Source organism: Pistacia vera, unplaced genomic scaffold, assembly GCF_008641045.1.
Source record: "Pistacia vera cultivar Batoury unplaced genomic scaffold, PisVer_v2 Contig406, whole genome shotgun sequence".
Lineage (NCBI taxonomy): Eukaryota > Viridiplantae > Streptophyta > Magnoliopsida > Sapindales > Anacardiaceae > Pistacia > Pistacia vera.
The window spans coordinates 124,323-188,157 of NW_022196231.1; the positions used below are offsets into that span (position 1 = coordinate 124,323).

General features: G+C 36.1%; 3 protein-coding genes and 1 pseudogene across 3 annotated transcripts; all 4 read right to left on the reverse strand.

Annotated features, from left to right (window-relative positions):
- Window positions 1–15,037: 15,037 nt before the first annotated feature.
- Window positions 15,038–17,126, reverse strand: LOC116142248 (L-type lectin-domain containing receptor kinase IX.1-like). Its single transcript, XM_031427690.1, has one exon. It carries the CDS (start codon window positions 17,083–17,085, stop codon window positions 15,043–15,045), a length of 2,043 nt encoding a protein of 680 aa, XP_031283550.1. The 5' UTR covers window positions 17,086–17,126; the 3' UTR covers window positions 15,038–15,042.
- A 4,201-nt stretch (window positions 17,127–21,327) lies between these two features.
- Window positions 21,328–22,155, reverse strand: LOC116142260 (mannose/glucose-specific lectin-like). Its single transcript, XM_031427702.1, has one exon. It carries the CDS (start codon window positions 22,153–22,155, stop codon window positions 21,328–21,330), a length of 828 nt encoding a protein of 275 aa, XP_031283562.1.
- A 1,266-nt stretch (window positions 22,156–23,421) lies between these two features.
- Window positions 23,422–24,529, reverse strand: LOC116142219 (annotated as a pseudogene).
- Window positions 24,530–24,650: 121 nt separating this feature from the next.
- LOC116142261 (seed lectin-like) lies at window positions 24,651–25,437 on the reverse strand. The gene is made up of 2 exons (XM_031427703.1): window positions 24,796–25,437; window positions 24,651–24,713 (listed from the first exon to the last, which is right to left on the reverse strand). The coding sequence occupies exons 1-2, from the start codon at window positions 25,435–25,437 to the stop codon at window positions 24,651–24,653; spliced, it is 705 nt and encodes a 234-aa protein (XP_031283563.1).
- Between the last annotated feature and the right edge of the window lie 38,398 nt (window positions 25,438–63,835).

Sequence of the window (63,835 nt, forward strand, 5' to 3'; positions counted from 1 at the left end):
ATTTTCGGCCAGAGATCTGGTCGGAAATGGCCAGACCTGATAGATCTAGACGTCACGGCCAAATCGATGATAAATCTGGCTGTCCATGGCTAGATCGATGAATCTGGCCTTTGATGGCCAGGACGGCTAGATTTGACACGATCTGGCCATTTTTTGCCAGATATCTCGTCAGAAATGGCCATATCGGTGCACTATGACCATTTTTTGCCTTTCGTGCACCATTTCGATGGCAGTGACAGCTGGCTGTGGCGGGGCTTATCAGTGGCAGGTGGGTGAGGGTGGTGGCTTGGGTGGGTTACAATTTATTTTGAATTTAAAGGTAATTTTGTCTAAAAAGTTAATAGTACAAGAGATGGATTTAATTTGTTTAATTATTTATTGTGTTTGCCAGTTAAGTTAAAATACCGAGACTAAAGACGGATGAATCAATGTTCAAATTGTCGTGACTTGAACCGAACCGACTTTATTCTGTTGTAGCTCATTTGTCTTTGTTCAATTTGTCTCACGCTCTATTGCATTCTAGAAGAGGAATAAAATAAGAGAATAGTGTTAAGATTTATATACTTATAATATAACATGATAAATTACTAACCTCTGTTATATAATAATTTCTTATGGTTCCAANTTCATCATTTAATTATTCCAAACCAACGTTTATCATTCAGCAAGTTCTATGAAAACATTAAATCATAATGGATAGCAATATTCATCACAAGTTATGCTCAAATCATATTAAAGTATCGAAATCAAACATGAAACGAAAACAAATATAATTCGAACCACAATAGGACCAAATGTCCTATTATCGGGCTCATCCAAATAGTCGAGAGCTGATGAGGAGAGTCGTGGAATCAATCCCGATCTCGCCTATGTCGTAACAGACAACCGGGAACTTAGCAGCTCATGGTGGTGATGACGGAGGCTGAAACAGTGGAAACGGAGCTAATCATGGCGGAGAGGAGGTAACCGACAGCGATATGATGCAAAGAAGGGGCGAAAACGACCAATGGATAGCCCGGAATACCAACAGTCGCACTTCGCCGGAAAACGTTAATTTTTCGACGGGTCTTCTGGAAAACGGTGGTGGAAATGGGATCCAAAGGTACCGATGGAAAGCTCTAATGATGGGGAGTTCAGATCAGGTCTTGGGGAGGTGAGAAGTCGCCGGAAATGAGCAAGATCTGGGCTGGAAGATGAAGAGGCGCGGTAGCAAAATCGCGGATTCCGACAGTTTTCTCGACGGCTGAAGCTTTGAAATGCTAGATCCGGCCGTGGGGAAGGGAGATCAAATCCTAGGGAGTCCAACCGTCACCGAAAAACGGCCAAAACTGGCCGAGAATGCGAAGCGTCGTGGTGGGAAGATGAAGCGTCGCGGTGGAAGGCGTGTTTCACGGTGGTGATGACGGGATGATGGTGACCGGAGCAAGGGGAAGCTGAAACGTCGCCGAAAATGAAGATGAAGGGTCGCCGGAGCTTGATCGGAGAAGGTGAAGAGTTTTGGTGGGCGGCAGCCACCTTTCTGCGAACTTGCACCGGAGTTTTATACAAAATTTGGAAAATTTTATTTGGTCCCTGTACGATTGAAACATGATAGAATCAACCCCTTAAAACATGACATTTTACCCCCATTTTACCCCCTAAACAGCATAAATGAGACAAAATCACCCTTAATCCATAAACCACAACCTAATATCAACTCATATACTTTCCAAAATCATTCCAAACACGTTAAATTCATAAGAAAAATATCAGGAAGCTATTTTCGTGAATAAATTCATAAATTCTTTAATTCTCTCAATATACTTCAATTTAATCACACATAGGGTATTTTTATCACCAAAATAGAGTCACTTTCATGACTCTAACATCTTCATCTTGTCGAGATAACGTATGATAAAAGGATCGAATTGTACGATCACCATATCGTTGACGTAGCTACTTTGCTGAATCCGAATCTATCGGGTGGCCATGATGCCTTGCTAGGGGCCAATCTTGGTCTGTGTATTAGTGAGATGATTAATTGGTGTTAATCGCGTACTATACACTACCGGTATGATAAGGAGCCTATGGGTCACACACATAAAGATAATTTAAGAGCTAAGAAAAAGAAGGCTTTTTCTCTTTTGGGTGAAAGGGTATTTTGGTAATTTTACATGGCAATTAATTTGCTGAGTCGTAGCCTTTTATCTAATTTGTTAGAAAAATTAAATAGTAAATTACGGTTAAATGTGTGTTCGCACATATTTATTAAATCATCATTATGTTAAATGTTAATTAAATATTATTGATTTTAATTGAAATAATGATGAATTAAATTAAATATCTAATTGGGAGTGTTTGGCAACTTTGGGGTGTTGGGTTGGAGCCCAAGCCCATTCCATATGGGAATAGGGCACTTAAATTGGACTATGAAAGAAAAGTGTTAATTGAAAATAGGTGTAATTCATATTATTCATTTTGATTATTTTCATTGAAAAGAGAAAAACTCTCCAACCCTTAAACACTCTCACTCTTACGCCACTTTTGCTTGCAAAACCAAAGTTCTTCTTTGGTTTGTTCTTCTTGATTTCTTAAGCCAAGGAGGATCTAGCAATTCTTCTTGGTTCTTATTGATTGTCTTCGTGTGGACCTCTACGATTCGATCTACACTTGATCGGTAGCAAACACGTTAGAGACATATTGGTGGAGCCTCCAAATGTGGTATGGTTTCTTAAACCTTAACTGATTTTTGCAGATTTGATTATTTTAATGTAAACTGTGATTTTTGTACCCGGATCTTGGTTCTAAGGAACGGCCCTAGAGTTTATGTTTTTATTTCCGCTGCGAACTGGGTCTTTCCTAACATTTCATACTGAGCAAACTGCAGTGCCCTAAAACAGAGAGTGAAGTGATCAAAATGGAAAACATACCTCTCTCGTGCAATAGGCTCCATATGTATGCTATGATCAGTACTAGACCTGATCTGTCTTTTGCAATCTCTTTACTTAATAGATACATGTCACTCTGGTATTGAACATTGGGTTGCATTAAAATGGTTCTAAGGTACATAAATAGCACTGTGCATGTTGGTTTAGATTATTGTAAAAGATATGATACACTTGATCTTAGGTATTGGATTCAGAGTTTGCAGGTGATAAAGACATAGAATCCACTACTACCTACTGTTTTACGCTTGGAGGAAATTGTGTGAGCTGGAAATCCTAGTTGCAACCTTTGGTTGCACTATCCACAACTGATCGAATATGTGGCAGTCACGGATGCTTCAAGAGGTCATATGGTTGCAAGGAATCCTACAAGAAGCCAACCTGTTGGATGGACTTGTGACTGTCCAGTCAAAATGCTATCCACTTGAGCAAAATCCTGTGTATCATAGAGAACCAAGCACATGACGTGAAGTTTCATTTGTGAGATCTCTTTCAAGTGACAACTACTCCTGGAAAAGATACAAACTGAAGAAAATCCAGCAGATATGGGGACCAAGGTTGTGACTGCATCAAAGTTCAAGCATTGCTTGGACCACTGCATATAAGGTAACACATTAGAGCTGAGAAGAACATTGAAAGCTTGTTGCACTAATGGAGGGACAACCTAGAGGAGTTTGTTAGCTTCAAGGTGGAGAATGTTAAAATTGAAGCTAAAATGCAGTGTATCAGGTTAAATGCTGCAGTTTTAATGTTACATTTGAATCCAAAAATGCAGCTATCAGCTGTAGTGAACTGCTGCAGATTCAAGTCTCTTGCAATCTTGACCGCTGATTAGAGACACATCTAAGGGCTTATTTCACTTAAAAGTCAAGGTATAAAGAGCAGCTCTTCATTTTAACACTACAGTACATAACAACACAACAAGCTCTCTTCTTCTTCGACTCTGTATTTTACTTTGCTAGGGCTATTTCAGTTTTTTCCAATTCTTGTAATCTTGTGGCAATCATTTAGATTGATTAGTGAAGGTGGTGCTTCCTTCATGGTAGAGAAGTAGGAAGTCTTTCTCTTGAGTTTGAAGGTTATGGTAAAATAGTTTGGTTAGATTAGCAAAGTGAGTTGGGTTGTGTTTGAGATTCGAAAGTGTACTCTGTAAACACATTAATCTTCTTAGTGCAGCGAGCCTCGGTGTTTCGAGCTCAACGTGGACGTAGCTTGCTCAGATCTAGAGCAAGTGAACCACTGTAAAATCTTGAGTGTGTGTTTGGTTGTTTCTTGATTCTTGTGTGATTGATTGGTATTGGTGTTTAGTTTAGTCTCAAATCGTTACATATACGTACATGGATAGAGTTAGCAATAAACTTATAAACTGAGTTTCAAATGAGATTTATTTCTTTGACTTCAACATCAATAAATTTGTTTATGAGCTTGGAGCATTGATTATTGAATATTCCACAGTTTAAAAGCAAATGAGTGCAATAATTGTACGGTATATAGATATACATGGAATTTTCACTTGAAATAATTGTATTTTTCAACACAATTATTTTTCTTCTAAGTCTAAACTGTATTTTTGAAATAATTGTACTGTATGTCAATTATGGGGATATTCTAATTGTATTGTATTAATTTGTGATGAAATTAGAGCCGGGTCAAAGTTGCATTCAATTGACATTAGGGCTTTTTGGAATGCCGAAAACGTTTAAATAATTTTGAAAAAACAAATTAATACAGATATACTGGAAATTTTCACTTGAAAATTGAAGACTCAAATGTTTTTTATGTTTTTCTTTATCATTTATTAACTTCTTCTCCCTTTTGGCTGGTTTTCTTCCCTGGCTTCGTTTTATTATTGGGCTTCTTCCAGGATCCACTAACCTTCTTAGTAGTTAATTCCTGCGATTCTCTTTTGAGCCTGAGCTCATATTATGGTCCAATTTACTTAGCCATGTCCAACTCCTGTATGCTCGTTGCCACTTTTATTTGCCCGGTGGTGCCCAATTCAAAACAAAATTTCTACTTTGATGCTAATTAATTTTTTTATTTAAGTGTTACCTAGGGGTTGAATACCATTAATTACATTGGTAAATGAGTTCCACATTTTATAAATAGATTTTTTTCATTATACTGTTTATGTTTTAAGACCTTAGACCTTTTTATTCTAGTATTTTATTACATTTTTATAAATAATATGCGTCTTACCTAAGATTTTTAATTATTTGACTGATTTTAAAATTAGAAAATCCCTATAAAATAGATAGATATTTTAATATGCAAAAAAAAAAAAAAAAAAAAACTTTAAAGCCCATATATTATTATTACCAATCTTCAATATTATGCTCTAACTTTCAGAAATCCTTATATAAAATTCAAACGGAATTTAAATTAATAAATTAACTAAATTATGATAATCTAAAGTAACTTGTTTGAAGATTTAACCATTCAACAAAAGTATCCCGAGTTTCTACTACAATTAATAGTACAAGATGGATTTAATTTTTTTAATTATGGTAGTTAAGTGGAATAGAGCAGTTAAAGACGGTGAATCAATGTTCAAATTGTCGTGACTTGGAACGAATCATCTTATTTTGTTGCGCTCATATGTCTGAATGTCTCATGCTCTATGCATTCTAGAAGAGGAATAAAAATACGAGAACAGTGGTAAACGACTTTTCCCATTCAAATAATGGTTAATGATATTTTCACTTATAAACTTTTAATGCTATATTATATTACTATTACTATTTTATTTCTGATTTCTACATTTACGCCACCACCATCTCGTTTTTTGTTTTTCTATATCATTTCATCCATCTTTGTCTTGTCAACCCTGTTAATTTCTTCTCCCTTTTGGGCTGGTTTTCTTCACTTGGCTTTTCCAGGATCCACTAACCTTCTTCGTAGTTAACTCTATGTGACTCTTTTGAGCCTGAGCTCATTTTCGGTCCAATTTACTTAACCAGTTCCAACTCTTATGGACGTTGGTTCAGAGATTTTGTTACTGAGAATGTTAGATTACTGGAAGGTTAGATTCCCTTGAAGATTACTAGAAATCTTTAGGAAATATGTTTGGTTAATTAGTAGGTAGTTATAAATAGGTTTGGTTAGAGGAATAAATTGGTGGGTATGTTATTTAAGTTACTGAATTGTCTCTAATTAAATATTATTATTATATTATTTTTTATATTGATTATTATTTGGAAATTATAACTCCCCTATATTTAAAATTTGCAAAACAACCCATAATAAAGTTTAAAAAATCAACAAAGAACCCCCACCAACCACCACTTGGCTGTCAGCAATCACCGCAGGCACGGCAACCTAACGGTGTACGGAAGGCAAATGGCCTCCGTGCGCCTTATGGCCATTTCGGCAAGATCTGGTCGGAAAGGCCAGACCTGATAGATCTAGACGTCACGGCCAAATCGAATAAATCTGGTCCATGGCTAATCGTGAATCTGGCCTTTGATGGCCAGACGGCTAGATTTGACACATCTGGCCATTTTTGCCAGATATCTCGTCAGAATGGCCATATCGGTGCACTATGACCATTTTTTGCTTTCGTGCACCATTTCGATGGCAGTGACAGCTGGCTGTGGCGGCTTATCAGTGGCAGTGGGTAGGGTGGTGGCTTGGGTGGGTTACAATTATTTTGAATTTAAAGGTAATTTTGTCTAAAAGTTAATAGTACAAGAATGGATTTAATTTGTTTAATTATTTATTGTGTTTGCCAGTTAAGTTAAAATACCGAGACTAAAGACGGATGAATCAATGTTCAAATTGTCGTGACTTGAACCGAACCGACTTTATCTGTTGTAGCTCATTTGTCTTGTTCAATTTGTCTCACCGCCTATTGCATTCTAGAAGAGGAATAAAATAAGAGATAGTGTTAAGATTTATATACTTATAATATCATGATAAATTACTAACCTCTGTTTATATTATTTCTTATGGTTCCAACGGAGATAGTAGGTTAAATTGATAATTTTGATTAATAAAATAATACTTATTAAAAAACTTTACGTATTAGTGATCCCATTTATACCATAATAATAATTTGTTAATTGACTATGATGTTTTATTAAAATATGATAATATCGCTACTTTTTTTTTTTTAAAATTTAAATCTTGTTGAATCTCATCTCTAATTTTTCTCATTGCATTTAGAAGTTTTCAGGTGTGAATCCGCGATTGCAATAAAAAAAATATAAAGTGTTGTTGATGCTTTGAATCTTATTGGATCTCATCTCTAATTTAAATATATGTTCGTTGAATCGTAAATACATTCTACAAATGAATAAATTATTAATTTATCGATTAATTAATATCTCTTTTAATTAATAAGATTTATATGTTCTTAAGATTATTAATTTATAGATGTTATACTGTAGATGAGTAAAAAAAAATTGATTAAATCTAAGAGGAAAATGTTAGATTAGTCATCCTAAATACAGGACACATCAATTTGTGCATCATATTGATTATTAATTTCAATAACGTATGTTATATTGAAAGTTTTAAGTTACTAACCAACATTAATAAATTAAAACAAAAAAATTCCTAATGATCGGGATTCATTCTCTTTATCCAATCAATTTACATAAACTTTATGATATATATGATAAATAATAAGGGCCATATTACGAATCTTGCTGCCATCATTATTGTTATGCTTAAAAAATCAAGATTGATGCTATCCTACGTTAGCAAGTACTAATCAGAGTTTAGGAAGGTTTTGCGCCGCCTAAGAGCTGCCACGTCGCTCCATGACAGAAGAAGTATGACTGTCATTAATTTGGCAGATTCAAGTTTTGTCTATGAGTGATTGAAGGCCGCACACATGTCCAAGCCCCAGGTAATTTGAGGATATTTCCTAAGTTATCAGCCAATGAGAGGCAAGGAAGGACTTGCACGACATCTACCTACTTATAGATTTGTAATCATTACCTTGAATTCCTCTGCTATAAATAGAGGATTTCCCCTCTCATTTTCGGGATTTTGAGACTGAACCCGCTTTCTGATTGTAATCTTTATTTTCATATCAAAGATAACCTACGAGAAAGAGACTAACTTGATATTCTCTCTGAATACTCAGTTATTGTACCTTTGCTCGTTGTTCGCTATACGCGACCTCTTGTAATCTCTCATATAATAAAATAACAGTGGATGTAGGATTCGCTTTAGGCATCCGAACTATGTTTGTCAAATCGCGTATTGTATTGTGTATCAAAAACCTAATTTTTCAAATCATGTATCGTATCGTAGGATACGCCTTTTTAAAAAAAAAATTAATAAAATAACAATTTTTTTCCAAAAATTAATATCATCCCCATGATTAATTAACGAATTTTGTGGTATTATTGACTTTAAATTATGGTATTGCATAATCAAAATTAATCACAAAATTAAGAATCTATATTTTTTCCTCTCAACCATTCATATTATTTCAAAGATCAATGTCAATATCTATATCTCCACTTGTATTATTATTATCATGCAAAATTGGCAACACATCTTCCTTTTCATTTTCTCCATGCAAAATGGGTAAATTTGGGCAGGTTTTAGTGAACCGAGTTGGGTGACCTGGATCCGATCTGAAATTTTTTTTGGGCCTTTAGCCGAAATTAAAAAATTCGTATCGATTTGTATCAATATTTTTAAAGATATAAACGGATACGTATCGTATCGTAGGATACATATTAATATATCGAAAGGTTTAGGATACACTCTTTGATACGTATTGGTGACCCATATCGAATCGTATTGTAGGATACATATCTCATATCGTGGGATACTAATAACCATGATCCAAACCACTTTAAAAATCATATCTCTCATTTACTATTTAATCTTTGTATCTGATCGTAAATCTTCATGTGTAATTTCTAAGAACAGCTTAGCACTTTGCATGTGCGAGGTCGTTGGTGTCAAAAGCACGCATCAATAGTTTGACACTAGAAGGAGGTCACATATTTCATATTTGCTTTTCATTCAGAATCTTCGATCAAGCAGTTTTACTTGTGAACAAATGGCCCGTGGTCCTGAAACCGAGCGAACTAGCACCAACAATGAGGAGATCCCCCAGGTATAGAATGTTACTTCTTCTGAAGTGCCTCTAACTCCCCAAGGTACCGCGGTGAATATTCCCTCGACCTTTCAACTCGATCCCGTTAAGATGAGTTACTTAGAGAGGTTCAATAATACTCTCTAAACGGTTAGTCGAAGGCTAGATAGTTTGGATCAGGTCGTGCCGCCCAATTCTGGTAAGGTGGTACTACCTCCAAAAAGGCCTGTAGGTCACGCTAAAGCGTGGAAAGGGGTAAAAACTCATACCACGCACACTACAATGCGTAAAAATAAGGGATAACAAGTGGTTGACGATGGGCCAAAAGGCTCAAAAGGGCTAGTGAATACCGATCTTGAAATAGGTATAATACTTGTAGCTTTGTGACTTGGTAGTATGTCACATCATGAGCCGTCTCACACCACATCACATGGGCACCCCCACAAGAGAACGCAGCACAGAGATTTTCATTATCGCCGGAATGATGGTTCTAACCATCATCGTGAGAGAAATACCTATCGAACACGGGTCGGTTCTAACCATTGTGGAGGTCGGGATAACTTCCCTAATCACTTAGTGCCTTCACATGGCTCCAGCCAGCATATGTCAAGGCATGCCAGAGGTTCTGGCCGAGGCGAGGAATAGCCTGATCTGCGGTCCTTCCTTAATTGCAATCGTGGGGAGTGAACCCACATTGTGGAAAGTGATCCTCAGGTGGCCCACTTCCTCAGATTGAGGAGTTACAGTGAGCTCTAGATCAGCTTAGAGCTCATCAGAATGAGCGAGGGTAGGTCGCTGAGGCGTCTCCTTTTTCTCTGGCAATCTTGACTACTTCTCTCCTGTTAAGGTTTAGAATGCCCGATATGCGAGCATTCGATTGGAATTCTGATCCGCAGGATCATCTCTATGAGTTTAACGACCTCATGGAGCTTTGCCAAGTTTCCAACTTGGTGAAATGTTGTTGCTTAGTAGTAACTCTAACTGCCCATGCTAAGCGTTGGTTTAGATCACTTCCGCCAAGATCTATCAACTCATGGTAGTAGATGAGTTCGTTATTCTTGAGACAATTCTAGGCTAATAGGAAGTTCTCAATGTCGTTGAGCTATTTGAGCAACATATGGCAGGAGAGGAATGGGTCCTTATAGTCTTATATCGACATGTTCCATAGGGAGCTTCATAAGGTGGCTAATACACTTGAAGATTCGGTTCGAACTCTTATTATTGCGGGAGTTTGTCCACAAACCAACCTATGGAAGAAACTGCAATTTGAGGATGACATTTCCCTCACCCGCTTCTACAACCTCATTGAGAAATATCTCAGAATCAAAAATTCAGTATTAGCCTTGAACTGCCATGATCCTGATCCTTTGACCAGTGCTCGTAGTCGGAGGAAGGAAAATGAGGTAAGAATAGTAGAATGTCTGATTGTAAATAGGCTAACGATGATCAGAGAAAGAGGAAAAAACAGCGGTTTGAGCCCAAGAAATCTTATGCCCAAGTTCCTCGTCGCGATCGCGACAAGAATCAGTACATTCCATTGAACGCATCGGTATCAGCTATTTTGGATAAATTCGAAGAAGCTAATCTACTCGGAGAGCCAATGCCCATGAAAAATCCTCCTTTAATAAGAAAAAAAATATTGCTGTTATCATCGGGACAATGGGCACCATAGTCGAATGCCAAGCTCTTAAGCAGGCTGTTGAAGACCTCATTAAAAAATGGAACTTCAAGGAGTATGTTGACGGTCCAACTCTCGTTCGGGAGAAGGATCAAGAGGAAGATGGGAAGAAGCGTCATGGTCGAAGGGCCTCCATTTAGTCGAAATTATATTTAGTGGGTCACACCTCGCGGGGAATTCTCGAGATGCTTAAAAGAAAATGGAGGGTTTAGGAACCTCTCCATTTCAAGGTTCTGTTGCTTCATTTGCTCAATCAGCGAAGTGATTTGCCCATAAGCCAGCTTAAGGTCTGTCTGTAGTGCCTTCTTCTTTTTCTCTAAGTTTTCCCATAACTCAGCTCGAGTCTTTTCTGTTGCTTTTTCGCGATCTGAAGTCACTTATAGCTCATTTTCTCTTTGGCCTAACTCTTTAGTAAGCCTCGCTAGCTCTTTGTTATCGCTACTTTCTTCTCAAGCTTGATCTTTTGGAAATCTGCTGCTCGCATAACAGAATTCCTTTCAGTTAGATATATGTTCGCCTGAATGTGGGCGGCATTTGCTTCTTCATCTGAAGTCGCAAGATCTTGCATCAATTTGGCAATTTCCTCTTTCATGTCATGGAATTTGCCTGCAAAATTGATCTTCATCTTATTGTGGGCCATATTTAGGGCTAGTAAAGACTACATAGAAAGGAATAAAGAGTTACTTTTTTCTCAAAAAGCTAAAAGATTGACTTATATGAAGGAATTTTAGAAGAGAGCAAGTTATTTTACCTAACTTTGCATTTGAAATGCAATGGCAACCAAGTTAGTAGGTCGAGAAGCCACGAACCTATCAAAGGTTATAAGAAGTTGGCATTCTAAAAAGGTGTAAACCACCAGTCGTAAATGGTATGTTAGTTACACTAAAAGATCCAACACCGATAGGTCAAGTCTTGTCATGGCAAGAACCCCTTCGACTTGTTGCTGGCCTGCCTATTGCTCACCTGCTTCCCCTTAAATGGCCGTGGTCGCTCCCTCTTTCCCTTGCGAGCTCTTAGGGGTAGTCAAGGGCCCGAGAGCGTTTTCGAGGTTGTCCTCGTAGAGAAATGTTGATAGGGCTATAACCTATTTGGTAATATCCTGAAACCTTCTGGCTCAGATTTGGTTTCCTCTTCGGTGGGTATTGTCTTTCTCTTCTTTGACTTTTGGCCTATGGTTTTCTTCTTTAGCGGGCGAGAAGTGGCAGGCCAGGGAGCTTCTTCATGTCGCCTAGTGGTTTGTTGCCTTTCGACACCAATTTGTATCCCCCTTGTAGGGATATCGCTGGAGGTCGCTCCAACTGGTTCAGTTGGATTGATCCAGGGGAATGAGAACCCCCCAGGCTTCTTCATCGTTTTCGCGACCTTAAGTGGCATAGTTGCCACATGGCATAAGGATGCACAACAGAGAAAGTTTTTTTTTGTTAATAAAGACTTAAAAGTTTTTCTATATAAGAAATACTTACAAGCCGGACCTTTTAAACATGCGTCAGAGGTGAAAAACTCGTACTTCCACAAGTTAGCAGTAGTCACGAGCAGCCTTGAGTCGTGACTCTAATCGGGCAATGGCCCAAATGCTTCAATGTAGCTGCGATCAACTAGTGCCGACAATCTGGTCATGTTGTTTTCTATAAGAAAACAAAATGTTCGTTAGCCTAATATATTAAGGAAGAGTTAAAGCTAAAAGATGAGCGATCTAGAAATTAGAAGGAAAACTTACTCGGGTCCTTAAAATTACAGACTCCATCGTACTTGAAGAAAAAATACTTGGTTTCATAAGCTCCAATGTTGCTGGGGTAAGCAAATATCCCTCCCTCGATTGTTGATCGCTTGGAGAGTACGAATCTTTATCTCTACTCCTCTTTAAGTAATAGGCGCAACTGAGTTTCTCTGTTGTTGGCTTGCCGAGGTTGTGCTCACCAAATGCGATATACATAGCGATCGCTATCATATATGCATTTGGCGTCAACTGGAATGGCGCGATCTCGAAGTGGCCAAGGATCGACCTGATGTAGTGGTGAAGGGGAACCCTTACTCCACATTTAAAGATCGCTTTGGAGATCGCAGCCATTCCCTCAGGAGGATCCTAAGCAGTATGCGACTTGTACTGATACACGTACATGTTGATCGCGTACTAGTCTATTACTTTCTGAATTTCTTCCTTTGTAATGGTAGATCGTATCACCTTTCCAAGACCTGCTGAGGTGCTTGGTGGTTGTGAGCTTCCCTCTTTGGCTGCTCTCGCCTCGGGAATTTCTAGTGCTCTTAGAGTTTGTAAAAGGGCGACATGTAGGGCTGACTCAAACTTTGCATAAGTTACCTCAGGAACCCTAGTTTCTCTTCCATAGCCGCTAAAACCCTAAAAACCCAAAAAATTCTTAAGAAAGATTTTCTAAAGATCTGTGCCCTAAGTTTTGACTCTTAAAAGTGTTTCTTTTCAAACACTACCCAAGAATGCTCACACCTAAACCTACCAGACGTTCACACCCACCATTACTATAAAGACCTAGTTTTTCTAACAGGAATGTAAAAGAGAAAAAAAAAATTTCTTTACCTCTTCATTGCTGGGAATAGATGTCCTGTCATAGCGTTGAGTGCGCATCAACTAGGAAGAGGATGAACTAATCTCTTGAGTGCAAAAACGTTGTTTTTTTCTCTCTAAAAGCTTAAGTTCTATGAAAAACTTAGAATGGGCTTTGGGTTTTATAGGGAGGGAGACGACACTTGGTTTCTTTTACAAGCGACATTTGGGCAGGGACGCGTTTCCAGCCATTGATTATGACCACATTTCATTAATCTGTGCGAAGAGTAACCCTCATGCTTCGTGAAGATCAGTCGGCGTTTTTCTTTATGGAAATCGCCAAACGCCGGTGTGATTATCTCCTCCACATTAAATGCACCCTCATCTGCATTTATTGCTTCAAAAGGGCTTCAAAAGGGAATGTCATTTCAACATGACTTGCATTTAATGCTCATGGCTGACACTTATTATGCAGAGACATGTCTGTCAGATAAAGCTCATTTTATTGACCAAGACAGATGTCAACCGCAATGGATAACATATAAGGAGGTCGTTCGAATAAGACATCTTTTCCACGTGTCAAATTCAAACACCGAGCAAAATGATTCTAAATTTTCGATAGCAAAATTTTTTAAGTGTTTTCAGGTCGTGAGTGATGGGTAAGACCCGAAACAAACTATGATAGCACCGAGCATGATCTGAATTAGGTCGCTGGACTTTTGTGAAACGATCACATTAGGTCGCTTGTGTAGTTCTCGAAAACCCATGTCATGTTCTACACTTAGTTTGTTGGTCGAGTCAAACTATCAACCTCATATCGTTTGTAACAATGTGGCTCGAGACAAATCAAGTCATGACATATTCATGAAGTTCTCAAGATTCAATCTTTGAACCTTAAGAATTAGGGAGCTTTTGTTATGCCTAAAAAATCAGGGCTGATGCTAGCCTACGTCAGCAAGCACCAATTATAGTTCAGGAAGGCTTTGCGCCGCCCAAGAGCTGCCACATCACTCCATGACCGAAGAAGTATGGTTGTCATCAACTAGGCAGATTCAAGTTTGTCTACGAGTGATTGGGGGCCGCACACCTGTCCAAGCCCCAAGTAATTTGAGGATTTTTCCTAAGTTATCAGCCAATGAGAGGCAAGGAAGAACTTGCACGACACTTGCGCTCTTGCAGATTTGTAATAGTTGCCTTGAATTCCTCTACTATAAATAGAGGACTCTCCCTTCTCATTTTCGGGATTCTGAGACTGAACTCGCTTTTTAATTGTAATCTTTATTTTCAAAGCAAAGATAATCTACGAGAAAGAGACTAACTTGATATTCTCTCTGAATATTCAGTTATTGTACCTTTGCTCTTTGTTCGTTATACGTGACCTTTTGTAATCTCTCATATAATAAAATAACAGTGGATGTAGGATTCGCTTTAGCCAGCTGAACTACTTTAAAAATCATATTTCTCATTTATTATTCAATCTTTGTATTTGATCGTAAGTCTTCATGTGTAATTTCTAAGAATAGCTTAACACTTTGCACATGCGAGGTCCTTGATGTCAAAAGCACGCATCAACAATTATGAAGACATCAACTGTCAATTTTATTTCATTTAAGGCGAATTGTAAATATCTCCATTGCCATTAACAAGAAATTAAACTGTAGAAAGATTATGTTTCAACACTTCATTTATCACCAACCTTAATCAATTCTTAATATGATACATTAAAGAACTATATATTATAGCAAACTCACACTAATCTCTCAGCAATCACAAACAAAAAAAAAAAAAAAAAAATTAATAGCTTCAGGTTGAAAATTTTTCAGCTGTTTATTATAATACATGAAAGAAAATGCCTGAATAGTCAAGTATCAGCTTTTCGAGAATTTAGAAGATCCGTTGTTGAGCCTGCTGATGTTGACGAATATGTAGAGTAACTGTTAACTGATGATTGCGTGACGCCGGAAGATTTGTAGGTGAACTTACAGAGATCCATGGGCGGTGCATAATACATTGGCACCGGCAACTTTGAGGGAAGGCTGGGCAATGGAGCCTGAAAGTTGAGAACATTTATCACTTGTCTTATAGATGGACGAAGAGTGTAATCAGGATGGCAGCACCATAACCCAATTATCATCAAACATTCCATTTGCCTCTCATCGAAATCTCTCATTAATCTCTTGTCCGCAGCTTCAAGAAGTTGGCCTTTTCCGTAGAGGTCCCAGACCCACTCCACTAGCCTTACTTTACTCGGTTCTTCCCTCGGTTCAACTGGCCTTCGTCCACATGTGATTTCGAGGGCGACAACTCCAAAGCTATAAACATCGGATTCTTTACTCGCCTTGCCGGTTGTGACGCATTCCGGAGCAAGGTAGCCCAGGGTGCCGGCCAAAACTGTAGTCTGCGAGCCCAAATCATGGTCTACAAGTCTTGCAAGACCGAAATCGCCTAATTTGGCGTTGAAATTGGAATCCAACATGACATTGCTAGACTTGATATCTCTGTGAACAACGCATTGTTCCCACTCTTCATGAAGATATAACAAAGCAGAAGCCAAGCCAAGCGCTACTTTGTAACGTACAGTCCAAGAAAGCATGGCCTTTCCGCCAAAGAGGTGAGCATCAAGGCTTCCGTTTGGCATGAATTCATAGACAAGAAGCAATTCACCTTGTTGGTGACACCAACCAAACAGGTGAACCAAATTTCTATGTCTCAAACGACTAATGATCCTCACTTCTGAAATGTATTCCTTTTTCCCTTGTTTTGATCCTCTTGAGACCCTCTTGACAGCCACTTCTGTGTTCTGATCGCTCAGTGAACCTTTATAAACACCGCCAAATCCTCCCTCCCCTAACTTGCCTCCCTCTGCAAAGTTGTTTGTGGCTCGACTCAGTTCACGATAAGTGAACCTTTTAGGTCCTGTCCCCTTTTCGAATTCGTCGTCTATAGCTTCATCAATGGCCTCATCTTCCGTATTCACACCTGCCGTCTTTCTCCACCAGATGAACAAAATCACACCCAATCCACATATTAAAGCGCCAATACCCACAGTTAAACCAGCAATTAACCCAACATTGGTTTTTCCTTTAGTCTCATCCAAGGTTGAACTAAAACTCCAAGAAATTATGTTATGTATTTCAACAACCTCACTTGTAGATGCAGAGAAACCTACCTTAACCCGTTCCGGGAGAACTTCCCTCAAATCAACAATATACCAAAGACTAGAATTGCCAATGAAGACAGGTTTATCCACATAAGTTAGAAAGACACTTAAATTTTGTGTACCAGAGTTGTAACTCACCCAAGCATTAGCCCTTGATCCATTCTTAATGCTGCTTTTCCAGTCGACAGTCGCTACAGAGATAATGGAATTAACGTTGATTCCTACATGATCAGAGCTCGGATCCCATTCATTTTGGAAACTATCAAACTCCACCGCAACAATTTGCTTGGAAGTATTAGTTTTCGCAGTATCAGGACTAAACAGTGCCAGATATCCACCGGTTGAGTTGTCAGGAATCGTTGAATCAAATGGAGCAAAGAAGAAAGTTATACCGTCTCCATTATTAGAAGTATTAAGTGCCCTAATAATAAAGGAGAAGTGGGCTGTGAAGTCTGTAAGCCTCCGAGTCTTGGCATCCCAAATAATCACAGGTTGATTATATGTGGCGCGGCCAACACTTCTTGTGAGGTTATTATCTGCTTGATTCTTCGTCAATTGGAGGACATCATTAGATGGGAATGCATCTCCTTCAAATATTATATTGGGAATGTTTGTTGGGAAACTGGAATAATTGAAAGAAACAGAACTTGCAAAGGGGAGCAGTAACAGGATCGAGAAAATCATAAAATTCGGAAACATAAGCGAACAGTTTTGTTTAGATTGAAGTTGGCAGGAGAAAGCCATGACTGAATTAGGGCATATAGATGGCGAGAAAGAGAATGAACATAAATGGGATGGAGAGACAAAAGTAGTTCACCTATGTCATCGTCCCAATGGATCTTTGCTTGGTTTTATCAAATATCAACCTGGTCAAGTTGAACTGTTCTTGATTAATAATTAAATATTGCGTACTTTTATTAAAATAATATGACCCTGGTTCCTAATCGGATACACTCGCTTCCAAGTTTATTGTTTGCGGAAGTCTCGTCTATTGGACCTATCCTGAGACTTTGATGAGATGCAAGCGAATCTCAAACGTTAAATACAAGTTTTGGACGGAGTAAAGTGACAGGCGGTCGGGATTACCGCGGCACAATATTCTTTTGAAGCTAAGGAATCAGAAAATCGGCATACTAGAGAAACGTATCATACTCATTACTCCATTCACTATTTCAAAATTTTGTACGTATTTGAGACTTTCGGTTTTATTACACGGCTTCAATACGTCTGTGCCAATTAGAGACGGTGGGATACGACAAAGGGATGAAATTAAATTACACAAACGGAAAGCACTGGAGACAAGTAGCCGAATAATATTGTTTAATGTTTAAAACAGTACCTAACACCAAAACAATTAAATCCGCCGGTTGCCGTCTTGTTCTGAGTTGGTTAGGTTGATTTCTTAAGGAATGACATGTGTAAATCGTCGTCCTTCCTAGAACAATCGTATTAAATTTACTAATAGTTAGTTTTATATAGTTGGTTTTCGTCCAATTTCAAGAGCTGTGCACGTAACGCGATATGTAATAGCAATCATAGTCATGACAATATTTCTGCCAAAGCTATTAATCGTCCATTCCGAATGTAATTCCCAGCATTTATATATGTCCAATAAATAAACTTGTAGGTTTGGATAATTCAAGGAACTAAATTGATTGTTTCGATACAAATGCATGGAACATGTTAATTTAAGTCTATGCGAGTCTCTTTCTCAAACTCAACCTAATCAAATTAAGTATCCAGCTACAAAAGGCAGGAAACAATACTAAAGCCATACCAAAACTTTGCTTTACCCCTTGGACATATATGTCAGTTTTACATGCTCTGTTAAGTAGAGTTGAATTTCAAATTGAAAATAGAATAAATAGAAGATTTAGCATACTGACAAAAATTAAGCCCATGTTTGTTACACTTTTTTTGATTATTATTATATTATTATATTTAGATTAAAAAATAGGATATGTGTTTGTTTACTTATTAGACCAATCCAATTTGAAAATTAATCCAACTCAAATAAGATTTTTTGTCTAAAAATGAAAAGTGGGTGGGAATTGTTTTCAGATTATTCAATTTTATTCAAGTGAAAACATTTTTTAAACTCTATTCAATTAAAAACATTTTTTTTTTTTTTTTCTTTCTTTTTCTTTTTGTCGTCATTTTTCCCTCCTTCCCATCTGAAAATTAATCCACTTAAGACCACCACCGCTTGCCAGCAACCATCGTCGACCTTTGGCCACTGCCATTGTTGTAGGTGGCCACCATTGACCGACATAGTCGGAATGGGGCATGACTGACTGGTCATGCGTCGATCTGGCCGTTTCTAACCAGATCCATGAAAAGGTCAAATCTACAGCCAGATTCTGGTCGAGATCTGGACATCGACGACGACTAGATTTGGTCGATAACAGCCAGATTTTGACCATAGATATGGTCGAAAATGACCATATGGCGCACCACTGACTAGATCCAATCGATCGTGCGCCGTTTTGGCAATTGTTGGTTGTCATCCGACGGTGGTGGCCAGCAGTCGGTTGTCTTCTTCGGTGGCTGTAGTGCTTTAGTTAATTTTTAAACTTTTATTGTGGAGGTGTTTAGCTAAATTAACAAATATAGAGAATTAAAAAAACAATCTAAATATTTTCAAAAAATGTACCAAACAACTATTCTGTTCTAAAAACCTTTTTTAAAAAAATGTTCTAAACAACTATTAAACATTTTATCAAACTCTGATATACTTTTCAAATATTTTACAAAACACATTTTCAGAATTAATTCAACTCAACTCAATTTAAAACACCTTTTCAGAATAACATTTTTCAAATAGTCTACCAAATAGGTCTTTAATTTTTACGAGTGTCTTTTTTAGTAATTTCAAATAAAATTTAAAAGAATCAACATGGCTCTTTGTTATCGAAGCGGTGTCATTTAAGTTCCACAAAATTTCTTTTCAAACCCCAATAATAATTGCTTAAACAATATATATTTTAAATTAATATATACCAAGGACATTTATTCTTTAGCACACCCCATTTATCAGAAAACTCTTTACCTAGAGTTTTTTCTCAATACCCCAAATCCCTTTTTTATTTTCTTTTAAATTGTAGTTTTAAAATTATGTTATTACGAGTAATTTTCTATTTCTATATTTTTTTTTAGGGATGGAAGATGGAATCCGATATAGGAATAAAATAATACGTTTGGTACACTTTTTTTAATAGGATTTCTAAAATCTCATTTTGAATGTATTTTAAGATCGGATTCTAAGAATGTAGTTGATACATTATTGAAAAACATTTTCTAAAAATATTTAGATTATTTATTAACCCCCTATATTTGTTAATTTAACTAAACACCTCCATAAAAAAATTTTAAAATTAACAAAAACACCCCCACCCAGCTAACTTTTTGTCGGTAGCTGGCTACCACTGTCGAACAGTGGCCATCAATCACCGGAATGGCATACGATCGGCTGGATCTAGCTAATATTGCCTTTTCTGACTAGATCCATTATGAACCTAGCTGGAAAAGGCAAAATCTATGGCCAGAATCTGGCCGTCGTTAACGGTTAGAATCTAGCTGTTAGCGACGGCCAAGATATGACAATTGTCAATGGTCAGATTTAGCTGTAGTTATGATTGTTTTTGGCTAGATCCATGGTGGATCTGGCCGAAAAAAGAAAAATTGGCGTATGATCGGCCATATTCGGCCGGTCATGTGCCATTCCATCGACTAACGGCCATCGTCCAGCAGTGGTGGTTGACTGCTAGCAAAAAGTTGGATGAGTGGTGGTGTTTTTATTAATTTTATAACTTTTTATTAAGAAATATAATTATTAAATGTTTTGAATTGAATAAAATAGGATTGGATTTGGAAGAATATTAAGACAATATTTTTCATTTTTTAAGATAGGATGATAGAATATGAGAGGGTAAGAATAGCTAAACAAATGCAGTGGAATATTCCCGGTGGTTGTTATTGCTTAGAGTTGAGAAATGCAGCTTAACAGTTAAGTATGTGTAAACTACTATTTAATCTTCGTCTACGGAAAGGAACTGAGATTTAAGTAAAAAGAAAAATTGACGTCCGGAATTTAAATTGGAGAAAAAATAGGGATGACATAACAAAATTTTTAAGGAAAATTATTAGAGAAGGACAATTTTTGAAGAAACACAAGGGCCCGTTTAATATACAATTTGAATTTTTTTGTTTTTGAAAACAAGAGATACAATAAATCTTATGAAAATAAGTTTGGTAAAAATGAATAAAATTTTATTAAAAACAGTTTTCGAATACAATCCTAAAACCTAGTGTAAAATTAGAATATGTCAAAAGTTGGTTTCATAGTTTTCTACAGTTTTTTATCTGAAAATAGTTTTTAAATTTATATCATAGACTTTTTCAAATATTAAGAATATTAAAATACAATTAAAAAATTCAAATCGCATTTTAATTTTTGAAAATTATATTTGAATCATAAATCAAATAAGCCCTTTTAAAATGATTAAAATTATTATTGCGGTTTAGGAAGAGATTTAGTAGGCTAAACAACATCTTTCTTATTGTCGCATTCGGCCCACAAAGGGTTGGGCCTAAGTATTGGAAAGTAAATTTGGGTCTTATGAATCCTTGATCAACATATTGCATTTTCATTGTCTATAGGTTCATTTGTCTCCACACCACTTCCCTCTCCTTTTATTTATCTCTTTCGATTATAAACAATGAAACATGTATCCCAAAGTATTAATGGAAGTTACGTGCAACATAACATTAATGAACATTAATGATATGTAGAATAAGAACAATGCTTACTATTAAATCAATAGCAATGAATTTAAGAAATTAACTGATCATCAGAAAGATTATTCTAAGTGTAAACTGTTTTAATTTAGTACATGGTAAATGGCGACGGTTGGAAGAATTGGTATCTCAGCCTCATATTTTAGAACTTGAAGTACAGTGTGCCTTACGGATGGCCTCAGTCTGTGATCAGGGTGAGGTCTCATCCAAGGTTGAGCTAAAACTCCAAGAAATTATGTTATGTATTTCAACAACCTCACTTGTAGATGCAGAGAAACCTACCTTAACCCGTTCCGGGAGAACTTCCCTCAAATCAACAATATACCAAAGACTAGAATTCCCACTGAAGACAGGTTTATCCGCATAAGTTAGAAAGACACTTAAATTTTGTGTACCAGAGTTGTAACTCACCCAAGCATTAGCCCTTGATCCATTCTTAATGCTGCTTTTCCAGTCGACAGTCGCTACCGAGATAATGGAATTAACATTGACTCCTACATGATCAGAGCTCGGATCCCATTCATTTTGGAAACTATCAAACTCCAACGCAACAATTTGCTTGGAAGTATTAGTTTTCGCAGTATCAGGACTAAACAGTGCCAGATATCCACCGGTTGAGTTGTCAGGAATCGTTGAATCAAATGGAGCAAAGAAGAAGGCTATACCGTCTCCATTATTCGAAGTATTAAGTGCCTTAATAATAAAGGAGAAGTGGGCTGTGAAGTCTGTAAGCTTCCCAGTCTTGGCATCCCAAATAGTCACAGGTTGATTATATGTGGCGCGGCCAACACTTCTTATGAGGTTTTTATCTGCTTGATTTTTCGTTAATTGGAGAACATCATTAGATGGGAACGCATCTCCTTCGAATAATATGTTGGGAGTGTTTATTGGGAAACTGGAATAATTGAAAGAAACTGAACTTGCAAAGGGGAGCAGTAACAGGATCGAGAAAATCATAAAATTCGGAAAACTAAGGCAGTTGTTATGTTTAGAATGAAGTTGGTAGGAGAAAGCCATGGTTAAATGGCATAGAGAGAAGAGAATGAACGTAAATTGGATGGAGAGATGAAGGATGGGAACACATCTTAAACGTTGAATGCAAGTTCCGGACAAAGTAAAGTGACAGGTGGTCGGGATTATCGTAGCGCAATTGACAAATTTAGAAGCAGTCCACCAATTTGAAGCTGAAGCCAAAAAGAAAAGCACCTACTGCTAGGTCGGCATATTAGCTGGAGAATCGAATTATACTCAATTGACTTGTTTGAATTTTTGTATGTAATCGACATTTTTCTTGTACATTACACGGCTTCAATACGTCTATGCTAGTAACTTGCATCTTATGCAAAAGCGAGTGTGATATGGACAAAGGGATGAAATTATTTTACATAAGCAGAAAGCACTCGAGGCCGGCTAAGGGTTGGGCCTAAGTATTGGGACGTAATTAACTTGAATTTGGCTGTTTTGAGTTTTGAATCCTTCAACAGTTCCTAAGATGTTGATACAACCCCTTTCTCTTGTATCATGATTTCTCTCTTCAAGCAAGATTTAGGTAAAAAAGAAGATATACCAAGCTAGTCAGTTTCCAGTGAAAAGCCTACAATACAATACAAAGAATCTGCTTATGGTTACTCAACCAGTTATGATAGAAGCCTTACGTAAATGATTGTATTTCTTCAATTTGTTTGAAAGCTTTCCCTTAGACAATATAACGTCTGGAAATTTTAATGCAAAGTCGTCAAAGTTTACAATTAAAATCCTGAAACCTAACTCTTAAGGGCCCGTGATAACTGACCCATAATTTTGCTTTTCAGGCCGGCAGACTGCTCTATTAAGCACAAACAAATGTCAATCTGGGGTGTGTTTGAGGGTGTCACTGTCTCTACATATAAGTCTTCGGGTTTACCAAGCAAATAACTGTAAACTATCAGAAAATATTTATATATACATGCAATGAGGCTTGGCCACATGAAATGGGGATTAATTCACAACTCTTATTAATGAATGAACTTTGTTTCAGAACCAAAAGCTTTAGTGTCAAGAAGAGAGAAAAAAAAAAAAAAAAAAAAAACTGAAAAGTGGAAGCCTGGAACACACCAGCTGTAAAAGCCAGGGACTCAAGCGTACACGAGCTCGCAGCTTAAGCCCATCAGCAATCAGAATTTTCTTTATTTTAGCTTAACTTGATATGAAGAATGACAACAACGTCTACAATTGAAGCAATGGTCATGACTTAGAAGTTAACATATCAGAAAAGAATATTAATCTAAAGTGTAAACCTATGATTTAACGACCTAAATTAGCACTTGTAAAAGTCATAAAGGCTTGACTTGAACTGGATGAAGAGTTAGGTTCATGATAAATGGCTACAGGCATCATCTTAGGAAGAATTGGTATCTCAGCCTCATAATTAAGAACCTGAACAGCTTGCCTTATGGATGGCCTCAGCCTATGATCAGGATGAGCACACCATAATCCCAGCATCATCAAACGCTTCAACGGTTCGACTTGGAAATCTCCCAAAAGTCTCTGATCGGCAGCTTCAACGAGACTTTCTTTTCCATAGAGCTTCCAGACCCATGATACCAGTGTCATCTGTAAATCATCTAATATTCCGGGTTCAGTTGCTCTTCTACCGCAAATGATTTCTAGTATCACCACTCCAAAGCTAAATATATCAGATTCCTTACTAGCCTTGCCCGTGCTGATGTACTCTGGCGCCATGTAACCGAAAGTACCAGCTAGCCCTGTGGTCTTGGGGCCGAGCTCACGATCAATAAGTCTTGCGAGGCCAAAATCACCAAGCTTGGTGTTGAAACTTATATCTAACATAACATTGCTGGGCTTTATATCCCTGTGCACCACACATTGTTCCCATCCTTCATGCAAATATAGCAATGCAGAGGCCAAGCCAACAACAATCCTGTATCTGATTCCCTACGAGAGCATTCTATATTCTGAGAAGAGATGAGAATCAAGGCTACCATTTGGCATGAACTCATAAACAAGAAGAAATTCACCTCTTTCATGACACCAACCTATGAGTTGCACTAAATTTCTATGCCTTAAACTGCTGATTATCATCACTTCAGACTTGTATTCTTTTCTTCCTTGTTTAGATCCTTTAGAATTGAACCTCTTAACAGCTATATCTAAATTCCAGTTACTTAAAACACCTCTATAAACATCTCCAAAACCTCCTTGACCGAGTTTCCCTTCCTCTGCAAAGTTATTTGTAGCTTGTTCCAGCTCGCTACAAGAGAATCTCTTTTGCCCGGATCCTGATCTGGCAAGTTCATCATCAATAGAGTTATCGACAACGATCATAGGCACATGATTTTGTCGCTGATCTCCATCTCTCTTCCTCCTATGCAAGAATAACCATAACAAAACAAGCACCACCCCAATCAAGAAAAAAGTACTACAAGCTCCTATTATTGTTGCCAATGCTAGATTGATCACCTTCGTTTTCTTGTTGCCGCAATTAGTTCCATTTTGAGCTTCAAAATTGGCCTTTAAGTTTGAACTAAATTGCCACGAATAAATGCTATATGTCCTGGTGAACTCTCCTGCGGCAGCTGAAAAGCCAATAGTAACCCATTCTGGTAAGTAGTTTATTAGATCTAATTTGCTGCAGAGATTAAGAATTCCACTCAATACAGTATAGTCAGCTTGATCAATCAACGTAACACACAAATATTTCGTACTAGAATTATACTCGACCAACACATTGAGTCTTTTCTGTGCAGTAGTACTTGGCAATCTCCTGAACTCGGAACCTGTGGAGTTAATATGCACTCCAACAAACTGATTATCGAACTCCACAGCGACAAAATGATTTTTTGTCGAGTTTGTAGAGTCGTTATTGCCAGTAACAAGACCAAGGAACCCACCACTGGAGTTCGGAAGCATAATAGAGCCATTTGTAGTGAGGAAGAAAGAAAGCCTAGCACCGGGAAGATCCTCATCGCCAGAGGCCACCGCGAAGGAGAAACTTGAAGTGAAATCAGCAACCCTCCTAGTGGCATTATCCCACAGATGCACTGGCTCTTTATAGATGGCTCTCCCACTGAAATTGACATCGCCTTGGCTGCCTGCAGTTAGCTGGATGACATGATCTCTAGCATTAGCATCACCCTGGCAGAGTATGTCACTGTGTTCACTGAAACATGTAATATTGAATGAAATTGAGTTTACAGAAAAAATATGTAGCAAAATGAGGAAAACCCTGAAGGCCCCAAAGTAAAAATTTCTAGCTGGATTTGATTGCAGGAATGAATGTATTGATTTGCAGAATTCCATCATGAATTGGAGTGGTAGGATAATGTAAGTGTTGAAGATTGGTGTATATAAATTCTCATATGTCCGAATGTTTGTAGCAGGTGAGACATCAGTGTCCTTTGTGGCCGGATTCTAGTGTTAGTTCTGTGCAGTTTCCTATACCAAAAATTGGTAAGTGTTAGACTTAGTAGGTCCTGAATTAAAATTCTTTTGATCATGACTTTCCAGGATTAGTATTGACAGAAAGCGAAGTTCAAATTATGGTTTCAGGGTTGGGTCATTTTCACCTGATTAATTAACCTGGTCGGCCAAGTATTATATCTATCATGTGGAATAATAGATAAATTAGATTTGACAGTAACAGGCAAAACAAGAAATAAACCGACAACAGGTGTTTACCGAGGTTTTACATGGACACCCCTAAGGTTTAGTGAAAAAAAAAGATACATAGATTTTAAAATGAGACACTTACATCCTCGTAGTCTAAGAATGGAATCGCTTGTATGTTTGTAATTGAATGATGTTTGTGAAAAATAACTATTTGATATTTTAATTATGTAACAAATGTCAAATATTAGCTTTTTTTTTTCTTTATTATGGAAGAAAAGGCAAAATAAGAGTACATTAGTTATTGTACCAAGATTATGTGTCTGTATTAACTTTTTAGAAGTATCTGTCAATNCAGGCTATTGTTGATCTTGCTATCATTATTTCATTTGCATTCTTTTAACTATTAATAAACTTTTGTTCTTTTGTTCCAGCTTATATATGGAGATACTACTATATATAAATCCTTGGTTCGAATGGCACAGGAAAATGATGGAATTTTAAGGACACTTTTGTGGGATTGAGTTCGATTGCTTGGCTTACATCATTGAAGCTTTAAAGGACACTTTTTTTCTTGGTTTTCTCCTCACTAAAATTGAGAAGAGACTTTGGGTTAATTTTGTTCAATTGGATTTACTTTTGAGTTCTCGAATAGCTTTTTATATGGAGCTGCTCAACAACTATGTTTAAGACTGTTTTTGTGATCCTTTAGATCCTATCATTTCTGGAAAACAGGTTCACTCTTTTTAATTATTCTTCTCAAATCAATGATATTCTCTCCTTTTCTTTTTTCTCTGGGGAAAATGAGGGAAAATGAGGGAAAATGTAAATCCCTTCTCTCATTTATGTGAAATTCACTGCATGGTTTTTCTTGTAGGATTTCTCTTTAAGATTTCCTTTAATTCAAGGGTATGGGAATTTTGGTATGATTGATGAAGATCCTCCTGCTGCCATGCATTATACTGCGTGCAGATTGGATGTATTTATTATAATTTTAGCTCATTTGAACTTATGTTGCTCTGCTTGGATGAATTTTCTTAATTGAAGATGTTTTTCTTTAACTGAAATAATTCATGATTTGATAAATTGTATCGTAAATTTTGATCTAAAACGAACATAAATTTCTACCAATCCTTGTATATGTTATGCAACGGAAACATAAACTCTAACGCTAGCTATTGAATATAATAATAACAAGTAGTAAAGCAGAAATAAAGGGCCAAAATTAAATGCAAAAATAAAGAATACCAAGAATTAAAGAGGTTCGGTATTGTAACCTATGTCCTCGGACGTTGCAAAAGAATACTCCACTATCTCCAAACAATATTACAAACTTTTGGGCAATACAGCAAATACCCAAAACAAATGGGAGATACAACAAAGCTTTTAAACTAAATGGTCCTTAATGAAAGAACCCTATACAAGAGAAGTGTAAAGAAAATACAACTTGGGATACAAATAACAATGATTTGGGTCCTTATATATAGGCCCCCAAAGTTTCCCACTTTTCATTCCTAAGAAATGTGGGACAAACTAACTTTTTGGCCTATTACATATAAGTCCCTAAACCTTTCTCCATTATCACTTCTATCCTATGTGATTTTGCTAAATGAGCCATTTTTCCAACAAATCTCCACCTTGGCGAATTAGCAAACCTTCAAAGTTTTGTATTCTTCTGTCAAATTTTGCAACACCTTCAAATGCGCCAAAAAGCATAGTCAAGCTCGTAGGATATTGATCAAGTTCAAACAATGATTGAACTTGATCATTGTCACTACTTTTGTTAAGACATCTGCAGGATTCTCAGCAGTCCCAATCTTCTCTAATAAGATTCTTCCTTCAGAAATAATTTCCCGCACAAAGTGGTAACGAACATCTATATTCTTGGTGCGAAAGTGGAATACTGGATTCTTTGCTAAGTGAATAGCACTCTGACTGTCAGAATAGATAGTGATCTTCTTCTGACTAATTTTCAATTCATCCAATAGCCCTTGTAACCAAATAACTTCCTTCACAGCCTCTGTAACTGCCATGTATTCTGCCTCTGTAGTAGACAAAGCAACTGTAGACTACAAAGAAGATTTCCAACTTACTGGAGCTCTAGCAAGAGTAAATACATATCCAGTAGTTGACCGACGCTTGTCCCCATCACCAGCATAATCAGAATCAACATACCCAACAACAAATTGACTAAGATTTTCATCCCGCTCAAAAACCAAACCAATGTTTACATTACCTATAATATACCATAAAATCCACTTCACAGCTTGCCAATGTCCTTTACCAGGATCATACATATACCTGCTCACAATTCCAACTACATGTGAAATGTCGGGCCTAGTAGACACCATTGAATACATCAATCTACCAATCGCATTTGAATACGGAACTTTTGACATATACTCTTGTTCTTCATGCGTACTTGGAGATAATGATGCACTAAGCTTTATATGAGGAGCAAGTGGAGTACTTATAGGTTTTATACTTTCTGTTATGCCAAAACATTGTAAGACCTTCTTTAGATACTGCTTTTGTGTCAAACAAACCTTGCCATTTCCTCTGTCTCTAATTATGTCCATACCAAGAATCCTCTTGGCTTCTCCTAACTCCTTCATCTCAAATTCTTGATTTAGTTGAGCCTTTAACTTCTCAATTTCTTCTACTTTCTTTGAAGCAATCAACATATCATCAACATATAAGAGTAGATAAATGAGAGTATCACCTTGTAGCCTTTGAAAGTACACACAGTTGTCAAATTTGCTTCTTGTGTACTTCTGACCCATCATAAACCTATCAAATCGCTTGTACCACTGCCTCGGAGATTGTTTCAAACCATAAAGCGATCTTTTCAGTTTACAAACCCAATCTTCCTTCCCAATAATCCTAAATCCTTCTGGCTGAGTCATATAGATTTCTTTTTCCAAATGACAGTGTAGAAACGCGGTTTTCACATCAAGTTGAACAAGTTCAAGATTCATCTGAGCAACCAAGGCCAACAAAATTCTAATGGAAGAACGTTTTACAACTGGAGAAAATACCTCATTGAAATCTATTCCTTCCTTCTGAGTGTAGTTGAGCATAGCCTTTCGCCACCAACCTTGCCTTGTATCGGATGTCTTTCAAATTCGAAAATCCTTCTTTCTTTGCATATACCCATTTGCACCTAATTGCCTTCTTATTCTTTGGTAATTGAACTACCTCCCAAGTTTCATTCTTATGGAGAGATTGCATCTCATCTTTCATGGCTTTCTTCCACTTACAATTTTCGGAACTGCTAGCTACTTCATTATAAGTGGAAGGAACTTCACCATCTTCAATTGGGAGTGCATAGGCCACCGTATCAGCAAAACGAGCAGGCTTGCGAATTTCTCGTCTTGGCCTATTAACAGCAATGGATTCTTGTTGAGGTTCTTGGGAAGAATCTTCTTCTTCATCTCCAATAAACTCCTCTATCATAGGAGTCTCATTTCTAGCTAGGCTAACTGATGTTGTTTTAAACTCCATGTGCTGCTGAGTATGCTCTACTTGCTGTGGAGTACTGAAAACCTTCATCTGACTTCTTGTTTTCTTTTCTAACATAGAAGACTCATCAAATGTCACATCCCTACTAAACACTATTTTCTTCGAACTTGGACACCAATGACGGTATCCTTTCACACCTGAGGTAATCCCCATAAATACTGCTTTCTTTGCTCTAGGATCTAACTTAGACTCTTTCACATGATAATAAGTAGTGGAACCAAAAACATGTAAAGAGTCATAATCAAAAACAGTTTTTCTAGACCATACCTCAATCGGCGTCTTGCTTTCAATTGCAGTTGACGGTAGATGATTAATGAGATGACATGCATATATAACTGCCTTAGCCTAAAACTCTTTGCCCAACCCAGAATTGGACATCATACATCGAACTTTCTCCAGTATAGTTCGATTCATGCGTTCTGCCACCCCATTCTGCTGTGGTGTATTTCTTACTGTAAAGTGACGTACTATTCCTTCATCTTGGCAAACTTTCAAAAACGGATCACTACGATACTCCCCACCATTATCTGTACGTAGCTGCTTGATCTTTCTGCCAGTCTGAGTCTCAATCATCTTTTTCCATTTAAGGAAAACACCAAGTACATTATCTTTAGTTTTTATCACATACACCCAAACTCTTCTGGAAAAATCATCTACAAAAGTGACAAAATAGTGCATACCTCCCAAAGATGTTGTTTTGGTAGGTCCCTACCCATTAGAATGAACATAATCCAAAATACTCTTAGTATTATGGATTGCGGTGCCGAATTTCACTCTTGTCTATTTTCCCAGAACACAATGCTCACAGAAATCTAGCTTACAGGTATTTGCACCTTTCAATAAGCCTTGATTCACCAAACTAAGCAAGGCTTTTTCACCTGCATGCCCTAAACGCATATGCCACAGCATGAGCATTTCTGAATCTGCATCCTTGTGTACGACTGTAGTTGTTGTTTCAATAACCGTACTACCATTATAGTAATACAAGTTGTTTCTCCTTGTGCCTTTCATTACCACAAGAGCGCCTGAAGAAACTTTTAGAATTCCATCTCACATATTCACCGTGAAACCTTTAGATTCCAAGGCTCCCAAAGAGATGAGATTCTTTTTCAACTTCGGTACATACCAAACATCTGTCAGAGTTCTAGTTGAGCCATCATGATTCTTCAATTGAATTGAACCTATCCCAGTTGTTTTACAAGCATCATCATTGCCTATATAAATAACTCCACCATCAAGTTCTTCAAAATTAAAGAACCACTCCTTGTGAGGACACATATGATAAGTACAACCTGAATCCATAATCCACTCATTTGATCCAGAGGTGGATGGTAGGCTAACTAGACATAAATCTGACTCATCTTCTTCACGCTCAACAAAGTATGCATCAGAAGCAGCTTTGCCCTCTTTCTTCTGCAACTTTGGACAATCTTTCTTCCAATGCCCTTTCTCACGACAAAAGGCGCATTGATCCCTATTGAGTTTTCCCTTTGAACGAGATCTTCCTCTTCTCCTTCTTACGACTCTGATTTTGACTCTACCTTCTTGCTACAAGTGCTTCTGTTGACTCATCTCTATTCTCCTTCTGATCTTTTTTCCGAATTTCATGATTGGATAGAGCAGAAAAAACTTCTTCAAAGGACAATTTTTCTTTCCCATGAAGAAGTGTAATACTAAGGTGATCCAATTCATCTGGAAGAGATCCAATTAACAACATAGCCTTATGTTCATCTTTGAATGTTTGATCCAAATTTAACAAATCAGTAATTAATCTGTTAAATGTATCAATATGGCTACTGATATTCGTACCTGGTCTCAACTGAAGATGAAACAGTCTTTTCATCAAATAGAGTCGATTCTCATTACTTCTCTTCATGTGTTTGTTTTCCAATGCCTTCCATAACTTATTGGCAGACGTCTCTTTCATGAATGGATATTTCTGCTCTCTACAAAGACATGAGCGAATCATCCCACAAGCTTTTACATTCAACCTCACCCAGTTTTTCTCATAGATATCTTCTGGTTTTTCCTCCTCTAGAACGATATCTAGATCCTACTGATACAAGCTATCTATTACCTCATTCTTCCATAAGCCAAAATTATTTTGACCATCAATTTTTGCATTTGAAACTGTTATCATCTTTACTGGCATGAATGGTGGTGCCGCGGACGGTGATGCCTCGGACGATGAATGCCATTTATGCCTTACTCAATTGGCTTAGTAAACAAAATTCCCAATAACCAAGCTCCACAAATTATTATATTCAATAGCTAACCAACAAATCAACAATAGCCCAAGGTAGTAGTAAGTGCTGAAATGATTAAATACGCATCAGGAAAATTCCCAAGAAACAATGGAGGGGTCACAAATGGTCCCACTTAAAATCCAGTTTCCTTAGACTTTTATTGTCTTGTTGACAGAATTTTCCTAGACATGCATATAACCATACAAATAGCTACTCACTGTCCTAAACCTAGGCTCTGATACAAATTGTTATGCAATGAAAACATAAACTCTAATGCTAGCTATTGAATATAATAATAAGTAGTAAAGCAGAAATAAATGGCCAAAATTAAATGCAGAAATAAAGAATACCAGGAATTAACGAGGTTCGGTATTGTAACCTACGTCCTCGGGCGCTGCAAAAGAATACTCCACTATCTCCAAACAATATTACAAACTTTTGGGCAATACAACAAATACCCAAAACAAAGGGGAGATACAACAAAGCTTTTAAACTAAAGGGTCCTTAATGAAAGAACCCCTATACAAGAGAAGTGTAAAGAAAATATATAGGCCCCAAAAGTTTCTCACTTTTCATTCCTAAGCAATGTGGGACAAACTAACTTTTTGGCCTATTACATATAAGTCTCTAAACCTTTCTCCATTATCACTTCTACCCCATGTAATTTGCTAAATGAGCCATTTTTCCAACTGTATCTTGATTCACCAGTTAATGGAGTGGAACTACTTGAAGTTGAAATGTAGGTTTTAATTTTCCAATTAAATAAACTTCTAAACCGTTGGGGTTTGTGGAACTTTAAATCAAACTTTTTAAGTCACACTAATCTGACCTTATACATACATACACATATATACTTTACTTTTTGAATGTGGCTGATGGTTAAGTAATTATTCCATCCCCTCTACCAATTCCCTTCTTCCTCTCTCCTTGTATTCTCCCTTCATATTTTAACTATACTTGCTACTCGAGAATTGGCAGTCTATTGATAATGGATGCTAATAGTCAAAATCTAGTTTATTGTAAGGTAGAGGAGTGGAACTTTCCTTAATGTTGATTTGACTGGCTATGACACTTGCTCAATTATTTTGATAATTTATAAAACAGCTCACATCAAAGCTTGTTAGGAGGTGTACCTGGAAAAATCAAGTTGAGTGTTCTAGATTATGAATAATCATGAAGCTGAACTAGTTTGTCATGAAATTAAGAGCGAATTAGTGACGAGAGGATATTTCTACTGCACTCTTTTGGACAAGAAAAATAACTGCATATTGACCTTTAGTGAATGAGTAGTCACAAATAAGATAGAGATCAAGTGAGGAATGAAACCCCTTGAAGGTAACTACTGCCATTTTCTTGTTGTAGATGCTGACTTCAAATCAGATAGACATTTTGTAAATAATTCCTACCTCAAATTGTTGTGATCATAGTACTTCATTGGCCTATTGTATCAACTTTGAAGGCAGGAGTAATGAAAGGTATGATTGGGCTCCTATTTGTATAATAGTTCCCTATTAGAGATAGAAATTCTAACTTTTTTGATATACCAGAATTCTCTATGTGCATCAAGGAGTTGGGGATTATATGTTACAATGTTGAATAGTTAGGGAACTCATGAGATATAAAACCCAGATAGCTGGCTCTTTGGAATTTGAACCTTCTGACTTCCTGGTTTGGAAGCCAAGGTCATAACTGTTTGATCTACCTTTTGAGTTTAGGAGCTTCTAAGTATTCTCCACTTAACTCCCACTGTAGAGCTTCTTGTTGAATTATCCAAGTAAAAAACTCTCTTCTATTCCATCAAAGATATCTTTATTATACTTTATCCTCATGACAAACGTAAGAAGCAAATTTACATTGTTTTATTGTTAGCTCATTTTTAACTTTGATGGAGTTTGTAAATACATCTCAGTTTGATAGTAGCCATTTCATGAAGAAATGTTACTGAGGGGAATAGAATTAAATCAATGTCATAGATAAGTTATGATCTTTACCCACATATACTGAGGATGGAGACGTATGTTGCATGCACAGACATCTCATAGGGGCAGTCTTCTTGCTAAGTGTTGGCTTTTAATGTGTGCTTCTTGAGACTGCTGCTTAACACTTAAAAGCTTTAAATGGTTAATCATTTACTCGGTTTACAACTTACCTCCAGTTCTACCTTTAAGAAACATTGCTTCAACCTCTCTCTATAGGTTGATTATTCAAAACCTAATTGTTTGTTCTTGTGAGTCACTTTTGCTTCATAGTTCTACCTTCTTTGCTTTAAGTTCTTAAAGATCATTTGTTTTCTTTAATTTTTTGTCTGACAGCCACTAGCTGAAGCAATGCTGTTGACAGATTTAGAGCTAGACACTGTAAGTGCTATTTCTTGTTTCATAATCATTTATAATCTACATGCTTTAAATCATCATTAATATATTTATGCATCGAATTTGATCTCATTGCAGGTAAAAGATGATCTATTATGGAAGAGTTCTCCTGAAATTAAGGTGACTTAATCTAACTGTTTTTTCCTTAGTTGTACATTTTGTTTCGATTTTCATTGTTCCTGTTGCTTTCTCTCATGAACAATGTTTATAGGAGGTATGAGTAAAATTTTTTTATTTCAGATCATTTTATGTTTTACAGGTTCAGATGGCAACCAACATTTGTCAAAATCTTGGAGAGTTGTTAGACGAGCTCTATGTGTTAATTCATCATCCAAAAGGCACAGTAAGTTCCCAAGGTCTTATTCATTGCTTGCTTCCATTGATAATAATAGAAATTGATGTTAGGTTTGATTTAGTATATTGGGACTTATTCATTTTTTTTTTCCTATAGATGTATTGATCATTAGTGTTGTGTGAAATGCAATTTAATTTGGGTTGGAGTTTTAATGATATGAAGGGAGGATTATGTGCTATCTTTGTGGACACCTGGTCCGCTTTGTACATGCAACTTCTTCATATTTAGTAATATACATTCTCAGTTTCTTAAAAAAGAAAAAAAGAAAAAAGAGAGAAGATTCAGAGGAAAGTGAATTTTTAATCCTGAATAGATTTTTGGTTATGGTGGATAGTCTATTCCTAGTTTGGTTGTTGAAGTACTGTCAAGTTTGATTGGCCTATGACAATATGAGCTGATGTAATGGCTTAAGTGTGTTTTATGTTATGTATTTGGCATGAGAGAACTGGTAGGGCTTTTGGAATATGGAAGTTTTTCTATGAAACTCAATGTTGAGTTTGCTTTGAGAATCTTATTTCCACCATTGTAAGCTCCGATGTATTCCATACACAAGGATCTATTTTGAGCTTCATTGATTTATTGAACTTTAGGAACTTATGTCTCCTGCTTTTTTCGACTTCCTTTCATTTGTGCTTTTCTTGAGTAACACTGTTCATTGCTGGCAAATTTTGTTTCGAACTATAATGGAGAACAAAAGGAGCCATCATTTCTGCCTGCTCGACTCCCAAATCTATTATTGAATGGTTCTTTTGGGATTGCGGTGACTTAATCTAATTATTTTTTCCTTAGTTGTACATTTTGTTCGATTTTCATCGTTCATGTTGCTTTCTCTCATGAACAATGTTTATTGGAGGTATGAGTAAAATTCTTTGATGTCCAATCATTTTATGTTTTACAGGATGACATGAGAACCGACATTCATGATTATCTTGAAGAGTATATAGACACAGTCAATGCGGTAATTTATAATAAAAAAGGCAAAGTAAGTTCTCAAGGTCTTTTTCATTGCTTGCTTCCATTAATAATAATAGAAATTGATGTTAGATTTTATTTAGTACGGTGGGAATTATTCTTTTTTTTTTTCTTATGCATGTATTGATCATTAGTGTTGTGTGAAATGCAATTTAATTTGGGTGGAAGTTTTAAAGATATGAAGGGAGGATTATGCGGTATCTTTGTCGATGCCTCGACCGCTTTATACATGCAACTTCTTCTTGATATTTAGTAATATACATTCTTAGTTTCCGAGAGAGAGAGAGAGAGACAATTTTTAATCCTGAATAGATTTTTTGTCATGGTGGATAGTCTATCCCTAGTTTGGTTGTTGAAGTACTGTCAAGTTTAATAGGCCTTTGACAATATGAATTGTATGTAATGGCTTAAGTGTGTTTCATGTTGTGTATTTGGCATTAGAGAAATGGTAGGGCTTTTGGAATATGCAAGTGTTGATATGAAACTCAATGTTGAGTTTGCTTTGAGAATCTTATTTCCACCATTTTAAGCTTTGATGTATTCCGTACACAAGGATCTACTTTTGAGCTTCATTGATTGAACTTTACGAACTTATGTCTCCTACTTTTTTCGACTTCCTTTCATTTGTGCTTTTTTTGAATAACACTATTCGTTGCAAGTAAAAAAATATTCGAAAACATTATGTTGAACCAAAAGAGCCATCATTTTTGCCTGCTCGACTCCCAAATTTGTTATTGAATGGTTTTTCTTCAATTGCGGTGACTTAATCTAACTATTTGTTCTTGAGTTGTACATTTTGTTCAATAGTCATTGTTCCTGCTGCTTTCTCTAATGAGCAGTTTTTATTTCAGGTATGAGTAAATTTTTTTTTTATGTTCAATCATTTTATGTTTTACAGGATGGCATGACGACCAACATTCCTTCTCATAATCTTGGAGAGTTGGTAGATATGCTCTGTGTGTTATTACATAATCCAGAAGCCACAGTAAGTTCCCAAGGTTTTGTTTTGGCTTATTTTATTTTTACTGATATTAATAGTTGTAATTGTAGGAAATCAGTGATAAAGAGTTTGATTTTATAAAGAATCTAGGACTATCTAGAATTTAAATTTAAACTTAAAATAAAGATAATCCTAGCTAAGGTTATCCGTAGGTAACCTGTTTTTCCTATAACTAGAGAGATGTAACATATGCCTAGTGTGATGAATTAATAAAAATAAGTAGCCTGTTCTATTCTTTCAGTAATAAATGTTGGTTTTCACATTATTCCGCTCTCTATTAGTTGCCAAAATTGCTGGAATTCATGCCTGGACCTGATTTTCCAACTGGAGGACTCATTATGAGAAACCCTGGGTAATTTATATTCTTTATGCTTTTGTTAATTTATTTTATTTCTCTCTCTCAGTGTACAGGCACACTTATGTTGGAAGTGATTTATTTGGTATTTTTTTAAGCATATGAGTGCGACTACATTAGGGGCAATAGCCAAACTCCCTCCTTCCCCAACAAAGAAGAAAGGCACAAGGACCATGTACATAACAATCACTGTTTTTCCTTGCATATTGACTATATAACATTTATTGCAATTATAAACTAGAAATAATTTCACTGCAATTAATTCAAAATCCTGGTAATATTATGATTTTTTGTCAGTTCAACAAATGTATGGTCTAATACAAAATCAAATTGTTAATATATAGAGAAAACAATAGAGTCAGGAATTTAAATGGTTGTTTAGGAGCATGATTCGTCAATATTTTCAAACAAAAGGAAGGTAGTTGTATTCCACTACGCCATGGCTTTGTCAGACATAGCTACTAGGTATGACACATGCGACTTCCTCATAATTGTCTCTGAAAGTGTGTAAATAGAGAGAAATAGAAGAAGCCTGTCAACCAGTCAGTGAGTATTCCAGGTTCAATTTGGACATTAAAATCAAGCTTATGATTTCCATCAAACATTGTAGTTGAGTATCAGTATTGTTTGAAACATATTTTTTCAATGCGGTATTGCCTTGTTTAAATCCTGAGACTCTTTTGTGATTAGTGTCCTAAGATTTAATCGTTTTGTCAAGGATCTTAAATGCATATCGAACTGGGAGAGGATGTATTGTCATAAGAGGAAAAACTAATATTGAATTGCTCGACTCTAAGACAAAGAGAATGGCAATTATTATAAAAGAGGTGAATATCTTGGTTTTCTTTAAGGGGACAGATGTATGTATTACTTTTCAAATGGTCATTGAAATGTTGAGTTCAGAGTAATGCCATTGTTTAGTTTTTTTCCTAATGAAATAGATTCCTTACCAAATCGACAAATCCTTGCTGGTGTAAAAGATAGCTGGTCTTGTTGAGACCAAGGTAAATGTATTTCTAAAATGTGTATTTCTCTTTGTATCTGTTTTCATTAAAAGTAGCATAGATGATGGTTAGCTTTTACAACAACTATATATCCTGGTAGTCGTTTAATCTATTCCTTTTCGGCACGTTTTTGCCTTATGACTACTTGAATTATAGTGCATTTAGCTCAATTGTATTCTTTGGATTTAATTAAAGCAAGTATTTCTCTCGACCTTCAATGGCATGATATCGGAATTCTTAAACACTACAACTTGTCAATAAGCATAAACAAACTGAAGGGTATATATTATTAGCAACTTATCACAACTTGGCACTACCAACAATTGTGAGAGTCAATGGAGAAAGAAGGATACACGAGATTCTTGGAGAAAAAAGGGTGAAGACTCTCACAATCTAGCCTTAATTAGTAGAGAGAAGTTGAGTGATCTTGGAGCTCTAATGGTAACATGTTCAGACCAAGATGACAATCCAATCGAGCCTATAAATTTGGAAAGTTCAAATTCATGGTAGTTCAGCAAACTCCCAAATAAAGAAGGATTCTCTGCTGTCACATTCCCCTGTTATCAAGCTGTAAACATAACAACTTCCCCTGTTATCAAGCTGTCATCACAACAAATGGAGGGCATACCAGATTGTCAAACGACTCAAACCGGAACCAGATTTCATGGGATTTCTCTTTTATTTGATTTACAACTGGCTCATTGTAATTTCATTTTAAGCACCTCACTTGTATTGCCTAAGTGTTCACGTCACCATTGAATAAAATTTCAGTTTCATTTTCTTTCAGAACAAATACTCAATCAGCTTAGTTTTTTCTTTATGGTATTAGAGCCATTGTGAACAATAGGCGCAACCTATCACAACTCCTGCATTTTTTTTTTTCTCTTCAACTTCCATCTTACCTTCTGCTCGTTTCTTTCACCATGACTACCTTGTCACTCAATGTTGGCAACTTTATCACCCTCCGACTCACCCCAAACAATTACCCCTTATGGCGTGAGCAAGCACTGGGTCTTGCCGAGAGTCAAGAAATGGTCGGGCATCTCACAAATGAAGATCCCGCTCCAACAATACACAAATGCAGAAAATTCAACACCACAATTAACATATGCTTTTATAGCATGGCAAAAGTCAGATCATCTCCTTCGAGGGTGGATCATTGGAACACTCTCTGAGGAAACTCTCAGACTCGTTGTTGGTCTCGACACAGCTCATGCTATTTGGGAGGCTCTAAAAAATGCATATGCACAAGACTCACAAGAATGTGAGTTGACACTGCAACAACAAGTGACCTATCTTCGAAAGGAAGACAACACAACAATCACAAAACATATTCGCACCTTCAAAGGTCTCTATGACAATTTATCAGCCATTGGAAAGCCTGTACCAGACCAAGAAAAAGTCTTTTGCCTTCTCACCAGCCTTGGTCCTCACTATGAAACATTCACAATAGCCATGTTGAAGCCCCCTAGGCCATCATACTCTGAGTTGGTCTCTCAACTCCAAAACTTTGATCAAAGGCGCAACTGGTTCTCTAACCACATAGACATCCCAGCTTCTTCCCTCAATCATCAAATGGATTTTTATGGACAGCAGCAACAACACCCACAGCCAAACATTTCAGGCTATCATGCACCTCCACAAAAATTCACCTCCAATGGTCGTGGATTCCAGGCTCAATAGTAAAGGGACTCTTCTTCAGCAAACTCTCAACGTCGACCTCCACCACCTTGTAAGCGTCGCATGACACCTGTAGAGAGGGACAAATACCATGAACAACAATGCCAATATTGTGGGATGATGGGCCATGTTGCTAAGATATGCTGGTGTGTGCCAAAGAAACTCGTTCAACAAGATGAGATTCCACAAGTACTTGCAACACTTACTTTGGACAGCACCATTGCTGACACCGAATGGACAACGGACACTTGGGCTTCCAACCATATGACAGGTAAGCCAGGTATGTTAACTAACCTTCGTAAATACTTTGGTGCTGACTCTATGCTAATTGGAGATGGGTCTTCCATGCCAATTCTTGCAATTGGTGATTCTTGTATAAAACAAAAGGCATTTGCCATACCTCTCAATGATGTTCTATTGGTTCCAAATTTAACAAAAAAATTACTTTCAGTAAGCCAGTTAACTAAACAATTTCCTGTTAATTGTGAATTTTCTAATGTTGATTTTTGTGTTAAGGAACGGGAAACAAGACAGGCAATGATAACAGGGAAACGCAAGGGTGATCTCTATGTCTTACCCACTTCACCAGAATTGTATTTTTCCCATCAGTTCAAATCAGGCACTGCAGAAGTTTGGCATCAACGCCTAGGCCACCCACAGTCTTCAGCTTTACAAATGCTAAAAAATAAAGGCCTTATTGATGTCGTAGGGACAACAAAATTTCACCATCTTTGTGATAGTTGTCAACTAGGAAAACTTAGTCGTTTACCTTTTTCTTGTTCGGAACATTCAAGTACTAGTGTCTTTGAAAAAATTCATTGTGATTTGTAGGGACCTGCACCTGTTTTATCAATTTCAAAATTTAAATATTATGCTTGTTTGGTTGATGATTTTTCTAAGTACACGTGGATTATTCCCTTGCGCAACAAATTTGATTTTTTTAATGCATACTTAGCTTTTGAGAAATATGTTGCCAAACAATTTAACAAGGAAATTAAAATCTTTCATTCAGACGGAGGTGGTGAGTATCAATTCAAAACTGACGAGTAATTTTCTTTCTACAGGCATTGTTCATCAAGTATCATCCCCATATACCCCTAAGCAAACTGGTATAGTTGAGAGGCGCCACAGGACTATAAGAGAATTAGGAATGACTATGTTATTTCACTGTGGTGCACCCTTATTTTTATGGATAGAGGCCTTCACCACAGCTGTGAATCTTATGAATCGCCTACCTTCATCTGCTCTCAACTTTGAAATCCCATATTTTACACTTCATGGGACACATCCAGATTATTCCTCACTTCGAGCATTTGGGTCTAAGTGTTTTCCCTACACTTGGGATATACGAAAACACAAATTTGATCCAAAAACACTTCCGTGTATTTTTGTAGGCTACAGTGAAAAACATAAGGCTTATAAGTGTTATCATCCATCAAGTAAAAATTTTTCATCTCTCGTCATGTTGTCTTTGATGAGTTAATTTTTCCATATAAGCCTATCAATAAATCCTACATGACAGCAAATCAACCACAGGTAATTAGTATTTTTGATTCTTGGTTACCACATTCTAACATTTATTCTTTCGCAGGTACAATTTCGGACTCTCCCTCACCCCCATGTCAAAGTCCCTTGCTGCCAATTGACACTTGTACTCCACTAAGTCTTTCCCAAAATTCTAGTCCCATTGAGTCATCACAGCAATCCCCCTCCATCGAGTCACAGACCAGTGCAGAAATTAATGACTTTCATGAGTCCTCCCATCATAGTCCTGGTCCTTCAGCACCATTGGTCCACTCCATGGTCACTAGGTCTAAACTAGGTGTGGTAGAACCAAATCCTAAGTATGCCTTAACCACAATCACCTCAGCTAATATACCTCGTGAGCCTCACAATATTAAGATTGCATTGGCACATCCTGGTTGGAAAGTAGACATGGACGAGGAGTTGGCTGTACTACATCAGAATGAGACCTGGAAACTGGTTCCTCGAACACCAAGCATGCATGTCATTGGTTCAAAATGGGTGTTTAAATCAAAACTCAAACCTGATGGTTCTTTAGATCAATTCAAAGCACGTTTAGTTGCAAAAGGGTATCATCAAATTGATTGAATAGACTACACATAAACTTTTTCTCCAGTTATCAAACCAGGGACAATACGCATGATAATTACCATAGCTCTTGTTCAAAAGTGGTCCATTCGTCAACTGGATGTAAAAAATGTCTTCTTGCATGGTTTAATTTATGAGGATCTATACATGCAACAACCACCAGGAATGGCAGACTCTCAACATCCAACACACGTTTGCAAACTACAAGAGCTCTTTATGGCCTAAAACAAGCACCACGTGCTTGGTTTGATCGTTTTAGTGCATTTCTTCTTAAAAATGGTTTCGTTTGTAGTCTAGCTGACCCTTCATTATTTGTTTTCCATTCGGACTATGGCTCATTGATTTTACTTCTTTATGTAGATGACATGCTGCTCACAGGATCAACTCCAACACTTGTTTCATATTTTATTATGTTGCTAAGCAGTGAGTTCTCAATGAAAGACTTAGGACCTATTCACCACTTTCTTGGGATGGAAATAACGTCAACAACAAGTGGCCTTCATCTATCCCAGTCACATTATGCATTGATGATACTTGAACGCTCAAATATGGCTGACTGTAAGCCAATGAGTACACCTCTTGAAGCTAAAACAAAAATATCTTCCAATGATATTCTCATGGAAGACCCAAGTTACTATCGAGGACTTGTTGGAGCTTTACAGTACCTTACGCTCACTCGTCCTGATCTTTCGTTTAGTGTTAATTATGTCTCTCAATTCATGCATGCTCCCACAATGACACATTTAAAAATGGTTCGACGTATTTTACGATATGTCAAAGGAACAATTGAAATGGGACTAAATTTTTCTTCACACACTGCACTTGATCTATTTGCTTTCTCATATTCAGATTGGGCGGGGTGCAATATAACGAGACGATCCACTACTGGCTATTGTACATTCCTTGGAGGAAACCTTATCTCTTGGTGTGCAAAGAAACAGCATACAATTTCCCGGTCAAGCACGGAAGCAGAATATCGTGCAATGGCTAACACAGCAGCTGAACTCACTTGGATGACCTTCATTCTCAAAGATCTTCGTATTACATTGTCATCTCCTCCCATACTTTACTGCGACAACCTTAGTGCACTTCATATGATAGTAAATCCGGTATTCCATGCCCGAAGCAAACATATCGAGTTGGATTATCATTTTGTGCGCGAACGTGTTGCCCGTGGACTGCTTGCACACAACATATCTCCTCTAATAATCAAGTTGCCGACCTTTTCACCAAACCGATGTCAAAAACAGCTCTTCAATATTTTCGCAACAAACTTTGCCTCTAGCCCGGCAAAGTTTGCGGGAGGGTATTAGCAACTTATCACAGCTCGGCACTACCAACAATTGTGAGAGTCAATGGAGAAATAAGGATACACGAGATTCTTGGAGAAAAAAGGGAGAAGACTCTCATAATCTAGCCTCAATTAGTGGAGAGAAGTTGAGTGATCTTGGAGCTCTAACGGTAACATGTTCAAACCAAGATGACAATCCAATCGAGCCTATAAATTCGGAAAGTTCAAATTTGCATTTCAATCTGCATTGTAGTTCAGCAAACTCCCAAATAAAGAAGGATTCTCTGCTGTCACATTCCCTTGTTATCAAGCTATCAACATAACAACTTCCCCTGTTATCAAGCTGTCATTGCAACAAATGGAGCGCACACCAGATTGTCAAACGACTCAAACCAGAACCAGATTTCATGGGATTTCTCTTTTATTTGATTTACAACTGGATCATTGTAATTTCATTATAAATACCTCACTTGTATTGCCTAAGTGTTCACGTCACCATTGAATAAAATTTCAGTTTCATTTTCTTTCAGAACAAATACTCAATCAGCTTAGTTTTTTATTTATATATATAGTAAATATTTATTTTATGTCTTATTACATAGCACTTTTGATCTGGTAAACAATTTTTTGTTTATATGCTTTGTTACTCAATCAATCATATTCTTCTTCAATTCTTCACTTTTAAATGCCCACTGTTTTACATGTTATGATATTTTTAATGTGATAGAAGCAGTTGTTACTCAATCAAAACAACACTGCAGGTGTTGTTGGAGCTCCAATTCTTTCGCTGCTTCAGCAAATATGCAGAACAATAAATGTCAAACTATTTGGGACAATATTTCTTTATTCTTGTGTTTACTAAGATGACAAAAAGCAAATTAAAAGAAATGTGTAAATATGTTAAATAGAATATTTTCTGGTTAATTCAAAGCAAAACATTTTTTAACTTGTCATTATGATAATGCGAAGAGTTGTGGCTTGCAATGCAATAGCCAGAGAATGGAAGAAATGCTTCCAAAATTATTACAACTCTGAAAGGAAGGAAGATTTTTAGCCACTACCTGTTTCGTGATTTTAGGAGTAATTACAAATGTGAGCATTTCTTTAATTTATTCAATTGATTTTTAGCTTGCTCAGATTCTTGGACTAGGCATATGGAATCTCAATGCATCACTTAAAACTTGCTTTGTTTTCATGGAAAAGGTTTGATATAGTACTCTAACCACGTCCCTCCCTTTTATATTTGTGTATTTTCTTATTCGATTTAAATATTTAATGTCCTCTTACTCTTTCAATTTTCAATTTTTTTTTTTTTTTTGACAACATATATATATATATATATATGCTGGCTGTTCCTGCTTCTGATGATGAAGCCACCTCTGCTCAACCATTAAATTGTATGTATCAAGCACTAATGATGTTCTTGAATTGTGTTTTCATTTCTTTTTAATTCTTATTAATTTAAATCTCATTCTCGCTACTAATATTTATTTCTAAATTAACATAATTTGATTTTAGGCTTTACTCCTTGAGGTCTCAGAATCTCTTATTTTACTGTGTGTACCTGGGTCAATAAATTTATCACATCAATGAAATCCTGGGATGATTACAATAATTATGATCTAATTAAATGATATAGAAGATTAGAACTAATATATCCATTCACAGTTGTAATTTATTATAAATCACTGAATAAAGTAAAATTATCTCTTATCTTCCCCGAGATAAGAAAATATCAGTAAGACCTAAAAATATTTAAAGTTATTGTTGGCTCTCTTCATAATTTATTGAATCATCATTCATTTACCTATTCAAATCATGTTAATTTGTCCTTCATTTTATCAAATTTGAAGAGAGAATATGATGGTTTTTGATACTTTAGAAGTGTCGTTGATGTTTCAAAACCTCAAGGGAGGTCAAAGATGATTTTTTAAGCAAACCCTACTCTTTGTCAAGTTCTTGATTAATATAAGCTTCATAATTTTTTTTTTTTTTTGGTAACCGGGAATGTCTAAACCAGCTTGTATATACTTCTAGTGATCACCCCTATTAGTAATCAAGGAGAATCGAATTCAAGACCTCTTGAATAATATCACCAAGAGCAAGCTTCATAATTACGAGGGTTGAATAATATTTTCACCCTCAATCTATTGCAAAAGAGTATTTTCTCCCCTTGATTTCTAAAACACGGTATGTTGCACACATTTTTTGAATTCAAGTATAAAAACTTAATTGTGAAAGGGTAATATTGTCAATTCATAATGTTATATTAGATTTTCTGTCTCCACGATGTTAAATATGTGAGGTGAACTGACAAGATTACCTTTTCACAGTTTAGTTTTAACGCTTGAATTCATAAAATAATTTTTTTTTTTTTTTTTTTCACAATAGATTGAGGGTTAAAATGTTATTTGGCCTAATTACGAGCAATACTACAGATTAAAGAATTAATTATGGATGAAAGAGTTAATTAGCTTAATTCCTATACGCAAATTGTATATGCTCTTCTTTCATACATTGATTTATTCAACTGTTTGTAACCATTCTATGGAAAGTTGTTGGACCGCATATACAGTAGGCTCCTTATCCCTTAAAATATTAATTATATATATGATATTTAAATTAATGAGTTATGAATAACCACTAAAAATATCTCTTAGGAGAGATATAAAACTATAAAACTGAATCCTAAGGGTTGGCCTAATAGGCAAGAAGGTTTGTTCCTTTTATTAATTTCCTAGATTCAAAACATCTTGGGACAATCTATCACATTTATGGCTTACCTTAGAACATTGAGTTTGTGAGGTATTCAATATAGATCCCGAAAATTAGTTTAGATGTCGAGTATGCTGGGACAGACACTCCATCACTCTTANAGCGTTCTAATGTGGGAGCTTTGGCTGTCTTTGCTTTGTTTTGAAGAAAAAAAAGGAGTTCGTTCATTAATAAAACAAGGAGGACCACTCCACGAAACAAAGCAAAGACAGCCAAAGTTCCCGCACCAGGTCACAGCATCCACACAACCCAACCCGAAGCACCATTAACCAAACAGTAGACCCTCTCCCAGCCCTCTTGCTCCAACCGAGCAGTCCACTAGCAAGCATGCACCGCCCAGCCTCCCAAAAAGAGATACAAGCATCCCAAGCTTGCTAAAAAGCAAAAGCAGCAAGCAAAACCAACCCAGAAACGGCTAGATTGGTGCAAGGTAAGCCAGGTTCGACTAATCGTGCATCGTTCTAGTGACTGTTGGTGACGGTCGCCAGTGGTGGTAAACGGTCGGCAATTGTCTTGGGTGGTTAGGAGTATTTTGTTAACTTTTAAACTTTTATTGTGATTGTAGTGTTTTAGCTAAATTCTCAAATATAGAGGTTAATCGGTTATTCCTTCCTACCAAACATATTAATCATTTATACCTATCAATTTATTCAAATCTAACCAAACATATTAATATAAAATTCCTCAATAATTTTCAAGGTAATTTATCTCATTGGTAATTTTATCTTTTTATTAGTAAAGCATTCTTGAAACCAAACGCAACCTAAGTCTATCACTAACCCAATTGAACACAATGAAAAATAAATAAATTAGAGTTTATCATTGCATAGAAATCTATAAGTCTATCACTAACCCAGTCTTGTGGTGTGCTTAGTTTAATTGTGGGCCGCTAATAGATAATTACCCATTTAGCATGTTTCTTTTTACAAACCAGAGTTAAGCCCACTCTTTATAAAACCTTATATATAGTCTTCATTTTTTCCCTCTCTTTTTCTTGTCTTCATAAGTTAGTTAGCTCCATTTCCATTTCCCTTTCATTCAACAATCCTTACTCAAAGAACCAAGAACCCAAATGTCACTTTGAACGGAGTTCATCAATACGTTTGTTTTTTCTCTTTTTTTCAGAAATTAATGGCTGGAGATGGTTTTTTTTATTCAAGTTATTAAATTTAGATAATTTTATTTATTTTATAGAATCAAATTGGTCTTGGTTGGAGGGTTTCTTTTTTTACAGAGAGAGGAATGAAAGTTCTATTAACGATAAAGGTGAGGAATTTTTTATTTTATTTTTGGTAGATTCTTGTTAAATATTTGGAATCTTTTACTGAATTTATTTGATTATATTCTATCAAGATTTGGTCTGTTTGCATGATCTGAAAGATTTATGGAGTAAAAAAGCATACGCGGAGAGTGGTTGCAGAAAAGTGTTATGCAACAGAAACATAAACTTTAACGCTAGCTATTGAATATAATAATAATAAGTAGTAAAGCATAAATAAATAGCCAAAATTAAATGCAAAAATAAAGAATACCAAGAATTAACGAGGTTCGGTATTGAAACCTACGTCCTCGGGCGCTGCAAAAGAAAACTCCACTATCTCCAAACAATATTACAAACATTTGGGCAATACAACAAATACCCAAAACAAAGGGGAGATACAACAAAACTTTCAAACTAAAGGGTCTTTAAAGAAAGAACCCTATACAAGAGAAGTGTAATGGAAATACAACTTGGGATACAACTAACAATGATTTGGGTCCTTATATATAAGCCCCAAAAGTTTCCCACTTTTCATTCCTAAGCAATGTGGGACAAACTAACTTTTTGGCCTATTACATATAAGTCCCTAAACCTTTCTCCATTATCACTTCTACCCTATGTGATTTTGCTAAATGAGCCATTTTTCCAACAAATCTCCACCTTGGCGAATCAGCAAACCTTCAAAGTTTTGTATTCTTCTATCAAATTTTGCAACACCTTCAAATGCGCCAAAAGGCACAGTCAAGCTCGTAGGATGTTGATCAAGTTCAAACAATGATTGAACTTGATCATTGTCACTACTTTCGTTAAAATATCTACAGGATTCTCAGTAATCCCAATCTTCTCTAATGAGATTCTTCCTTCAGTAATGATTTCCCGCACAAAGTGGTAACGAACATCTATATGCTTGGTGCGAAAGTGGAATACTGGATTCTTTGCTAAGTGAATAGCACTCTGACTGTCAGAATAGATAGTGATCTTCTTCTGACTAATTTTCAATTCATCCAATAGCCCTTGTAACCAAATAGCTTCCTTTACAGCCTCTGTAACTGCCATATATTCTGCCTCTGTAGTAGACAAAGCAACTATAGACTGCAAAGAAGATTTCCAACTTATTGGAGCTCTAGCAAGAGTAAATACATATCAAGTAGTTGACCGACGCTTGTCAAAATCACCAGCATAATCAGAATCAACATAACCAACAACAAATTGACTAAGATTTTCATCCCGTTCAAAAACCAAACCAATGTTTACAGTACCTATAATATACCGTAAAATCCACTTCACAGCTTGCCAATGTTGTTTACTAGGATCATGCATATACTTGCTTACAATTCCAACTGCATGTGAAATGTCGGGCCTAGTACACACCATTGAATACATCAAGCTACCAACCGCATTTGAATACGGAACTTTTGACATATACTCTCGTTCTTCATGCGTACTTGGAGATAATGATGTACTAAGCTTTATATGAGGAGCAAGTGGAGTACTTACAGGTTTTGTACTTTTAGTTATGCCAAAACGTTGTAAGACCTTCTTTAGATACTGCTTTTGTGTCAAACAAACCTTGCCATTTCCTCTATCTCTAATTATCTCCATACCGAGAATCTTCTTGGCTTCCCCTAAATCCTTCATCTCAAATTCTTGATTTAGTTGAGCCTTTAACTTCTCAATTTCTTCTACATTCTTTGAAGCAATCAACATATCATCAACATATAAGAGTAGATAAATGAGAGTATCACCTTGTAGCCTTTGAAAATACACACAGTTGTCAAATTTGCTTCTTGTGTACTCCTGACCCATCATAAACCTATCAAATCGCTTGTACCACTGCCTCGGAGATTGTTTCTGTAGAGTCAGATGCCCTAGAGCCAATCAATTATTGAGAATTGACTTTGTAATAATGTTCATTAATCAATAATAAAAGACATTTTTATTCTATATCGCGTAACATTATGATTGCAATATGTATTAATATATGTCCTTAGAATGGTAGAACCGTAACGAGGGTATCAAGTGTTTCAAATCTTGATAGTGAGAACCCTATGAGCACATATGGTGGTCATTATCGAAACGTCGTAGCCCCAGTATTATTCTGAAGTAAGGGCACAGATAATACGGTAAGGCTATCATAGTGTTGAACGACCCTGTCGAAAGGCAGTGACTGATCTCACTTGTCAAGGTTGTTTGGTGACAACTTGGTGCAACACATGGGTGCTTGTTGTAGGGGATATACCGCAACAAGTTCACTGGACTGACCCATCAGAGGATTCCATATGGATGGTAACGTTAGTGTCTATGGAACAAATCCTCTACGAATGGTGGTACATGTGATCCTTAGACTTGAGAACACCGGAGCGCCTTATGCACCGATTGGTGCAGTTTGACACTAGCCTAAGCAGTTCTTTTCAGAGTTGTCAATACGGTGGTGATTGGCTGCATCGAGGAGTGTATCAAGACTATGGTGGATTGACAGAGGATTCATCACTCTCGGGTACGGGAGAAGTTATCTCACGGCGTAATTCAGTATATGGCGATGACACTAAAACTGTGGCCACAGTGGGATTGAGTGTTTGCTCTATCCGGATTATAATACAGGTCATTGGTCCAGAAACTGAATACATAATATCGAGAGTAACCGAAGGTTGACACTATTTCTATGCCTTCGTCTCGTTGAGAACGAGATGAAAGGATCGAATTGTACGGTAACCATATCGTTGACAGGTAGCTACTTTGCTGAATCCGAATCTATCGGGTGCCATGATGCCTTGCTAGGGGCCAATCTTGGTCTGTGTATAAGTGAGACGATTAATTGGTGTTAATCGCGATATATACACTACCGGTATGATGAGGAGCCTAGGGTCACATACATAGAAGATAATTAAGACTTAGGAGAAAGAAGGGCATTTTCGTCTTTTGGGCGAAAGGGTATTTTGGTAATTTCACAGTGCAATTAAATTTGCTGAGGTCGTAGCATTTATTTAATTTGTTAGAAAAATTAATAAGTGAAATTACGTTTAAATAATGTTCGCATATATTAAATAAATTATCATTATTGTTAAATGTTAATATATATATTAAATTATATTAATTGATTTAATTGAATAATGATGAATTAAATTAAAATATCTAAATGGGAGTGTTTGGCAAATTTGGGGGTGTTTGGGTTGGAGCCCAAGCCCATTCCATATGGGAATAGGGAACTAAAATAAGACATAAAAGAAAAGGTTTTAGTTGAAAGAAAGTGTGTGTATTTTATTAATTCATTCTTCAATTGAAAAAGGAAAACCCTCAAACCCCAAATACTCTCCACGCCACTTTACGGTTTGATTGAAAATCAAACACTTTCTTTTTGTGCTGTCTTGATTTCTTAAGGCCAAGGAGGATCTAGCAAATCCCTCCTTGGTTCTTGTTGATTGTCTTCGTGTGGACCTCTACGGTTCGATCCTACACTTGGATCGGTAGCAAACACGTTCAGAGACAATATTGGTGGAGCCTCCAAACGTGGGTATGGTTTCTCAAACCTTGAACTAATTTTCTGCAGATTTGTTTATTTTAAATAAACTGTGATTTTTGTACCCGGATCTTGGTTCTAAGGAACGATCCATAGAGTTTATGTTTTTGTTTTCCGCTGCGTAACTGGGTCGTTTCCTAACAGTTTCAAACCATAAAGCGATCTTTTCAGTATACAAACCTAATCTTCCTTCCCAATAATCCTAAATCCTTCTGGCTGAGTCATATAGATTTCCTTTTCCAAATCACCGTGTTGAAACACGGTTTTCACATCAAGTTGAACTAGTTCAAGATTCATCTGAGCAACCAAGGCTAACAAAATTCTAATGGAAGAATGTTTTACAACTAGAGAAAATACCTCATTGAAATCTATTCCTTCCTTCTGAGGGTAGCCATTCGCCACCAACCTTGCCTTGTATCGGATGTCTTTCAAATTCAGAAATCCTTCTTTCTTTGCATATACCCATTTGCACCCAATTGCCTTCTTATTATTTGGTAATTGAACTACCTCCCAAGTTTCATTCTTATGGAAAGACTGCATCTCATCTTTCATGGCTTTCTTCCACTTACAATTTTCAGAATTGCTAGCTACTTCATTATAAGTGGAAAGAACTTCACCATCTTCAATTGGGAGTGCATATGCCACCGTATTAGCAAAACGAGCAGGCTTGCAAATTTCTCGTCTTGGCCTATTAACGGCAATAGATTCTTGTTGAGGTTCTTCGGAAGAATCTTCTTCTTCATCTCCAATAAACTCCTCTATCATAGGATTCTCATTTCTAGCTGGGCTAACTGATGTTGTTTTAAACTCCACCTGCTGCTGAGTATGCTTCACCTGCTGTGGAGTACTGAAAACCTTCATCTAGCTTTCTGTTCTTTTCTAACATAGAAGACTTATCAAATGTCACATCCCTACTAAACAATATTTTCTTCGAACTTGGACACCAAAGATGGTATCCTTTCACACCTGAGGTAATCCCCATGAATATTGCTTTCTTTACTCTAGGATCTAACTTAGACTCTTTCACATGATAATAAGCAATGGAACCAAAAACATGTAAAGAGTCATAATCAGAAATAGGTTTTTCAGACCATACCTCAATCGGCGTCTTGCCTTCAATTACAGTTGATGGTAGACGATTAATGAGATGACATGCATATATAACTGCCTTAGCCCAAAACTCTTAGCCCAACCTAGAATTGGACAACATACATCGAACTTTCTCCAATATAGTTTGATTCATGCATTCTGCCACCCCATTCTGCTGTGGAGTATTTCTTACTGTAAAGTGACGTACTATACATTCATCTTGGCAAACTTTCAAACACGGATCACTACAATACTCCCCACCATTATCTGTATGTAGCTGTTTGATCTTTCTGTCAGTCTGAGTCTCAATCATCTTTTTCCATTTAAGAAAAACACTAGGTACATTATCTTTAGATTTTATCACATACACCCAAACTCTTCTGGAAAAACCATCTACAAAAGTGACAAAATAGTGCATACCTCGCAAAGATGTTTTGGTGGGTTCCCATACATCAGAATGAACACAATCCAAAATACCCTTAGTATTATGGATTGCGGTGCCAAATTTCACTCTTGTCTGTTTTCCCAGAATACAATGCTCACAGAAATCCAGCTTATAGGTCTTTGCACCTTTCAATAAGCCTTGATTCACCAAACTAAGTAAGGCCTTTTTACCTGCATGCCCCAAACGCATATGCCACAACTTGAGCATTTCTGAATCTGCATCCTTGCTGTCGTTTCAATAACCGTACTACCATTATAGTAATACAAGTTGTTTCTCCTTGTGCCTTTCATTACCACAAGAGTGCTTGAAGAAAGTTTTAGAATTCCATCTCGCATATTCACCGTGAAACCTTTAGATTCCAAGGCTCCCAAAGAGATGAGATTCTTTTTCAACTTCGGTACATACCAAACATCTGTCAGAGTTCTAGTTGAGCCATCATGATTCTTCAACCGAATTGAACCTATCTCAGTTGTTTTACAAGCATCATCATTGCCCATATAAACAACTCCACCATCAGGTTCTTCAAAATTAAAGAACCACTCCTTGTGAGGACACATATGATAGGTACAACCTGAATCCATAATCCACTCATTTGATCCAGAGGTGGATGGTAGGCTAACTAGACAGAAATCTTACTCATCTTCTTCACGCTCAACAACGTATGCATCAGAAGCAGCTTTGCCCTCTTTCTTTTGCAACTTCGGACAATCTTTCTTCCAATGCCCTTTCTCACGACAAAAGGCACATTGATCCTTATTGAGTTTTCCCTTTGAACGAGATCTTCCTTTTCTCTTCTTCTTACGATTCTGATTTTGACTTCGCTCTCTTGCTACAAGTGCTTCTGTTGACTCATCTCTATTCTCCTTCTGATCCTTTTTCCGAATTTCATGATTGGACAGAGCAGAACAAACTTCTTCAAAGGACAATTTTTCTTTTCCATGAAGAAGTGTAATACTAAGATAGTCCAACTCATCTGGAAGAGATCCAATTAACAACATAGCCTTATGTTCATCTTTGAATGTTTCATCTAAATTTAACAAATCAGCAATTAATCTATTAAATGTATCAATATGGCTACTGATATTTGTACCTGGTCTCAACTGAAGACGAAATAGTCTTTTCATCAAATAGAGCCGATTCTTATTACTTCTCTTCATGTATTTGTTTTCCAATGCCTTCCATAACTTATTGACAGACATCTCTTTCATGAATGGATATTTATGTTCTCTACAAAGACATGAGCGAATCATCCCACAAGCTTTTACATTCAACCTTACCCAGTCTTTCTCATAGATATCTTCTGGTTTTTCCTCCTCCAGAACGATATCTAGATCCTGCTGATACAAGCTATCCATTACCTCACTCTGCCACAAGCCAAAATTATTTTGACCATCAAATTTTTCAACATCAATTTTTGCATTTGAAACCGTTATCATCTTTACTGGCGCGGATGGTGGTGCTGCGGATGGTGATGCCTCGAACGATGAATCCTCGAACAATGATGCCATTTATGCCTTACTCAATTGGCTTGGTAAACAAAGTTCCCAATAACCAAGCTCCACAAATTATTATATTTAATAGCTAACCAACAAATCAACAATAGCCCTAGGTAGTAGTAAGTGCTGAAATGATTAAATACGCACCATGAAAATTCCCAGGAAATAATGGAAGGGTCACAAATGGTCCCACTTAAAATCTAGTCTCCTTAGACTTTTATCGTCTTGTTGACAGAATTTTCCTAGACATGCATAAAACCATACAAATAGCTACTCACATTCCTAAACCTAGGCTCTGATACCAATTGTTATGCAACAGAAACATAAACTCTAACGCTAGCTATTGAATATAATAATAACAAGTAATAAAGCATAAATAAATAGCCAAAATTAAATCCAAAAATAAAGAATACCAGGAATTAACGAGGTTCGGTATTGAAACCTACGTCCTCGGGCGCTGCAAAAGAAAACTCCACTATCTCCAAACAATATTACAAACATTTGGGCAATATAACAAATGCCCAAAACAAAGGGGAGATACAACAAAACTTTCAAACTAAAGGGTCCTTAAAGAAAGAACCCTATACAAGAGAAGTGTAAAGAAAAAAAATGGTGGTTAGGTCCAATGTAAAACATTGAATAAAAAAGAGAAGAAAGTTAGCTGCTATTGTTGACACTTGTTGCCCTTTGAAACTTGCAAGTAGTTTGTTCAGCTTGTTGAATTGACTATTGTACCCCTATTTTACTTCACTCTTTGAAACTCTTTAAATACGAGAACCGGTTGACAGAGTCCTGCAAGCGAGATTTCTCAACAAGTTTTGGTCTTCTTGAAAGAAATTAGCCAAAGAAGAACGTGTCAAGCTCCAAGCTAAACCACCATAGTCATGCTCAAACTCGAAAATCTTGTTTCCATCGAAAGGTTTTAACTTCTATTCTTCATTCGATTTATATTCATTTTTTAAGTCATTCCAGTATTATTTTTTATTCAAACATGGTGAAAATTTAGATGGCTTTAATTGTAGGGAACAAAATTTCATTTCATTGGCACAATGCAGTGTATTAGAGATTGGAAATAAATCGAGAAGAAAAAGAGAAAGATGGCAAAAGTAGCAAGACAACTACCAGAGAATGCCAAGCAAGGGAGAAGAATCTGTATATTTTGTATATTCACTTGTAATGAAATGTACAACCCTATTTATACAAATCTAGTGTGATAATAAAAGGCCATAGCAATAATGCCAGAATTTCCCAATCACATGAAATCCGGACATTAATGTACAATGAATGGAGAGAATTAATTACACGTTAATACAAATATATTCATATCTCAACACTCCCCTCAGCCTTGCTGTGGGTAAATATCATAAATGCCAAGCTTGCGTAGTAGATATAAATGTTGTCTACTACATAGTGGTTTAGTGAAGATATCTGTTGGTTGCTCTGTAGTACCAATGTGCATGGTTTTAATGATTCCTTTCTAATTTTTTTCTCTTACAAAGTAACAATCAATCTTTATATGTTTCTTTCTCTATGAAACCCTGGATTTACTGCCTTATTATCACAATATAAATGAACATGGTTTTTTACTTGGACTTCTAGATCTCCTAATAATCCAAGAACCCAAGTGATTTCGCAGGTAGTTTTGGCCATAGATTTGTATTCAGCTTCTATTGATGAAAGAGACATCGTTGACTATTTTTTTGTTTTCCAGGAAATCAATATTTCTCCTAGTTTTACACAAAAGCCAGTAAGTGATATTCTCATCATTGGACATGTGCCCCAATTTGAGTCGCAACAGGCTATGACATCAAGATTTGCATTTCGAGATAAGAGAAGTCCCAATCCAGGACATCCCTTTAGATACTTGATTACCTTCATTGCTACATCCATATGAGATTATTTCGGCCCATGCATGAATTGACTGAGGATATGGATTGCATAACTGATGTCTGGCCGTGTCATAGTGAGATAGATGAGACGTCCCACAAGTCTCTAATAATGTGATGCATCTTCTAATTATGGATCCATTTCTGAGGATGATATTGCTCTATCATACTCTTGGGCAGTGAGATTTGAGTTTTGCTCAATTGGAATAACACTTGGTTTACATGCCGATAAACCAGAATCAGACACAAGTTTCAGAACGTATTTCTGTTGGCTAAGAGATGTCCCTGCTAGAGACCTTGCAATTTCAATTCCAAGGAAATATTTTGGTTCTCCTAGATCTTTGATATGAAAATGCTTATTGAGATGCTCTTTTAAGATCTTGATGGTTGTTTCGTCATTTCTTGTGATTAGAATGTCATCTACGTATATAATAAGAGCAATGAAAGAGTTACCTCTTCGTCTGGAGAAAAAAACATAATCATGTTTAGATTGAGAAAATCTGAGACTTGTGAGAGCTTCAGTGAACTTTTCATTCTACTGTTGAGATGCTTGCTTCAAATCATATAGGGACTTTCGAAGACGACATACTGTATTCCCCTTTGTCGTTGAAGTCCTGTAGGAAGATCCATGTAAATTTCTTCGTGGAGATCACCATGGAGAAAAGCATTGTGAATGTCCATTTGATGCAAGGTCTAGTCACGAATAGAAGCCATTGTTAGGAAAGTGCGGACAAAAACATGTTTGGCCACTGGAGAGAAAGTGTCAACATAATCAAACCCTTCACGCTGAGTGAAGCTTTTTGCAACCAATCTGGCTTTATATCTCTCAATGGAGCCATCAGAACAGTGTTTGATCTTATATACCCATTTGCAGCCACTAGGTTTTTGGTGTGTTGGATGTGGTACTAAGTCCCATGTATGATTAAGTGTAAGAGCAGAAAGTTCTTTAGCCATGGATTGACGCCAGTGAGAGTGAGAAACAACTTCAGAATAACAAGAAGGTTCCCGTTTTGTAGAAATCTGACTGATACAGACCCTGTAGGCTGGATAGAGTTTATCATAGTTGACATAGTTAGATGTTGGATAAGGAATACTTGTGCAGGTCTGTATGGTGGGACAATCATAATCAACTACCCAAATATGAGGTTGGGTTGTGTGTGTGGACCGGCATGGAGGAGGATCAGGAACTCTGGCAGGGGATTGTACTGTTAGTGGAATGTTGCTGATGGAAGTTTCTTCTACTAAAAGGGTAGAGGACCGAGGAGCTATTGGTAAATCTGTAGTACTAGTAGCAAGGAGAGTAAGGATGAGCTCAAAAGAGGCTCCTGAGGAAGGGTTATCTTCCAAAGAAGGTGTTATCTGAGGTTGGCTAGAACTGTGAACTGTATCATGATAAGGAAATCTGTCCTCATGAAAAACAACATCACGAGATGCCAAGAACTTCTTTGTTGCTAGATCATATAACCTATACTCCTTTTGTAGCATATGATAGCCCATGAAAATATACAGTGTAGCCCAGGCTCCAAATTTGTCATGGGATCCCATAACTTTGGAATAGCAGAGGCAACCAAATACTCTAAGGTGACTGATATCCAGAGCTTTCCCAAAGACTAACTCATACGGTGTTTTACCACTTAGCACATACGATGACATGCAATTGATTAAGTAAGTAGATATGACCACACATTCACCTTAAAAGGACAAAGATAGGTTGGCTTAGTGTTTTAGAGCCCGGGCAACTTCTAATAAATGCTTGTGTTTATGTTCAACTACCCCGTTTTGTTGAGGAGTGTGTACATGAACTCTTATGGAGGATTCCAAGGGAAGACAAAAGGGAAGAACAAGTGTGGTTAAAAAATTCTTGGCATTATCAGATCATACCCGTTGAATAGAGTATTTAAATTGTGTGGTGACCATGGCTAAGAAATTCCTAAGGTGAGTAAGTGTTTGATCTTTGGACTACATAATAAATACCCAAGTTCCCTGGGAAAAATCATCTATAATGGTGAGGAAAAAACAAGATCCATCATGATTTCTAGTGTGATAAGGACCCCAAATATCTAGATGAATAAGAGCAAAAAGATGTGTGGTAGTGGATGTGCTTTATGGGAAAAAAATTTGAGCTTGTTTGGCCAGAGGACATATTGGACATTTAGGCTGAGGGATGGAAGCATTATGACCCAATCGTTGATGGGAAATATATGAGTGTTTATTAATGTTTGTATTACAAAGGGAAACTTTATTGGTAATACAATCATAACTAAATGAGGAAAAGACACCAGGTGTCCAATAATAAAGGCAGCTATGCATTCTACCCAAGCCCATTAGTTTCCTAGTCGAAGGGTCTTGAAATTCACATTTGTCGGGATAAAATCATAAAAGGCAATTATTATCTTGACAATTTTTTGACACAGAGATTAGGTTTAGATGAAATGCAGGGATAAAAAGCACATTCTTAAAGACCAAGGATTTTGAAAGGTGGACAATTCTTATTTGGGGAGTAGGGGTAGAGTTCCCATTGGGCATACGTATAGAAGTGCTGGATGTGTTTGTGGTATGGTGGAAATATTTAGGGTTGCAAATGATATGGTCACTAACTCCTGAGTCTATTATCCAAATATCATTCTTAATAAAATTAGAATAAAAGTATGTACCTGCATATGTTGCCGTTGATATTTGAGAGGCAGTGTTCAACATTTGCGATAGTTGGGTATATTGTTTAAGGCTGAGCTGGGGAGTTGAAACAGAATCACCGGAATCAGTATTGGAAACTTGATAAACTGAAGACTTGCCGTTTTTATCCTTGGTAGGATGACCATGCAATTTCCAGCAATGATCTTTGTTGTGGTTCCGGCGTTTGCAGTAATCACAATAATATTTTGGTTTGCTATACTTGATTGCCCAGGCCCATTTAGCCAATTGGTTTGCACAAGCCCATTTGCTCTATTGTTGTCATTTGAGCTAAAACCTTGACCCATATTTGTTTTTGGCCCAAGTTGAGTTTGTAAAAGGGAGAGAAGTTTTGAGCCGTCAGATTGAGGGGTTGCATTTAGGCCGTTAAGGGGTTGATATAAATTCATACTTTTCTCATTTTGTAACCCTAGTTGCAGTTTAAAAGTGTTAGCCAAATCGAAGAGAGAAAAAGGAGAGGGGTGTAACTCTATGTCGCCAACAAAGGCCATGGTTTCACTGTGCCGAGGGCCATCCATGAGAAGCTGCCGTTGGCTCTCATCTTGGACAACAAGTTGAAAGGTACGGCGTAAGGACGTCGGTGGTGTGGTGGCAAGGATTTGTGTCTCAAAGGGCAAAGATCCTTCATTGAGGCTGAGAAGGAAGCAGCTCAGACGACCGCGATCTTGAATTTGTTGGTATTACCGGAGTATCTCCAATGGTGCATCAAGTTTGGCTTTGGCAACATCCAAAGCATTCCAAGCTACCGAGAGTTTATTGAAGTAGGTCGTGACTGTCATGTTAGCTTGTTTAATCTCGGCAAGATGCTACTGGAGAGTAAAGGTTTGGGCGAGATCCAACCGACCATACATCTTGCGAATGTGTGTCCAGGTTTCAGCCGCAATTTCAGTTGGTGGTAGGCTGGCTGCTACTTCTGGTGACAAGCAGTTGGCAATCCAGGATCTTACGAGCATGTTGCATCGATTCCATTAGCGAAGGAGATTCAAATCTGTGGGTGTTGGAATGGTCCCATCGACGAAGACCTCTTTGTCTTCGGCGATGAGAGCTCACCGGAAATCAGTAGCCAATGTGTTGCAGTTTTCAGATTCGGTCAAAATAGCTTTGACCAGGATGATTTTGGGTCCATCAGAGGCCAACGCGTAAAAACGTCTCCTTGTTCAGGGTGATAGCTAGCGTTAGGTACCATGTGGAAGGTGAAGGGTGGTTGGGTCGGGTAGGGCTATGGACTTGTTTGTGGATTTTGACCCGTGGGATACCCCGAAAAGGTAAACGGGTAAGAAAATGAGTTTGGGCTGAAGTAGATGCCTGAGAGCCAATCAATTATTGTGGAATTGACTCTTTGTAATAATATTTATTAATCAATAAAAGACATTATCTACTATATCATGTAAACCGTAGTTGTATGTATTGATATATGTCTTTAGAATGATAGAACCGTAATGAGGGTATCAAGTGTTTCAAATCATGATAGTGAGAACCCTATGAGCATATATGGTGGCCATTCTAGAAACGTCCATAGCCCTAGTATTATTCTGACCAAGGGCACAAATAATACAGTAAGACTATCATAGTGTTGAATGACCTTGTCGAAAGGCAATGACATATCTTACTTGTCAAGGTTATTGGGTGACAACCTAGTGCAACACATGGGTGCTTGTTGTAGGCAAGTTCACTGGACTGACCCACCAGAGGATTACATATAGATGGTAACCCTAGTGTCTATGGAACAAATCCTCTAACGAATGGTAGTGCATGTGATCCTTAGACTTAAGATCACCGGAGTGCCTTATGCACCAATTGGTGCAGTTTAACACTAGCCCAACACAGTTCCATTCAGAGCTATCAATACGGTAGTGATTGGCTATATCAAGGAGTGTATCAAAACTATGGTGGATCGACAGAGGATTCATCACTCCTGGGTACGAAAGAAGTTATCTCACGGCGCAATTCAGTTAATGACAATGACAATAAATCTGTGATCACAGTGGGATTGAGTTGTTGCTCAATCCAATTCATTATTCCGGTCATTGTTCCAGTAACTGAATACAAATATATCGACAGTAAACTGAGGTTGACACTATTTCTATGCCCCAGTCTTTGATGAGATAACAGATGATGAAATGATTAGATTGTACAGTAACCGTATCGTTGACAGGTAGCTGCTTCGCTGAATTTGAATCTATCGGGTGGCCATGATTAGGTGTGAGCGGTTTTGGGTACCTTGCATTTTTCAGGGGAACCAGAACCGGAACCGCACAATGCAGGTTCCAAAAAAAAGGAACTGGAACCGGAACCGTATAGTGCAGGTTCTTAAATTCAAGGAACCGGAACCTAAAATGCTCGGGTACCTTGTAAAAAATCAATCACCCCCTATTAGTTTAAAAAATGATAAAAATACCTTAAAAGTTTACAAATACACCCCTAACAAATTTTGATTACTCATTCATTTGTGTCCAATGTAACTCATAACCTGTAATCTCTAGGCAACACTTGAATTCAATCAATTCATCACAATTCACATAAAATTCATCAATCAAAACCAAAACACAAACAATTATTCATCTAAGTTTGCAACTGCCGCAAATTGCACTTAAGTTAAATTACAAAACAAAAAGGACAGCTACAGAAAGAGTAATTAACAAGTAATTTCATTTCTCAGTTTCACTAACTGCACCATTAATTACAGCTCTAGAAATTACAAGAAAAAGAAAATTAAAAAAAAAAATTATAGCTCTGGAAATAGTAATTTACCATTAATTGCGTTTATGGGTTTTACTAACAGTATAAAATGGTAGAGTCAAAACTAAAACTTCCTAGGAAAAAGTGTATGTTTTCTCATGAACCAAACAAAAAAGCAGAAAAAGGACCAAACAAATTGTAGCAGCAGCTTGCAACTGCCACAAATTGCAGCAGCTTGTGAAAATTGCAGCAGTAGCTTGCAACTACTATAATTTGCAATAGCAGCTTGCAATTGTTGCTCTGCTGCAATTTGTCACAGCATCTTGCAACTACTGCTCTGCTGCAATTTGTAGCAGCAGCTTGCAACTGCCGTAAATTGCAGCAGCTGCATTGCAGCATTTGCAATATTTATATTATACAAATAAATTGCAGCTTGCGCAAATTGTAGCAACTGTCGTAATGATCAGCAAAAGTGATTCAGTTATAAAATTTATAAAATTCAATCATACATAGCAATCAATCATACATAGCATTGTGCTTAGTTTCATATCACGCACCTTAATATGCCGTGGAGAATCAACACTTGAAGTTCCAGAAAAGTAGAAAACACAGGAGAAGAAGACGGCAGAGAGAATGGAGAAGAAGAGAATAAAGAAATATTGGGAATTTGTCAATTTGAGATACCCTAATCGAATTGGCTATTTTGCTTTGTTTATAAATGTAAAATTACAAAGATACCCCATTATTTATACTAACATTCCAGGGGTCTATTTGATAAATTAATAAATTATTAATGTTTATAAATTTATAAATTTAATGTTATAATTGAGTATTTATAATATACTAAATATAATGTGGTAAATTTAATATTATCAATTAGTAATGTTTATAATATAATATAGTAATGTTGTAATTAATTAAGTAATTATTAAATTATAATGTAATGTTATAATTAATTAAGTGATCATACTATAATATAATGTAATGTTATAATTATTTAAGTAGTTATTTAACAATAATGTAATGTTATAATCAATTAAATTTCTAATAATTTAATTAATTACTTATGTTTAATGTTTATAATGTAATATTATAATTAATTAAATTTTTAATCATTTAATTAAGTATTGTAATATTGTTTATAATAGAATGTTATAATTAATTAAGTAATCATACTATAAATTTATAATGTAATGTTATAATTAATAAAATTATAATCATTTAATTAAGTATTGTGTAAATCAGTAAATTACTAATGTTTATAATATAATGTCATAATTAATTAAGTAATCATTTAATTATGTAATGTTATAATTAATTATGTGATCATACTATAATATAATGTTATAATGAATTAAGTAATCATACTATAAATTTATAATTTAATATTGTGATTAATTAAATTTCTAATCATTTAATTAATATAATAATGTTTATAATGAAATGTTATAATTGATTAAATAATCATACTATAAATATATAAGGTAATGTTATAATTAATTAAATTTTTAATCATTTAATTAAGTAATGTAATAATGTAGTAAATTACTAATGTTTATAATGTAATGTTATAAATTCATAACTAATTAAGTAATTATGTAATCATTTAACTATATAATGCTATAATTAAGTAAGTGATTATAATATAATGTAATATAATAATATTATAATTTAATTGAGTAATTATTTAACTATAATGTAATGCTTAATTAATGTTTATAAGGTAATGTTATAATTAATTAAATTTCTTATCATTTAATTAAGTATTATGCTAATGTTTATGTAGTAAATTAGTAATTACTAATGTTTATAATATAATGACATAATCAATTAAGTAATCATTTAATTATGTAATGTTATAATTAATTATATAATCATACTATAATGTAATGTTATAGTGAATTAACTATTAAGTAATCATACTATAAATTTTTAATGTAATATTATAATTAATTAAATTTTTAATCATTTAATTAAGTTTGTAATAATGTTTATAATAAAATGTTATAATTGATTAAGTAATTATACTATAAATCTATAACGTAATGCTATAATTAATTAAATTTCTAATTATAAGTCAATTAATTAACTATTTAATTATGTTATAACTTATAAGTCAATTAATTAAGTAGTAATCAATTAATGTAATGCTATAATTAATTATACTATAAATCAATTAAGTAATGTTATAAAATTATAATTAATTAAGTAATCATTTAACTATAATGTAATGTTATAATTGATTAAGTATGATATTTAACTAGTAATTAAATTTATTAATGTTTATCAATTTATCATATATAATTAATTAATTGCTAATTTACTATAGATATACTTAGAACTTGATAATTGAAGTAAATAACTAAATATATTATTATTCAATCAAATATACTATTTTATTCAAAAATAATTCTTTTAATAACATTAAAACACTTTTAATTGGATCATAATTCCAATTATTCACTTAATTAATCAAAACTTTAATATTAATATATTAAAGTTTTTAATATGGTGTAATTTATATGTAATAAGTATAATTGTATATTTATTTAATTAGGTTATTCTAAAAATTTAACTTTTTCTATTTAAAATGTTTTTATATGTAAAATAATAGAAACCCCCCATTATTCTTTATTCACATTTCACAAATATTTCATATTTTCATTGCAGTCCAGATTCCCAAACAGGTTCTAAAAAAGGTTCCAAAAAAGGTTTCAAAACAAGTTCCAAAATAGGTTCTCAACAGGTTCCAAAAATTGGTTCTTTTTCCAGGTTCCTATTCTGATTCTGATTCCTCCACACATAAGAACCGGAATCGGAACCGCACAGTCTTGGTTCCAATAAAATGGAACCGAAACCTACCCGCACAGTGCCGGTTTCGGTTCCGGTTCTACCCTCAGGTTCCGGCTCTACCCGCTATCCGTGCTCACCCCTAGCCATGATGTCTTACTAGGGGCCAATCTTGGTCTGTGTGTAGTGAGATGATTAATTGGTGTTAATCGCAATATTACTCACTGTCGGTATGATGAGGAGCCTACGGATCACACACATAGAAGATAATTTAAGAATCAGTTTATGCAAGGGGCGTTTTCGTCTTTTAGAGCGAAATGGTATTTTGGTAATCTCACAGTACAATTAAATTTGCTGAGATTGTTGCCTATATTTAATTTAATATTAAAACTAAATAATTGAGATTATATTTAAATATATGTACACATATATTTAAATGGATTATTATTATTAATTAAATGTTAATGTATTTCTATAAATACATTAATTGAGTTTAATTGAAAAATAATAATAATTATAATTAAAATATCATGATTGGGAGTGTTTGGATATAG

Excerpts from the sequence above, each read along its gene's own strand:
- LOC116142261 (XM_031427703.1), bottom strand. The coding sequence starts at position 25,437 with ATGGAATTCTGCAAATCAATACATTCATTCCTGCAATCAAATCCAGCT. Across the intron at positions 24,714-24,795 it reads TTGATCAAGCTGACTATACT|CTGCCGCAGGAGAGTTCACC; the intron begins GTATTGAGTGGA and ends TTGGCTTTTCAG.
- LOC116142260 (XM_031427702.1), bottom strand. The coding sequence starts at position 22,155 with ATGGCTTTCTCCTACCAACTTCATTCTAAACATAACAACTGCCTTAGT.
- LOC116142248 (XM_031427690.1), bottom strand. The coding sequence starts at position 17,085 with ATGGCTTTCTCCTGCCAACTTCAATCTAAACAAAACTGTTCGCTTATG.